We start from the raw sequence: 65754 nt of genomic DNA on the forward strand, positions 1-65754 counted from the left end.
TTTTTTTTTTTTTTTTAAATCTCTATGAATAATTTATATGTAATTTTAGAATTCATGGAACTATGTGGTCAAAATGCAGCAGGACTAGACAAACAGCGGTCGTGACTTTCGACGGAGTGCGTTTAAGGCTGCGCTTGTGCAAAATACATGAGAAAATCATAACGAGGAGTTCCTGAATTTAACCAAAATATGTCCGGTTCAGCTGACAGCTAGGTGTGCATGGACAAAATAAAAATGTCTGGAAATTACAGTTTACATCCCTTGAAATAATTTGAATCCCCTTGATATAAAGAATTCAACTGGATGTTTCCTTCCAAAATTGTGCTCACTGCAGCCATCCGCACCGTCACAGCGGTATTTCTGTAATGACTTGGACTACAGCAGGGCACCTGCACACCTCAACTGAAAAGCCTTTCAGTGTCAGTCAACTGGAAAATACGCCAATTTCATTAAAAAGAAAAAGGAAGCTTACTGAAGGACCGTGTGCATGGATTGGCCTTATTCACAGCCCACTTGTCATAGTAGGAAAAGCACCGGCGGTTCTAAGAACACTGATTTCTATGTAACTCTACCCGTTAGCCACAACAGCGCTGACAAGTGTCAAAGTGCCTTCCACGGAAAAGGCCAACAGTTTACCTTCAACACAACAAACCACCAAGAAACCTTAACGGGTTTGAAATCTTTAAAAAACAAAGACTAACATTGTGAACTTTGACGGCCCTCAGACTCCTGTGCGACTTTCAATTTCGGTGAAAAGAATTTACCAACGATAAGCTAAAAAGCTCACTAATAACCACATTATGCAAACTATTTGCACCAGAACTTGAACCTGTCTTTTGAAACAAATTAAAAACGTAAAACATCTGTAGTATGTCAAGCCTCCATTTTTCCAGTATTTCTAACACCTGGCGACACTTTTTACATGTTGATTCCAAGTTATTGTTTCAACTTTTGTAAAATGACCAAAGAAATTCAACCATATCCATCTCTTTTAAGGTTTTTGGCATTATGATGGTGGTACACTGAACAGAAGACATTTTTGTGGTTGTGCTGTTTCCACAGAAGTACACAACTTTGCATTACAGTGGAAAGTGAGTCCACGGTGAGTAAAAACGCAGGTTTCGGAGGGTTGAACTGTTAACACCATGTTCCTGTGGTATCTATGCTAATCACAATTGTTTTTAGTCACATTTCAGAAACTTGACCGAACGCGGTCTTTTCTGTCGAGGTGTTACTTTAAGTCTGCATCAGGGTTCTAGCCAGCGTCACAACTGAAAAAACTATGCTGCAAATTGGTCCATTACGCTGTTTTCGAGGGTATGTAGCAAGAAAATATTTAACAACAAGCACAGATGGAATTTCCCTACTGTCGTCGTCGGTGCTAACGCTGCCATTTGCTAGCGTATTCGCCGCCAACCATTAGCAGCATTCACTAAGACGACAACCCCACTAGGGCTGGTCCGAATAGCAATTTCTGTTCTCCGGATATTTGGCCCCAATTAATGGCGAATATCCCGAATATTTGGGGGTGGCACGCGGTGGTGGCAAGAATAAGAATAGAACTTTATCAATCCCTTCGGTACAAGACCTCAGGGAAATTGCTAAGTGGGTATTCGTTCAGCCGGTGATCAAAATTTGTATCCCAATTCCAGCACAGTGAACCAATAGTCAGCTGTTCAGTTATTGGGGTCCAGCCCTAAACCCCACTCCACCCCAGTACACTGTAAAAAAAAAAAAAAAAAATCCTGGCGAGGATGCTGTACGTCACTGCTCACCTCACTCACACCACACGGCCACACACAGCATTTCATTGCATCCAGGCAGTGAGGTTACCTGTGTGGGATGGACAGGCCTCCATCCACAGCTCCCTTCAGAGCACCAAACACCTTGTTGCCTGTGGTGGTTCTGGCGAGCCCAGCATCCAGGTAGCAGGTGAAAGCGCCTGGCTGACCATCGATGCTCTCCACGTTGAACTCGTCGCCTGTAACCTCCACCTGGCCGTCGTACACCTTATCCAGGCCAAACTTGTTCAGAAGCTGAAGAGAGAAAACTGCATTATGGTTTCCACAAGTGAACACAGGAAAACCACTTTCTGTGGCTAGTTTTGATTTCCAAGTGGTTAAAACAAGAAAATGTAATTGCGTAAATATCAGAAATGTATGTGTGAGCAGGTTTGTACGTACTCTGCGGGCCAGCAGCAGACCAGTGCAGTAGGCCGCTGCGTAGTTCGTCAAGCCCACGGAGATTCCGTACTTTGGCAGCTCGTGTGAGTAGGCGGCACACACGATCATATCACCCTCAATCTTGGCATAGGCGATCTGCAACACAATTACAAAATAAAATGCACAGCATGTTCATATCACTTCTTCTATTAGCTACATGTTTGGCAAAATCCCCCAAATTACCGTAAATTAAAGACTATAAGCCGCTACTTTCTTCACAAGCTTTGAACACTGTGGTTTAAACAATGATGTGGCTGATTTATGGATTTTTCTGATTTGTACGAATTTGCGTCAAGATGTAAGTGACATTGAGAGGGACAACGAAAGAGGCTGAGGAAGTGTGTGACGAAGTCATTCTGAGGCTGTTCAATTCCGATGCTGAAGAAGACGACTTTAGTGGTTTTAGTGCTCAGGAGAAAGATGAAGATAGTGATCAATGACTTCTCCTGGTAGGCTACTGTATTTTTATTTTCTTAACCAGCCGTGTTACAGGCACTGTTCGGAAAAAAGTATTTACATATTTGTGTATGTTACCTGTACGTATTTAATTAAAAGTTAAAAAAATCTTTGTGTAAATATCTAATGTTACAACGTGGACACCTGCAGCTTATAGACAAGTGCGGCCTGTATATGTACAAAACTTGTTTTCATTTTAAAGTTATTGGGTGCGGCTTATATTCAGGTGCGCTCTATAGTCCGGAAGTTACATTGCAGCCAGGCATGACGATCCAGGTACGATTTTAACTACTACCCAAGTTCAAAAATGAATTTTCCTTCCCATTAAACTGTTTTAATATTGGAGTACTGAAGTTTGTAAAACCATAACCCCTGTCCTGTAGGCAGAACAATATGCAAAAGTAATAACATTGTGATTATTTTGACAGATGAGCGAGTTTGCATTTCTTCTGCACAAAAAGTCAAAGTAATGTGATTTTTGCAGTATCCTGAACCAAACAAGCACATTCCCTAAAAAGATGGAGAATATGATTTGCAGACCGAGGCTTTTCTCTAGCGCTGTATTGCTTCATTCATAACGGTACAGTCTTGTAGACCTATCCTCACAGCTGTCAGATCTGGAGGATGGTCAAGATGAACCTCATTATAAACCTGCTACGAGGGGAAACACAGACACTCTAGCTTATCTGCATTTCTTTAAACTACTCTCAATTGTCTGAGGTGGTGTGAAGCCCAGGTTGCAAAATGGTGACGCATGAATCGCTTTGGTGGAACATTTGCACGCAGAGTAGCAAGCACCGTCTTTATAGAGGCCGATTCACTGAAAAAAAAACAACCAAAGCTGCCGTTTTACATGATTCAAATCCTCAGCAAATCTTTTTCCAGTGTTTAGTCTGCTGCTCAGATTATTGCTGTTGATTCCCGCAGCAAAGAGGAATTTGATAACGGTGACACACAGTTAGCAGAAGTGGAGAAGAATTCCACATTTAATACACAATGGAAATGACAGGTTTTTACAAAAAGTCTACATCGAGTGAGTCTGACTAAGAGCATGTTGTGACTGGGGATAGCTATTGTTAAGCTAAATGTTTTCATCAATGCTGCGTTTTGATCCAGTTCTTTAACAGTACTCGTATAGGTACCATTATGTAAGATTCAGAACAGATATAACATTGCTTAGTTTTTAATTTCCTCTCTGTTGCTCGTCACTTTTAGGTAGAATACTGAATGCAGGGCTTTGATAGTGTTACTTATAAAAACAGTTCAATCACTGCCAATATGAACAATAACTTAGAGAAAGGGTGAAAACAATGCAAAACAGTTTCGTATAATACACTTAACTCTATGTGAGGGCTTTAACATGCGAGCACAGATAACGTACTTGGAGCAACGAGGGCTGAGCTACGAGCTACACAGTGGAAATCTGCATCTCTCCACCTGTATGCGATGAACTCCTGCTGGATGTTTTCACAGACTGATCACAGTTCAGCTCTTACATGCAAAAGACTTGTTGCATATGTGGCAACCAGTCTTGCTGGCATCGAATCAAGTTAGCAACAGTTTACGGGATGTTTAGTACTTTCCGACATTGAGCAGAGTGTGTGCGGTTCACGGTGATGCAGACTGTGAGGGACGCAGACTCCCAACACTGAACTCTTTTGAACATAACACAGTGAAACTGGATCTTAGATAATAACACGATAATAATCATGCAGCACAAATTAATAGAGTATGTTCTTAATTTCTCCAGCACCTGTCGGACTGATTAATACTCCAATATTTAAAATTTTTGCCCCAGGGTCTCTTAAACATCAGATTTTTTCGTAGCGACCCCTGGCGGCATTATACTTTGCTTTTGTCAAAATCTTTCAGCTGCGTGATTCGGATGCGACACTTTGCCGTATTGTGATTTAGATTCATTGACCAGTTAAAGGTGCAACTGATGGGTACAGGTGAGTGTGAGCTTACCTGGCAGATGATGTCCCTGTTGGAGAAGCGGACGATCATGCGGTACTTGGGTGTGTTGTACTTGTTCTTATCTTGAACAACCAGGCGCTTACGAGCAAAGAAGTCAGTCTTTCCCTCTGTAAAGGACACAAACATCATTAATTCAAGAGTAATACTCCGAACAGTCCAAACATGACTTGAGTGTCGGGTGGCTTTACCTCTCCTCCTCCTGAATTTGACCTGGTACCTCTTGAAGTAGGCCTTGTTCTTCACCACTTTAACAAAACCCTGCAAAGACACATGCACGACTTTAGCATCCAACACAATAACACAAAGTTTTGCTGAGGGTGCAGTAAATGGGCTGTCACTGTCGGAAAGAAACGCAGCACTCGGCTAACATTAGCAATCTGAGCCAATGGACGAGTGGCGTTAGCACAACTGCTAACAAGGTTTGGCGACATGCTAACAGGACCAATGCGAAGTTGTTTAAAATGGAAATTGCGGGGATGTGAGTTTCAGACACTGACGGGCTACAAACTAAAGAATCCATCACAGTAAATCAGTTCACACACAACAGGAAGCAGCAGCTTAGTGAAGATAGCAGTTAGGCCACGTTTAAGCAGACCGGGTAGGCATTAGCAGGACTGAATCTATCTTCATCTGAACTCCATCGGCGTGTTTTCACACATCTGACACCACACAGCACTTAATGTATGTCTTAGGTACGCATGTAGGCGCATATGTGGACGGATTACCAACCATTTTGCAGTCTTTTTGTCTCCTTATGAAGGAGCTCGGAGCCAAAGACTGGGGCTTGACTCCGCTGCACTTGGAAAAGGAAGATTGCCGTGCGCATGCGCAGTAAGTAGCGTGTGACAGGATGAGCCCAGAGACGCCATGCTGCCGCGGTTTCACCAGTCTGCCCCCTGTCGAGCTGGGGCCGACATTTACCTGCTTTACTCCACTTGCATCCACTTCTGCTGAGCCCGGGAAACGATTCAAACCCTCCTCAACACCTTCATTCCAGTATTTTTTTTCAAGTCAAGTTTTTCCCCTTTTTTGTAGCATTGTTAGCATATTATTGATCATATATTTATTATTTATATTATACTATACTATATTATATTGTAATTATTAATTATCATACATTATATTCTGTTTTATTATAATCTATTTTATATGTATTATACATTATGTATATTTATTTATTTATATTTCTCATATATCCACAGTGTTCTTACCTCAACAGTACAATATATTTACTCTACCGTTTACTATATTTATTTACCGTTTGGCTGTTACCATGCTCATTCCTAACTGTATATACTTCCTATTGGCTCCTTTTGTAATTTTATTTATATATTCTTATTTATCTTTTTTTATACTTGTATTTTGCACCACTTGAGTCGTCTTTTAATTTCGTTGTACTTTGTGTATGATGACAATAAAAGCATTCTATTCTATTCCATTCGCATTATTAGCACTCATCAGTGGTGGTTCTAGACACATTTTACTGGGGGGGGCAGTATTTAATCACGGGGCACATTAAAAAAATGATGTTTTAGCACTAAAAACTTTTATTTACCTTATTTTAAAATTAAACAAATGTTTTTTGTTGTTGTTGTTTTTTGTTTGTTTTGTTTGTTTGTTTGTTTTACAAAAAATACATCAAGTGAAACAATGAGGATATCATGGCCAAGGTTGAAATGTGTAACATAAGGAACATTTGAAATCAGTCACACGTAGTATAAGTGGTTTGGGTTCCTGCCATTCAAAATCCACTTCCACTACAGCAACAGGATAGAAAGTGGATTTACAAGTAGAATTACTTTACATTAAAACACACAAATTGCAACAGCGCAGTCTCGCTTACCTCTCTCTCAGAACACATAAACAAAAGGGGAGCGGTAAGGTGGGTAAAAAATTATTTATAGGATGGAGGGGGGTTAAAAATGTATGTAGGGGTACAGAGACCCCCCCAGCAAAGGCTCCACTCAACAACTGAGAGGTGTAACTTTGTGTAATTATAACAATAAACATAATAACAATAACATGAACTATATAGTGTATGTTATATATTGCTAATACAATGCTACATATATATTTAACCCACAGCCACTGCTGCACCACTGACCCTGTTACACATACATCCCATTTAACAAGTAACTTACAGGTGGATTCTGTGAATTACTTGACTCACCATTGGTCCTATAAAACAGTCCTGGATTATTCGGTGTCCTCGCGGAGGTGGTGACTTCATCAAGTACGCTGATGTTCTAATTGAGTCCGTGTATGTCCAGGAGATAACACCGAGAGCAAAGCCGAGCTACAGTTTGGGTGCGTCGTTCTAATTCATCATATAGAGCATGGAGCCACATTAGTTTCGGTTTCGGCACTAGCACATGTTATCGTTCTAAAGTGATCAGTTTTTTACTCAGTCAGCACAGGGGCCAACGACATTTGGACAGGGGCACTGGCTCCTGTAGGCCCCTGTGTAGAACCGCCACTGACACTCCTGATTTCCTCAGGAGATGAATGTTGTTCATGTTGTTTTCAAACATTTTCTGGGCTTTTCCACATATATAATAATGGTTTTCATAAATTCCAGAAGTATAACACACTGCAGACTCTATTTCTTGAAGAAGCTTAAGTCCTTTAACGTGTGCAGCAAGATGTTGCAGATCTTTTATCAGTCTGTAGCTACAGCTGCAGTTTTCTTTTCAGTCATCTGTTGGGGCAGCAGCAGCAGCATCAGATGCAGTAGCACTAAGAAACTACAACTGATAATAAAGGCTGATTGTGTGCTGCTCTGGAGCCCCCCTGGAGTTGGTTGTTGAGAGAAGTACAAACTGCATCAAGATAATGGACAACACTTCACATCTGTGTACTAATCACACAACAGTGTTTTCAATTGGAGGCTTCTTCGACTCGACTGCTACACAAAGTCATTCCTGCCCACTGCAGTAATATTGTATAAAAACTCTCCTCTGTGCAAGGAGACGAGACTTCTGATGACTTTGCACATTCAGCTTAATTTTTCACAGTTAACTTTAAATTGCATTGTAAGAGCTTTTACAGACCTTTACTGGATTATAGAGTAGGTAGTTTTTCATAACCAAAGTTCCTTTGGCAATATTAAAAATGATGTTTTTCATCCTCCTGTGTAACTGTGTGTGCATACATATTATACAAGAACATCTTCAGAAAGTCATTTTTCATGTAAACATGTTAAAGCAGAAAAAGAGCAGGTGTTAATATTATAATAATTGAAGGTTGCATTGCATTTAGCTGCTTTCAGTTTCAGGGTAATGTCAGGTTACTGTGCACACTGGCTCACTGTCACTCTGCCATGCATGGGCGTAGGTTTCACTGGAATTTTGAGCGTCAAACACTTCATTTCCTGCATTCCGGTCATTTTTATGTCATAATGTTGCATGTTGGTTTTAGGTGCTCAGAACTGAAGCATTATGTTGTTCTGTAAGGGGAAAACCTTGGTCCTTTTGCCCCTTAACAATCATTTTACGTAAGAAACACATTTTTCCACCTACCAGCAATGTTAAATGGCATATAGCTTTATTGACCATGTTTAAAGATAGTGTCAATCTCTAATTCTTCTGATCTTAGTGTAATGCAAAGGAGGGAATTCATGTGTGGTGTTGTCAACATTGAAAACTTTACATTTTGTAAAAGATACACAACTCTCCTTTTAAGAGACACTGTCCTGGTTAGTCAGAATAATCCAAACATCTAATTGTAACCAGTGTTCAGTACAGTGATTTGTCAATATGAAGCTCAGTGGTTTGAGTAATGTTTCTGAGAGGAGAAAAGAATGTTGAAATGTCATATTTCAATGCTGTGAGTAATAATATTAATAATGGCATCTTTATTTATAAAGCACGTACCAGAGCAAAGCTCCAAAGTGCTTTAGATATCAAGCAAAGATCACACAAGTCATTTAAAAAACAAAGCAAAACAATGAAAACACCCATGAACAGAATAACAACTAGAATCAGATAAAACCAGGAAAAGTGCTGCAAAAGAAGTATGTTTTTATCTTTGAGTTAAAAGAATCCCTGTTAGACTCACTGTGCTTTATTTAGTCAGCAGGGTATTCCAGAGCCACAGGGCTGTTATTTCAAAAGCTCTGTCAGCCTTAGTGTTCAGCTGAGAGTCTGGAACAGATACAAGGACCTTGTCCAAGGATCTCAAAATGCAAGCAGGGTTGTATGGAAATAAAAGAGATACTGGGGAGTCAGAATGTGTAGTGCCTCGTGAGTAATCAAAAGAACCTAGAAATGATTTTAAAACATACTGGGAGCCATTGTAAAGAGGAAAAACCTGGAGGGGGATGTGTTTAAATTTGTTCAAATCTACTGCCTTATTATTTAGACAAACACTGATCCAATAATGCAGGCGTGAGATGAAGGATTGTGAAACTGTTTCTGCATTTTTAAAACATAGTAGTATTGATTTGGGCTGTACTCGTGTCAGGTCTCAGTGTGCAAATTTGCTAATAAAACTAACACTAGCAGCGTGGAGTGATATTTGTAACGGTAAGTGTTAACATATGTTGCTTTTCTGTAATTAGATGAACCCACCCTTTGAAGTAGGAAATCTAGCACGTCCAGGTATTTGACAATAAACTTAGAAACGTGGTCAAAATGACACAGCAGTGGAAGTAAATTCGTTCTGCTTCAGAGGATTCAGTCTTAAAGTTTGAATTAAAGTTGCAGGTATATAACTGTGGAAATGGCTGCAAAACAACACCAGCACAGTAGTACAAGGTCAAGTTTAAATGACACATTTAAGAAAAATCTCAAACTGTATATATATGTACACATGCATTATCTTAATGACTTTTGGTTGCTCTTGGCGGTCTTAGTATTTGAGTATTTTATATTTAATTTCTTTTAAGAAATTGATCCTACAAACTGATATCCTGTTCTCTATTCCTTTGTTTTATATTATTTTATTTAAAATTAGATTTTTCCTGTTTTTTTGGTCATGCTTTATTGCACATATTGTTGTTGTTGCCTCTCTTATATAGCACTTGCTACAGGACATGCTATATAATTTATTTGATTTGCTATCTGGTGCTCCTGCCACACACAGATTTGGGCCTGTGGCGGCTCACCCGATGAACAGCTACTGCAACACAACACAAGATGGAGTCATTCCTAAAACGACAACTCACATTCTCATCGTAATATTTTACTGTATCTATTTTGGTCTTCTTTTAGGTCCTCGGTGACTCACATGTTTCTGTATAAACTTCCTAAATATTATTACGTGGCTGTGCGTTCAATGCCGTGTAATTATTTATGCCGGAGATGTGATTGTTGTGACAGTGTATCAGACTCAGAGGCCTGCGGTCACCACGGTGTCGCCGACAACGTCACCAGCTTTTCTTCTTTGAGCAGAGGAGTGTCGAACCAGCCAACAAAAGACATGCGTCATAGCTCTCATGTAAAACCAGAAAAGTTGGTTTTATGAGTGTTTGGTATGTGAATCGAGGGAGTCAGCTTAGTCACATTTTCATTAGAGCACTTCCACTCTGTTGTGGTCACCTCATTGTGAGTTTCTATTGACATTTTTCGCTCAGTGAAAGCTAGGTGTGTGAAGCTGTAGTGAGGACACTTTTAGACAGCTACCTGAATGGATATTTTTACCGATTTATGTTGGCGACAGGAGGAATTTTGTTTCATATGTCTATTTAGCTAAGGCAACAAAATTTTTCTGAACCAGTATTTTAGGGTTAGGGTTAGGGTTAAGACAACATGAAATAACCGCAAGAGTTCAAACCTCCAGTCTACTCTAAAAGAAGCTTCTTTTTTTCTCAGCAATGAACTTCAGGTAAAGTGTTTTGGGGATCAGATACTGATTAGATAAGTGCCATTTATATATGTGTGCTAGTAGGACTCTTTTGTTTGACTTGAGCACCAGTAATGTGCTGGACTGAAACAGATTGTACATTGTGTGGACTAAACTGTTTCTATTTGCAGGGATATCTAGTCATTTCCTATGTAAAAGAATAATTAGCTGAATTTGGTTGTGGGAAAGATGCTTTCTTTCCTTGCATACTGTTTCCTGAACACCTTGTCATACATATTCTTCCTCATATTCTGAGACTTCTGCCAAACTTGGGAGTAGAATAAGTGCAACATAATGAAGTAATTATGAATTCAAAATTGACTTAAAATAACTTTCAGTAGTTATTAACAGCATTAACATAATATACTGATTCTGATTTCTCTCAAACCTAAGTATTATGGTGCTGAAAATGTCACTTTTGTCACTTTATTGTCCTGTTTTCTGTTGTAATACTTTTAAATATCATGACGTGTTGCATTCTAAATTATCCGTAGGTGTGAATGTGAGTGTGCTTGGTTGTCTGTCTCTAAGTGTGGCCCTGCGATAGACTGATGACCTGTCCAGGGTGTCCCCTGCCTTCGCCCTAAGTCAGCTGGGATAGGCTCCAGCCCCCCCGCGACCCTAGTGAGGATTAAGCGGTGTATAGATAATGGATGGATGGATGGATGGATGGATGACATGTGTTGCTAATGAGAGCAGTAGCAAAGAAAGAAGTTATAAGTGGTTGTTGCTATCAGAGGTCATGGACACTATGGTTGCAGAGGTTGTTAGTTACGCTGAAGAATATACCAAAAAACATTATTTAGATTATTTTGATATGCATTGCAATTGCAATATGAGTCATAGTTTAGTAGGAATGGTAATTTTGGCTTTCCTTCTCCATTGAAAAAAATCAGAAAAATGACAATACAATATTTACTGCCAAATGAGCATGTTGATTTGCATCTGGAAAATATGATTTGATGGCCAGGGCATCACTGTAGTACTGATAGAAAGTAGAAATGAAATAAATAAGAGACTTAAAAGAAAAACAGAATGATAAAAAAGAGAAGACAATCAGTAAATATGTGTTTTGCCATACGTATGATAGGCTGTGTCGAGATAATTGTCGTTGAAGTTATAATTATGTGTCCCTGTGCGGTCAGATATGCTGTGTGTCCCTCTCCGAACTGGACCTGTTGCTTTTCATTGTTGTCAAGCTCTGTGAAGTTTGGGGAATAATAAGGCAAATTTCTGAAAATATTTGTGCTTTATATTATATTGTATTTTTCACATTTTAAGAAGTGCATCTCTGTTTCTGTCTCACTCATCGTGCACTCTTTCTTCTGTTGGTAGCTACAATTCTTGTGTTGTATTTTTCCTACAGTTCAACTGTGCTCACTGAGTCTGCATTTAGTCTGAATCTGTCTCTGCTTTGCATCTCTGACAGTAAAGACCCAATCTGCCAGTTTACATTCATGGTTTAGGGCCATAGCAACAGTAGTGAAGATTGTTGTGAGCCTTTGTTGGATTCTTTAAATATACCAGATCAACATCTTTTGTTAATGTAATAATTTTACTCTGATCAGTGGTTGGAGATCAGCGCTGGTCTAAGGCTGAGCTATAAGCCATAAATTGAGAACAAAAAACGTTTTGAGATACTTCACTTCACATTTAAAGACTCGAGAATATATTAAGTGTTTAAATAACTGCTAGAAAATAATCAACTATTTTACGATGTGATAATTTTTTGGAAATGTACTTGGATATATACATTTTATTTACCCAAATCTTCTTTTTTTTCTGAATAAACACAGAAACGGTACAAACGCTTTTAAGAGGGTGCAGTTGCAGACAGTGAACACGAGGTGGTGGTGTTGTCGCGGGTTGGCGCATGCTCTGTGCGATGTAAACATTAGCTAGGCCGCCGCCGTCTGAGCTGCAGACATCAGTGTACACGTATTACAGGCTGCATGGGCTGGACCGGAGAGTCAATGGGAACAAGCTAACTTTACGCTGGCTAGCCTTCAAGTGGAAACCTAGCTAGGCTATCGGGGGCTGGTATATATGTGTGTGTGCGGGTTAAGTGTTTGAAAACCAGCCTTTTTCTCTTAGTAGTAGCGGGACTATACTTTCGTGCATGGGAAGCAGGCAACGCTCGCAGCGGCTGGCTAACAACGCTTCAAGGTAAAAGATGTTCCTGCTTTTTTCCCCCCCGGGCCCTGTCTACTTACTGGAACTCACAAAACGACTCCTAGTTATCACTCTGTGTCTGTTCATCAATGGAACGACGTGACATTACGTCTGAGTCAAACAAAATGGCACTACTTCTCTCATACTCTCGGTTTGTCGCAATATTAGCTTATATCACAGATTTGTCAGTGCGCTACTTGTATTTAGTTCTAACTGAAGAACTCCTAATTGGCGTCTGTACGGCTCTGGCTAAAGCCTGGAACGAAAACCATATAGTCGAAGGTATTATGTCTTCGCGCTGGAGAAATGTGGAAATAACATATTAGCTTAACGTTGACGGTTAAAACTTATAGTAGTCTCGACAACTCGTCGACGTTAGAGCTTTGTGGGAGACATACAGTACACCGCTTACTGTTGCATTTGATGCTAGATCTCCATTTCAGCCCACAACAGCAGCGAGCCATAAAAGGAGCAGGCACTCTCCTGCATCGGTCCTGTGTTTACTGAGCGTGGACTAAAATGTTTGTGATAGGTGAGAGCGTGTTGTGTTGCCTCAGCACAGGATTTAAACCGCTCAGCGTCGGCTGTGTGGGAGCCAAGGTTATCTTTAACTCAGACTTGCTTACAAGTTGGAGCAGCTCTGAGATGTAGTGGACGATAAACACAGCGAAGACCAACACCTGGAAAACTTTAGAAAGCGCCGCTGAAACTCTGCTGACTGAAAGTGTTAAAGCAGGAGGACACACCGATGCGATAAATGCGTCTGAGGATAAGGTTTTAGAAGCGCCAGGTTTATTGTTGGACCATGCTGCGGTGGAAGTAAGTAGGTTTTTGATCAATATGACTCAGTACTGTACTTCACAGTGGAGCTGCACCACACTGGAAAAACTGGGACATTTTGTTTTTCAGTGATTTACATTCCAACATGTGTAAAATACAGGAGTTTTCATCTTGAGTAACTCTAATGGAAAGAATTACTCATTACTGAATGATTAGATTGATTTTGTAGAGTAAGTACTTCTGCATAGAAGATGTTTAAAAAGTAGAATTTTTACTGTAAACGCTTCCTTTTGAACTGTTTCTCAGACGCTGATAATGGCATCTGAAAAGGTTGTTGTTTTTGCTTTGGATGACATCCAGATCTGGGTTTGCACACATCATATGAAGCTTTGTGGTGCTGATTTAAGTGGTCAAATAAATGAACCGCGTTGACTCATGTAGTGGCAACAAATACAAGACGTTGCTGAAAGAATACCTTTATATGTGTGGAGAACATCATTGTTTCCAGAAACATTTGCATACATAATTTGCCATCATTATGGCCCAAATTCTAAACAAAATTATTTTGATGAGACTTGAGATTATGATTAGCCTATTTATCACAATTATTCATTCTTATTAGAGACAAGATAGTTATGTTGCACTTTCACATTAAAACAAACAAGGCACTGTTTCTACTTTGTCGTGCTGCATTCCTGCTAATAGTCAAATCTGTATTATAATAAGACTTAAAATAGTCTTCATCTGAATTCAGTGCAGCTTCTACAATAAAGACAAACAAAACATGTCCCTGTCTGAACATCTGTCTATTGATGGACACAACAATCTGCCTATGCTCTCTAAATGCCTAACATGCAGGCTACAGGAGAAGCTAACCGGGTGGCTGTGCCGTTAAAAAGCTTGCATGATGCATTATGTATATCCTGAATTGCTGCATTGATGGTTCGCTAATTGCATTGTTTTAAATAATGATTTTGATTTAAAGATGTATTAATTGTTCAGCTTACTGTTCAGTTCACTGTCTGAATAGAGGGGAAAATAAGCCAGGAAATATTGATGGACAATCTTGATTTTCTTTTTTTCCTTTCAGTAATTACTCAAACTGATTAATCCATCATCAAAATAATTTCCAATCATCAATAGGTTGCGGCTAATCGATTAATTGTTACAGTTTTAAACGTGGTATTTTCTGTTATCTGACTTCAGTCACACTGCCTAAATTAGAGCCTTTACTGACACTTGACTGAGTGTTGCCTTTACTTCTCTAATGATTTCCTGGATGCCGGGGCCAGATGCTACAGTATTTAAACAACTTTTCACTTCTTTATTTTGTAAGTTGTGCCTGTCAGAGAAGAAAAGAGATGGGCATGTTGGAGAACACACTTGTTACTGTTTGGACACAAGCTTTACTCAGGTCCCCTGGCTTTAGTATAGGTCTGGAGATGCTGTGAACACAGAGTACATGAAGGAGTTAGAAGAAATCTCATGTCACTAAGAGGAGCAGAAGATTTGCTGAGGTATATATAACATGCTTTCCACCCACTTTTACTGGACTCCAGACATTACAGTATTGCGATACAACAATATTTACCTGTTAGCTGACCAAGATAAATGCTACCTCTGTTTTTGGACATTATATTTAAGTTACTGTGGTTTTCCTCCTTAGAAGACCTTGTTACTGACATCTAGTATTGAAAGCAAAAAGTCAAACACAAAGTGTCTTTGCAGTTTTTTCTATATAGACGCATTTTTTTTGTGTCATAGCAGGAAAATCACCAGCGTCAAAATAGAATTAACCACGAGTCAGCTGTTTTCTTGTTAAGCCTGGATACAACTGCAAATTAATTGCAGCCGTCGATTATGTTACTAACCTCACCTGTGATTTTCCTGACTATCATTTGTGAAAGAGGCTTGTGGTGGAGCAGTTTTCTGTCAGTATCGCCCCGTTACACATTAGAATCACAACATCTGACACGTTCTGGTTGTATCTGCTGCACATGAATAAATAAATCAATGGGACTACTGTATTTAGGAGCCTGCTGAAGACCATGTGCCAGTCGCTAATGTAGACATCGATTATACATACTTAGATCGACTCTAGCTGTCTCTCCTTCAGAATAAAGTAGCCAAGGCTGAGGTTTAAGTGCTGCCATTACTGCATGAAAATAGTCCAGCACATTTCCTATACTACTATAAGGCAAGGCATTTTTATCTGTAAAGCACATTTTATACACAAAAGCAATTAGAAGTACATTACATATTACATTAAAATGTTTAAAAAGAAAGAAAAAACATTCAAATTTGAATTAAGCAAACAGGAAAAGCTAAGATTTAAGAACTAAAATAAATCAAAGTAAATACAATATCAAGCCACTTTTTGCAAACCAAATTTTAGTAGCCGTCATTATGTGGCTGTATGCAGACCAATATCCTTCTGGAAGACCACTGAAATCCTGATAGTACACTGGAAAAAATCTGAGGTTCTCCCTGTGTGTGGAGTAGAAGACCTTTCCACCTTAGTGTGTTATTATAAGCCAGGCCTGTGATTTAATGCCCTCATGCTGCACATCGTTGTCATGGTTCCCTGAAGATGACCATGGTCTCTCCTGCTGGGCCGGACTAGTTTGTTCTTATTCACTGCCCAGAGATTGAACATGGAAGACGACTGAAATGGAGAAAGACTAAATAATTAGTTTTTGCTCAGAAGGTGACTATAAAAATCTTCTGAACTGAAACTTTGCCTTGGCTGAGAAGCTTGTGACGTGCCTTTTTCCTGGTTTCAGAGGTGTCTGTTAGGTGCTGTGCATTTGGGCTGAGCAAAAAGGAAATATGTCTCGGTTCTGTCTTTGGTCTTTCTTAGTTACCCAATCGCCTTGAAGTTATTTCGCTGAGGCTTTCGCCTTGCCTTGCTGTGGGCTTCATTAGCCATGCACACTGCATCTCAGGGCCCCTTTGAGTTCTTTGGCAAACAAAAGCAGCAACAATCTCTGTGTCCAGGATTTACAGGGAAGCCTTGCTTCAGTTGGCTCAGCTTGCTAGAAGGAATGTCTGCTAAGGCCACCTGGACGTTGGCATCTGTCAAAAGCATGACTGTCTCTGGTCCCGAGTTGATTAAATTTTAGATTCTCTCATATGTTGCTTCCTAAATGTGGTACTCAGGGCATTTTTAGTCAACCAAAAACAATCCTACAATAAGACACACGAGGATTTGTTTTTTTTTTTCAAGGTTTATTAAGTTAAAAAATCTGGGCTGTTCATCAGATCTTTTCTAAGCACATGTAGATATAGCAAGCACTACTTCACATGGGTTCACATGTTTTCTGTACATGTTCGTCTTTTCTCTCCTCACTTAGTTCTGCATGGCAGCTCACATTGGAAGTCCGTCTTAAAAGAACCTACATGCTCTTACATTCTCTTCTTTTGCTTTCAAAGGGATAGAATATGGACACAATGCTGGCCTGGCTCAGTGCTGCACAAAGCTTGTGGTAGGGTGAAAAGAAACATCCAAGGAAGGTACAAATTAGGGAGTGCAATTTATCAGAATCAGCAGTTTCTTTCAATTTCTCTATTCAGACAGCAAACTGAATATCTTTGGGTTGTGGACTAAACAAGACATTTCAGGATGCTTTCTTAGACTTTGGAAAACACTAATTGACATTTTTTATGATTTTTTTTTTGGACATTTTTCACAATATTTTTTACGTTTTTCAGACCAACAGCTAATCTATTATTCAAGAAAATAATCAACAGAATAATTAACTACAAAAAATGATTGTTAGTTGCAGCTCTACAGCAGAATGAGAAAGCATTTCGGTGGACACACCACTGGATAGTGTTGTTGTTTGCAGAAGAAGGATATACGTGTTACTGGTGAGAATTCTGTCATTTGTCTTATGGCAGTCTGAAGTGAAATGTTCAGAGCAGGTCTGAAATGCAACCTGCAAGCCATTGTGTGAGCACTGTACAGAGTTAGAGCCATATCAGAGCCATATCATGAACTATTAGACAATTTAAAAGACTTAGTCCTAAATAGAGACTCTATTTAGGACTAAGTCTTTTAAATTATCTAATAGTTCATACCTAAGTGGGTGGCCTGCATGGAAAATGGGAAATCAGTTTTAGCTGTATTGTAAGAAATCATGCAAGGAGAAATTTGGCTTAGTTATAATTCAGTGATAGTACTGTGATCTTTGTATAATGTTTAAACTGTAACTCTGCCAAGCCAAACTTTTAATCTCCCTTTTAAAAATCTTTTTGAATTGAAAAAGAATCTAAATGTTAAAAGAGAATTGTTGAGGTGTAATACATTTGCCAAAGTAGTACTAATTATAACTAAATCAAGTAAGATTATTAAAATAACAGTAAGAATTATAAAATATCGGTGGTGATAATGATAATACTTTGCTCTCGTGCACTTACTCTCCAGACCTTCTGTTGCTTTCAGCATGCCTTTGGTGCAGGCTAAATGTTATCTATCTCTCAGCTTGATGTCCTTCATCCATGGTGATTTATTGCAGCCATGCTCGAGGTCTACAGGATGAGCATCTGTTAGTTTAGCTCTCTTGTCGTAGTGTTGATAATGGCCATTAAATATGCCCCCCACAGTGACCGGTCATGGGCCTGGGTGTTGTATTGAAAATAAAAGTTGGTCTGCCAACTCCCTATTTCTCTCCATCCCAGAATAGACTTGGCAGACGTCCCTGAAACCTCTAATAGCCCCTTGTAGCATCATGTATATTGTATTGATATTCTATATGATATTACTTATGACTCATGATGATAATACATACCACATTTTTTATGATGAATAAGTTACCAGATCTTTAATTGTATGAATGCATGATGTTGGATTTTGGTTGGATATGCAGATATTTTCCAACTCATTTTGGCTGATTTCCATTGCTGACAGTGATTTATGTTAATATTTTTTCCACATAATTGCAGAGAACATCAGGTCTCTCGTGTAGTGGAACATATTGTTATGCCTGCTTTTAAGCTTGATATATACCTCTGTACAAAGCTGTAACTTAACTGTAACAGCTGTTACTGGACTGCTTGGTCCGCTTCAAAGTAATGTGTCGTGTTTACATGACGTATTGATGTGCACAAAAGTAATGCTTCTGCAAAAGAAAATGTCAACGGGCTGTAATTGTTTCTTGCTTGCTCATAGTGCAGCAGCAGTTGCCAGTATTCTACCAGTGTAGCAGTGTTCAGTTTTTTTGGTCCATGCACTTATCTCTTTCCAGCACTGCTGTCATTCTGATTAAAGCAACTGTTGCTCAATATTTATTAGCTCCAACTCTGGATCAGCTGCTGCTGTTTGAATTACAAAGAGAAACTTAATACAGTGGTATAGAGGCACCACTGTTTTGGTGGTGTAATTGCAATGCGACAAATGCCCACCAGCACACAAGCATAAAGGTTTACAGTTGTGTCAGCCACTTTGCAGAGGCTGCAACGTAGGCTTTGTGTACCTTCATCACAGGAGTATAAATCAAGCTTCATCGTGATAACCCACTGACAGGCGCAGACAGAAAATGCTTTACAAGTTTATATTTATGTCACATTTTCAAACTAAATTGGAAACTTTTAGCCTGAGGGGCATGTATACGTACATCGATCATGCACAGCAGTATTGTTTTAAATATTTTGGACTTAAAAATATTGGTTTTGACAAGATGTTATGATTTCTGTCAAAAGGAGAAAAAGTCTACACTTAGATGTCAACCTGAGATTCATTACATTGAGCTTCATAGTTAAATAGGTTGTAGGGAACTCCTTTGTTGTGTTTTTTTTAGATTTACCTTTTGAGGATGTAGCAAACCTTTGCTTTCAGTCATTAGTTTTTGAGGCACCATGACCTCACATTATTTCATGCTGATGCTATGCATATATACTGTCTGAACTGTAATGTCTCTGTCTCTGTGTACAGGAAGGAAAATGCTTAGCTTAACATGTTTCCATTCTTTACTGTAGCTCATTCCTATCACCGCATTTACCACAATCTTTTACTTCTCCTCTTGTCTTCTCTCCTTGTGCTTTATTTTTTGGTCCTTTGTAGATCTAGTACTCAGAGAGAAGTGACTCATCATATTCTTTAGTGTACTGCATGAAATGATTGGTTTCCTGCCTTGTGGCAGTATCCAGGCTTCCTGTTGGGGTGAAACTGAAGGCAAGTCTTTTTCTCAGGTGTGCGGTGAATTTGTTTCTGCTGAGTACAGAGTTACACTTCCTGCTGTACACTTATTTCAGCAGGAGACTTGAAGAAAGCCTATCTTTTGTGGAGCACTTTGACCCTTCCTGAGAATATGATCATCGTATGACTCGAGGGCAGTGTGTTGTAAAGTCAGTCGAAGGTTCAGCAGAGAGGAATATATCAGATAAAGTGTTTGATCTTATACAAGTACATTTTTAAAATGGTCTTTTAATGAGCACACGCTGGATTTCCTCGTTGGAAGCAGCTGAAAGCTGGCGAGTTTGGATTATTTGTAATAGCAGGTAGGAATGTGAAGAAGATGCCCTGCAGTGAGCTGGTTTCTCACATGGTCCTTCATTATTTCTGCTGCTATAATTTCTCTAAATGATAGTTGATTTTCCTTTTCTACGCACTAATCCTAGTACTTGTTAGTCATTCTTTGTGCCGTTGTTAGTAGTATCCCATGAAATGTGATTGTAGCGTTTTTTTTCCGTAGTGTTGTGACGTGTCATGCACAGCAATCTCTTCGTCTTTAAAGCTAAAGTGTCAGATAAGACAGAAAGCAGAGGACTATACCTGTGCACTGTGTCGGTAAAAGTCAAAGTAAATGTTCTTTTAAAAGAAATGAACCATCAGAAAAACATTATCGATTGTCGTGATTCAGTCCTTACTCAACACACTTTTACTGGAATAAGAGCAACTCATTTGAAGCATTGATCGTTGTATCAGAAAGAGACAAATTCATTTGCCAGTGCTGACTTTGGAAACTAAGCAGCAGTATCGATCCAACTGACTGCAGCTGCTGTTCTAACAAAATCGGTAATGTAGCACTTACAAGGGTGTTGGGATGTATTGACGTTCTAGCAGGAACTAGATGCTTTGATAAATATTTTATTCACTGAATAAGCAATAGCTGATATTGTTAATGAATTAAGAGCTCCTCCGTGCTGAATTTTACATGTGCTCCGTCTCCATCTTCTGCAGGTGGCGACAGACAAGGTTGCTGGAAAGCTGAGTTCTACTCTCTCATGGGTGAAGAACTCGGTGTCCCACACGGTCAGTCAGATGGCTAGCCAGGTGGCCACGCCCACATCCCTGCAGACCACTGCTACCTCCTCCTCGACCTCTCTGTCCTCGCCTGCCCTCTCGCCGTCCTCGCCGGCGCAGCTCAGTCCCGATGATGTGGAGCTGCTTGCCAAGCTCGAGGAGCAGAACAGGTAAGCAGTCTGTCTTTGCACCGTCTGTCTTTAGCCCATCAACTTAACTGTGTTTGATTTACGATTATGTGGTACAGGGAAGACTTTCTTCAAAGGGCGGTTTAATACCACAAGCGGTGTTGTTACACAGGAGTAGAGACAAGTCTGACTGGTTGGCAGGCAATCACAAGATCAGGTTCTTGGATTTTCACATCTTCCAAAAGCACAAAAAGTTAATTTTCACTCTGCGCTGCTGTCGTCTCCAGGTTGGCTTGTCGATATGTTTTAATGCAGTCAAATTCTCATTAGTGCAGCAATCTCCATGTGTTACTCTCATAAACAGAAAAGTGCTCCATCAACTGTCTTCCAGGATTAATCTATAGTTTTTAGCAGCAGAGGAAACAGGCTACCTGTCTACACCTTCGTGTTTTCACAACTTTGAACTGTCTCAACAGAATGGCGGCTGCCGGATCTAACGTATTTAAAATTTACTGAACATTTTCTTAGTACCCTTTATGTTGCTTTATCATTCATTTTGGCTAATACGGCTAGCAGGAATGCTCAGTGCGCGGTGGCCCATTTAGTTCATTTAGGGACATCATGCATTTTTTTTTCCCCCCCTGCCACCAATTGATTGATTAAAGAGTAGGTACGATTTCAGTCCGCCAAGATCTACTTTGATTGACTGCAGCTCTAGTATCTTCACAATGTAGAATATTTCCTCTGATTTTGTAGTTTAACACATTGAACTACACCAGCGTGTGATTTCTGTTCATTACATTTCTTTCACGTAGTTGCTCCTAAAAGAAAATTCTTTGTGCAGATGGTAGTTAAATAGTACGTTTACACAAAAATGAAATTACAATGTACCTATAGGCTTCTGGTTAAATGTAAAAATCAGAAACATAAAAGTACTACTGGAGCCCATAGCCAGCAGTTAACATGGTACCACTCAGCACGACCACCTACCTCATCATTAGTACCATAGATAAACCTTGTTTTATGTAGAGCAGTAATTAAGTACATAGGATTTAGCATGCTAATGGCACAGGAAATTAGAGTTTGACCCAGTTTGGTATTGTTTGGTCTGGCTCATGATGGCCTTAATTCAAGTCCTGATGGAAGAAGCTCTGATTGTACTGAGTTTATCGAATATTAACCCTCCTGGTTAAAAATGGGAAGCAGGGTCTGTGCTATAGAGACTTGAATCTCTATATTCGGCACAACGTATACTTGTCAGCTTTTGACAGATCAAAATGTTCAGAAATGTAAAAAAAGCTGTACAATATGTTGAAGAAATTTTACTCATAGTCCTCATGTGAAGTTTGCTGTAGTGGGTGTTAATTAGTATTCCGGTATACGGTGGGCTCACCAACACAGACCATGAGTCTGTGAAGGTGGACCAACCCTGAACATCTGCAGGGTCACACATTTATAGGGTAAGTCAGAGGGTAAGGGGGGTCTGTATGTAAATACAGAGGTGAATAGAGGTAAATTAACATACAGTTGCTAATCAAATGACCGGAGGTAGGGGGGGGGCAATGCACCACAGGTGATGAAAACGGGGTCTGGTGACCAGACGGGTGGTGGAGTTGGGGTTCTGATAGCATACAGTTGCTAATCAAATGGCAGGAGGTAAGGGGACAATGAACAACAGGGGGTGGAATCGGGTGTCTGCGACAGGAGGTGGGAAAACGCATGACAAAAGGTGATGGGAAAACACATGGCAACAGGGAATGAATTCAGGGGTCTGTGACCATCAAAATAAAAGAAAATGGCTTTCTTCATCAAGTATCATCAGCTTTCTGCACACGGCAAACAAGTTCAGGACGTACAGTGGCTGCTGGCCTGTTTGTGCAGGTCACACGCGATTATTAATTCTTATTAACTCTAATGTGACAAAAAAAAAAATGGCTAAAAAATGCTTTGATTAAAATTGTGACATCAGAATTCAAACCGTGATCGTTATCTATTTTTTATTAGTTTTGCTTGAGGGTTTATGCTCTCCCTCACACACATACTATGCTACTTCAACTGGCACAGACTCATTTTGCAAATCCTCCCCATCCCCCTCCTGATCTGCACTGACACGTGAGTGACGTCCAACAGGTCGTAGCTTGCACGCCGTAAACTATAGATGGAAGAAAGTTTACCAGTCAGCAGTTTGTATGGTACTTGCGGACTGTTGTCTTTAAACATTTAGCTAAGAAAGGGGACTTTTTGTTCTTGTAGGAATTGGCCACCTTTGTCACTGTGTTCTCACATAAATTCAAGTTTGTACGTTTGTCAATCATTTCTTTGGCGGTTCGTCTTTGGCAGGCTAAACACAGTTTGAATGAGAACAAGCTCAGGCTGAAAATTTTAACTCTTTGTGTGCGATGGTCTGCACACAAGCCATAGACCTGTTTAGGACTGACTCATCCACCGGTTTAAACTGTGCAGCTGCACACACAGCTGAACTGTCCATTAGTAATAATATCTCTATTTGTATCGCACTTAAGCTATAAAGTGCTTTACAGAGCAAGCTATTGTGTCATCTCATGTGACATAAAACGTACTAAAAGAGAGTAAAGTACCTAAAAAAAAAAAGAAATTTACAATAAAAGATAAATACGAAGTACTAAACAAGCCACTTTAAACTTAGAAATATTTTTAAAAATACCTTTTAAGTTAAAAGAAGACTCGGCCTGCCTTATTTCCTTTGGCGGGATATTTCAGAATCTCCAGGCTGTCATTTAAAAAAAAAAAAAATCAAACGTTAAACTGAGGTGTGCATTTGCAGTGGGAGGTTTTTTTGGGCTGGTTCATCATCAAAGTTGAACATACAACTCAATAAAGCTGCTTCTTGCAACCAGACCCGGAGTTTGTTGACGGCTCCAGAAGTCGACTCCAAAAAACCGCATGCCTCGTTGTAGAAGGGTTTATCTGAATATTGGATCAGCAAGGGAGAGTGCTGTAAATTGAGAGGAATTCACTGCGTGCTGTCCCTGAGGTGCTCAGTGTTCACATCAGATTAAAGTACTGTTAGAGGATGACGCAACACAAGTCCACTGCCAACTTTGTGAATTCTTTCTCTGTTGCGGCTCTCTCCCATGGCTAGTGCGCTCTGTGTCAGCATAGAAACCAAACGGGCAGCTCAGAGTTGGCGATTGTGTCACAGTTGACTCCAGTGAAGAAGACAGCAAAGCGCTGTTGGATGCAGAGATCGTTGACTCATCGGTACGCCCGCAGCAGCGACTTCTCCAGAATGCCAAATTAAAATGTTGTAATTAGGGGTCAACTGATTATCGACCTGGATGAGTTTTGGATCCCTTTATGTGATTCCCCGTAAAATAATTGAATTTAAAAATGCACTGCAGTTGCCTCTCTCCAGCTGTAGTCACATTGAGCAGTGTCCCACCCACAGCACTGCCTGATTGGTTGAACATCAAGAGCCTATCAACCCTGAAGGATAAATGGTGAAAAGTTCTCTTTAACCCTCTGAACCCAGAGCAGTTTCTGCAGTTTCTTTTTGTCACAGTTTTCCTCACTGTTGGCTCATTTTTCACCACAAATAAAGTCCTCCTCAGCTGCAACGAGGAGCACAGATTTTCTTTTTCTTTTGCAGAATCTTTTGCCAACAGTTTATTTTTTGGCCAATTATAAAATGAGATGGGGAAACAAATCGTTATTCTTATTCATTTTTTTAAACAATTATTATTGTTTCGGTGTGGAACAGGTGCACAACGCATTTCACTGCGTGTTATACCATGTATAACTGTGTTTGTGACCAATAAAGGCCTTCAATCCTTGAAAAATTGTGACTGTACATACTGTAGGTATTTAAATACTTACATTTCTTTAATTTGTTTCCATACTTTTCAACTGCGCTTTGTAAACACTGCTGTTAAGCACAGCTGAGTCAGTCACGGCTTCTTGGTTGAACTGATGCTTTTGCAGATTCTGGTTCGTTTACAAACACAATTCCATCCCATCTGCAGGTTTTGGCATTCAGAGGGTTAATTAAACATATTGAATGCATAAATGAGTAAATACTTTTCAACACAGGCTTGTATTTGAGTTTGTATTTTTCTAAATTTTGAAACCCAAACCTTGAATTTTTTACTACAAATGCTTATTGGTTCCAAATATCAGTCTCCTTGATTGCTAGTAATTAGTATTGATGATGAATAATAATTCTGTGTGTCTGAGTAAGCCTGTAGTGCAACAACAGTTAGTGTTGTGTGTAGCATCTATTACGTAGCACTTAGCACACCTACATCTGGTCAACAGACGTTTATGTGTCGCCAACTTTATAGTTCATCCACCCTTTGACCCTGCTTTCGCTCTTACACACAACTTTGCCCTTTAAGTTTTTCTGTACTTTGTTGTAGCAACATAATGACACTTACCTAATGCGCAAATCTTATCATTTGTCGTTGATGTCTTTACCAGACAGAAGCACCAACAGGAGGGAGGACTTTGATATTCGTGTATGACAGATACGGTGACAGATCCTGCAATTGCTTACCAAGTGTGTGTTTGGTGAGGCCTTTGTACCCTACAGAGCTGATAAAAGGCATCAGCATTCGTTAGTGTCACACAGACGAGCCAGTCCTGCACTACAATGTGTAAATCAGACATGCCAGCGCTCCAGAGTTCCTAGAAACCAGAGACATGTGGAATACATCATGAGTTTGTCTTGGTAAGGTGGTAGTAATTTGCCATGTAAGTTAGTTTGCTGTATGACTTACAAATTGAGGATGTTTAATTTTTTTTTTAAAGAAAATGTACCTTTTAATGGTTTTGCTTTTTGTCCCAGTCCCAAAATATGTATCAAAATGTAACTTTAATCACTTCAAATGTTCCTTAAACAACAGTATTTTTCTTTAGTTCTTCTGTATTTTCTGTTCTTAAAGCTTCATACCTTTGTTTGAATACTGGTGAATTATTAGCAGAGCTGTTTGTATGTTCAGGTCCATGTGTAACCTGGTACTGTAGTGTGTATGATCATTTGTCACAGGCTAACTGAAGTGCTTGAGAAACTGGTAAATCCTGCCAGACTCTAGTTTTAAGATGTACCTTTAATAGCTTTTTAGTTCCACGTCAAAGCTGAATAAGAGTGAAGAAGCTCTCTTGCAGGCAGTTTTTTCGGGCCGTCCATACTCCCACCCACGTAACCCAAATTTGGCTGTAACCCTAGCCTTTCTTGGAGCGTGCTCAGTGACGTCACAGCTCCAGTGGAGAGGCTCCAGCCTTTTTCCGAGATCAGGTGTCTGAGCCTTTGTTTGTGTCTCATAAGCTTCTCTGTGTCACACAGGTTGGGAGTCACGGCTTCTTTTCTCTGCGTGCTGATCCTTGATCAGGTCTCTCTGTCAGCAACCCCAGTGACAGACTGATAAGAGTGATGCAGTGCTAGATTGAGCGGCTGAAAAACACGTAGCTTGAGCTTTTTGTTCTCAGAAAGCCTCTTCTGATGTGAAACATGGATGGAAATATTTTACTGACCTTTGCTGGATGGGCTTTTTTCAGCCTCTTACACCTGCTGCCAACAGAATTGAAATAAATGGCAACTCTCTTCTTAATGGAAGTGTTTTGCATCCTTTTTGTGTGATCTTTCAAGCTGATCAGCATTAACTTGCTTACTGTTGTAAAAAAAAATTGAACAAGAGGATTTTTAGGGCTTATGTTAATTGAGAATGTTGCTAAATCCCCCTCCAAGCCTCTGTTTATTTTCACATAGTGACTGAGTACTGATGAGAAAACCCAAGATGAGTAGTCCAACTGTTTTACAGGTTTACTAGTCTGAACAACTATTGAACTTGTTGACTTCATTTGAGAGATTAATTGCTAATTCTCAGGCTTATGCAGTTAGTTAGTCACTGTGATACAATGGCTTGATTTCTAGTCCTAAAACGCTAATAGATCATCCATCCATCATCTATACACCGCTTAATCCTCACTAGGATCAAGGGGGGCTGGAGTCTATCCCAGTTGACTCAGGGTGAAGGCAGGGGACACCTGGACAGGTCACCAGGTGTCTCCACGGGGAGAACATAGAGACTCCACGCAGAAAGATCCCAGGTATCCTAACCGGGACACGAACCAGCGACCTTCTAGCTGCGAGGCGACGGTGCTAACCACCGAGACACCTTGCAACCCTGTAATAGATCAGCAAAGGAGATTTTCAAATTAGTACTTTCCTTTTTAGCACTGACCTGGAAATATAGACGGGTTTAATTTAAACACAGGAAATGTGTGTCTGTTTGCCTGAGTTACAGCTTGAAAGTCATCTGGCTCTGATTCTAGATTTGGCAGAATTTGAAGGCTCATATTAGCACACCTGCCGTGTCTAGGATGCTGTGGTATGTTTCTACTCAGTAGGGTTGAGATCTGATGGTTGTTTAGGGAAAAGCTATGCATGCCAGCACTTCTTTCTCATCTTTGGATGCCATATAACTTCAACAACCTTGATAAGATTCTCAGTTTGCATCCTGGCCTGGGATCTACCTGTGTGGAGTCTCCTTGTTCTCCCCGTGCAGCGTGGGTTCTCTCCGGGTTCTCCAGTTTCCGCCTACAGTCCAAAAACATGTTGAGGTTAATTGGTGATTCTAAATTGTCCGTAGGTGTGAATGTGAGTGTGCTTGATTGTCTGTCTCCAAGTGTAGCCCTGTGATAGACTGGTGACCTGTCCAGGTGAATAGTTGGTTATTTTCTACTGAAACTGACTGAAGCAGACCAGCATGCATTTGTCCATATTCATTCAATTCTAAAAAAAAAAAAACAAAAAACGTATAGACTGGTGGTTGAAGCACAAGACCTGTTTAGAAATATAACACAGACAAGTTATCCCGCTGTTTTTATAAGATCTGCCTTGTTCGTTGTTGAGCTGTGTTATGCAAACTGCTTTTTGCAAAGTTAATGCTTGACTTAATGGCCATTTGTTTGAACTAAATGCAGCTACAAAGTCAACTGTTTTGACATGATATCGGTTATTTTGGAGCCCACCCCAAGTGAACATTCAGTAGACGAAAAATAAGTCAGACCTGGCAGTCCTTCATTAGGTGAAGTGAGCTGAAATTTGTGAAAAACCGGAGGTGTTATTTCTACCGCCAAAAGCAATGGATTAATTCTGGAAAGCTGTTGATGTAGCACCTTTCTTCTTATAAAAGTATCACCAAAGATTGTCGGACTAATGAGAATTTGGTCAGATGAGAGCATAGCAACTAACCAGGAAACTACAAGTGTTGCCATTGCAAAGTGGTTTGAGAAATCCTGCCATTGTGGTCATGGGTAAACAGGATCTGTTTTGATGAAAGACTTGGCATCATGGATGCATATGCTTTTTTTGTTGTTAACTAAATATGTTTATTAACAAACTGATGTTAAGAATGTGAGATCTACCTGACCTTGTAGTGGATTAATTTGACTGATGTTTCACAGCATTGACAGTGACAATAATGGACGTTAGAAAATAATTTTTTATTTAGTATCCTGCAGTTGGTAAAATACCAAAACAATGTATGTATTAAGAGCTTATTGTGTATGTATCCCTCAAAACAAACAGCGTCCAACAAGATATTTAGCACAGTTTCATTAAGAGGATCTAAATGTGTTATTGCTCATTTCTGTGTGTTCGGGTGTCACTTCAAAAAAGGTTTAACTCATTTTTAGGTTTTCTCCAATATCTGCTACCCACATTCACAAATTCACAACAATAATGGTGTTTATGAAGTGTGACCATAATATCTCACCTCCTACCTTCACTACAGGCTGCTGGAAACGGACAGCAAGTCGCTGCGCTCCATGAACGGCTCCAGGAGAAACAGCGGCTCGTCCCTGGTGTCCAGCTCCTCCGCCTCCTCCAACCTCTCCCACCTGGAGGAGGACTCCTGGATCCTGTGGGGACGGATTGTCAACGAGTGGGAGGAGGTGCGCAAGAAGAAGGAGAAGCAGCTTAAGGTGAGACTAGTGCACATGACTACCTGACTGTCGGGTCTCGTGCAGACCTGCTTAAGAGCTTACTCGAACGCGACTGCATCACAGGCTTACTGAGACACATTTGACTTGTCTGCTGGAGACAAGGATAAGGTGTCTGTGCAGCTGTCATTTGATTTCAGCTTCAGACATGAATTTTTGTATCCATTTTCCCTTTTTAACAAGAGTGATATTCAGTATGCCTTATTCCACGAGACAGGAGCTCCTGTGACACTGTTTATGTGGTGGAATGATATTAAACCTTGTAAGATGGTTCAAATCGAGGCTACATGATCTCTCTTGTGACACACATGCATTTCACTGGCATTTGTATAAAGCTCTGGCCAGAATGCTACAATGGCTCTATCTGTTTGAATGTTTACTTGGTCTAGTAATCATTTCTAAGGCTATCTTTGTCCTAGGTGACCCTATGTGTTGTCCTTGTGCTTGTTATTTTCGTTCTTGACATTTGAAGCTAATTTTAGGTTGCTTGTTTCTACGGTTACTCTCTGAAGTCTTGTGATGACCCTATGCCGAGTCACTGTCAGCGACAGCGACTACACGTGTACATTGGAGATATGTGTCAACACAGTGTCTGTTTAATACTGTGTTGGACTACCTGACAACATCAACAAGTCACAGTAGTCACTATGGACTCATTTTTCACTGCAATATAAAGTCCAGCCCCTCCATTTAAAACAGCACAACCATGACTAGAAGTAGAGAGAAATGCAAACTTGTTGGTAGCCAGTCACACATTGGTCACACTGTCAAAGCCTGTCTCTTTGTTTTGTAATAACGTACAAAACCATGTGTGGATGTAGAGTTGCCGTTGAAGATGACGCTCATAATTAAATGGCACTGACAGACTGATGTCCTCTGCAGGGGTGGGGATGCTGTTGTTCTTGTCACTGCGTGTGTAAATGGGGAAGTGTTGCGAGGGACCTGTGAACATGCATGGTGTTATTATGTAATTTAACAGAAGTAGTAATGACCAGATGGGTGCAGCCGGTCTGGGATGTGAATCATAACTGCTGAGGCCTCCACAAAATTGATGTTTTCTTCCCCTTGGCTTGCAGTGAAACCCAGTTTCTGTTGCACGAAGGGAGGAACCTTGAGTTGTTTTTTTTGTGCTTTGTCAGCAAAACCCCTGATGTGTTCGTCCTTTCAGTACTTCATGGGAAATATTAAATACTGAAAGTTGTCATGCGTTCAAAGACAAATCTGTTTAGGTTAGTGAAGTGTTTGATTAAATCTTAGATGTGTGATATACATTTCCCCTAGGAATAGAAAACAAGAGTGAATAAAGGAATGGTGTGGCTCAGAGAGCAGCTTTCATTCAGCAGTCAAGATATGACATAGTGCATTGTTCTAGTACAGAACAAAGCACAGTTTGTCTTGTCTGACCTCTGAGAGGGAAGAGGGATCCCCTGCTGAACGCCTGTGTGGGTGGACCTCTGCTCCAGATGCACCCTGGACTCACCAGATGCACACACACGCACACACACACAGACACACAGTCATCACAGCAGGAAAGACCAGTGTTCCCTGTCAGCACAGGATGTGGCTTAATCAAATTGTATCAGCAGTAATACATGGAAACAAATCAGTCTGCAAAGTACCTCACTGACAAGATTATATTTGGCTGTGGAAACTGTATTCTTATGTGATGCACACTGTGCTGAAATGGCAGAATGTTTATTTATTTATCACTTTATCTTGTAGCGTTCATATTTTCTCACACTCTCTGTTGTCTGCATGCAGATGTGAGAAAAAGTCGTTGCTAAAATGTACATTTAAATTCCTCGTCTAAAATAAAGATCAGTCTTTATCTTCCAAAGTCAGAGTTTTATCCACATCTATGCTTAGGTGCAGCGCCAAAGTGTTGTTGAAGCAAACACCCAATGAATAGAGTCCTTAACCACTCTGCAGAGAAAGGTTTCAATAATAAACAGTGCAGTGGGAAAACATTCGGGGTTCAAAGCGCCCACTGCAGGGGTAGCAACAGTGAGATAGATTCCTCTCAGTGGGATTCAGATGCATGACTTGTGTGAGAGAGGAATCAGCTTAGTCTGTCTGTAACACAGTGTTCTGTTTAAATCACTGTGTAGTTTCAATAGCAACACTATAAAATAGTTTTCAATTTCAGAGCAGAAAAAAGAGAGAGCTTATGGCAAGGCTGTTCCCTCTGTTGTGTTTTCTATATATTGATCATTGCGGTGGGAGCCTAAATGGTTACCACCGTGTGAGAGAGCGCAGGTCAGAGCGAGCTTGATGTCGTTGAATGCAAGGCGAATAAACGCACACTCCTACGCAGAGCTGCCTCAGTCTAGCTCCTCCCCACAAATGCCTCATAACCGCACAAAATCCTGACATATATCAACAACTTAGTTTTCAAATTAGTTTTGTTGTAGTTTGCTTTTCTGGGTAAAAAGCACCTGTAGGGCTGCATTTGTCATAGTTTCCATGGACTCAGTGACTAAACAGCACTGCACAAATGCCATGAAAATTAAATTATTTGACTTTTTCTCTTCATTTTTAGTGTTTATTTACAAGAGGCTTGGATGGAGCAATAGTTTATTCAATATGACAATGAAAAATAAAATGAGTGTAGATAGCATCTGTCCTATTTGGGCAGCGATGTTGTGACAGCTTTAATAAAATGCTTTCACTTTCCTTGGTTTGATGGTAATTTACTGGTACCAGCTATACAATCTTCTTTTTTGGCAGTATAACATACATAACCAGAATGTGACATCTGTGTTAACAGTAGGATTTTAAAGCAGTTATGTAAACATAATAAACATCTAGCCATTTGTACTTAGATGTCAAATATGGTCCAAAAAATCTACCAAGAAGTCCAGAGTCTGGAAAAGTTTGAAATCAAAATGTGTTGGAAGATAGAACTTCTTATCCCAACAGAAATACCTGTGCCAGAAATCCATTTGGTCAAACATTATTATATTGACCTGCCTATCTGTTTTGTCTTGTTATTAACCCTGACATAGAGGAGAGGCGGTTCAAATCTATTCATCATAAGCCAGGGTTTACCAGTGTGGTGCTCAGTGCAACCACTCTGCTGCCAATATGATTTTTTTTTTAAAAGAAATGTTGTTATGTTGATAGTCCAAAATGATGTGTAAATACAGATTCTTTTGTGAAATTTTGTGAAAGCATTAACCACACCCCCTACCCACATACCTCAACAAATGTTTTCTTTTCTGTTTCCACAGGACCTCGTCAGAAAAGGTATTCCTCACCACTTTCGGGCAATAGTGTGGCAGCTGTTGTGCAATGCCCAGAACATGCCCATCAAGGATCAGTACTCAGAGCTCCTCAAGATGACATCACCCTGCGAGAAGCTGATTCGCAGAGACATTGCTCGCACTTACCCCGAGCACGAGTTTTTCAAGGAAAAGGACAGCTTGGGGCAGGAAGTGCTCTTCAATGTCATGAAGGTACATTTCCTTTTGTCTTGGAGGAACCTGTTTGTGTGCAGATGAACTGATAGTCTTGTGTATAGATAACAAAAGCTGGTCTTAAGCAATAGTTTCAAGATGAAAAAATGTCAGTTGAATTGAGTAAATCCACAGTTTAGCCTGAGAGAAACTTGTCCTCTTGACCATCAGTGACACTCATGTGAAGCTAATCTGTGTTATATCAGGCATACTCTCTGGTGGACCGTGAGGTCGGCTATTGTCAGGGAAGTGCGTTCATCGTAGGACTGCTACTCATGCAGGTAATCATGCCATTCACCACACATGCCCACAAACACACTGATTCACCAGCTTTCAGCAAATAGTTTGATAAGTATGATTAAATAACATGCAGATTTTGAGCACTGATGTATTCTGTTGTTTTCTAGATGCCAGAAGAGGAAGCATTCTGTGTGTTTGTGAAGCTGATGCAAGACTACAGATTACGGGAGCTCTTCAAACCCAGCATGGCTGAACTGGGACTTTGCATGTACCAGTTTGAATGCATGATCCAGGTAGACACCTCATACACACAGAACACATTGTCAAAATGTTGTTGTGTTCAGTAGTAATGGTGTGACTCTGTGTGATTTTTCTTGCCTTACAGGAGCAGCTCCCTGAGCTGCACATACATTTCCAGGCTCAGAGCTTTCACACCTCCATGTATGCCTCCTCTTGGTTCCTCACCATCTTTCTCACCTCCTTCCCTTTGCCTGTTGCTACAAGGATCTTTGATATCTTCATGTGTGAGGTCAGTTTAAAAGAATCGTGGCTGTTCTCGGGAACTATATCCTGCTTTAGATGAGAAACCGTTTTGACTTGCATACACAAAACTATCAAGACGTATCTTTTCCTATCAGTCTTTCTATTTACAGAGCTTGCATTGTACTCCTGTGTTCACACTCTAGAGCAAATACTCTCACAGCTACGACTTCAACTTGCACTTACTGAATGTCACTAATATGTGGCTTATAGTCATAGTGTCTAAAATGCAGATGTGAAACCTAAAAACAGGAAGAGTGAGTCTTTGCATAAATGCTGCGTGTTATCTTGTAGAAAACATCTAATGTTAACGCTTGTTGCTGTGAAGATAAAATGCAGGTTAAATTAACTGTTGAAGAAAGGTTATCCATGTGCACCACCTGTTGGAGAAAACAAATATTACAGTAAACTTTTAAAGGGATCATATTATGCTGATTTACAGGTTCGTAATTATAGAAATTCAGAATTAGAATGTTCAGAAAACACATAATTTTTCCAGAACTGTAGCTTAGCTGCAGCACCTCTTCTCGCTGTCTGTCTGAAATGCTCTATTTTAGCTCTCAGCTCTTTAAGCTCCACCCTGAAAAGCCATGTCTGCTCTGATTGGTCAGTTGGCCTCACAAAAGCAAAGTCATATTAGTTATGTACTGTATAGGCAGAGATGTAGTTCTATCAGAGGCAGCTCTAATCATAAAATAAAGGCGGACTGTGAGGCAGCTGCTCAGTCTTTGTTTTGGGGTCATACTAGCCAAATGTATTACATAGTGATGTAGATAAATAACAAAAGAAAAGCAGAAGCAAAGGTGGTCAAGGCACATAAGGAGCAGTATTTTCTGTGAGTGAGAGTAACTTACTTTGACATGACCCTTCTAATTTTGCAGAACATTAAAATGCATAAAAAAAGCTACAACACACTAAAGGAAAGTGGAGAAAACCACCAAAACATACAGTCTCTTTAATAGTTTCATCACTCTGTTGAGACACAATTGTAGCTGCTTTTTTTTGCTTTTTTTTTTTTTTTTTTTAATCCTCCGCCTCATTTAAAACACACCTCACAGCACTGTGATTTCTGGTGGTGTCGTTCTTCAGGGTCTGGAGATTGTTTTCCGTGTGGGGCTGGCCATCCTTCAGATGAACCAGGCTGAACTCATCCAGCTCGACATGGAGGGAATGTTACAGGTATATCACCATAGACTTAACATAGCTTCACTCATGCGGCTCAACTTTCTGGTACATTTTGCACTTTGCACCAGAAATCTGCCTCAAGGGAGGAACCTCCACCACACCCAGTTAATTGTTCCATGTGTCCTCCCGGTTCGTAACTGCAGACATGCTGACATGCTTTGAGGTCAGAGAAACACCTGACTAAAACAGCAGTGTGCATAGTTGTATGACATGTATCCTGTGTGTGTTTCAGCACTTTCAGAGGGTCATCCCACACCAGCTGGACAGTGGCCCAGATAAGGTCATCCAGGCTGCCTATCAAGTTAAATACAATGCCAAGAAGATGAAAAAGTAAGTAGAGCTGCCATTTCATAACCTACCAACTTCCTCCTACTTTTCTTTTGTTAGTTTTTTACATGACCCAGAAAATGCACACCTCATTCTGATTCTTTATTATTCATTGGCCAAGTTCCTTTGTTTTCTTTACAAGCAAACCTTTAAACTTTTCTCTAATTACTACATTGGTTTAGACCAGAGGTCGGCAACCCATGGAGCCGCATGTGGCTCCTTTATACCTCTGCTGCAGCGCCTTGTGGCTTTGGAAAATAAATGATGAGTAGTTCATTTAAATGTATTTTATTTTAGTTCATTAGTTTTTAAAATGTAATTCTAAATTTGAAGACTAGGAGGTCAGGAGTCTGGTCAGCAGTCCCAGCTGCAATCAGCAGGACAACCACTTACTTTGCTGCAGGTGGATGGTTTAAGTTCGGCTTTTTATTTCATAAATACGAAGATGACTCAAATAGACATTGAGTATTTTATTTGAACGTAACCTTCAACCCACCGTTTTTTGGGGTTTTTTTCTCCGAGTTCAAAATGTTTTTGTTGCATGCAGAAATAAAATTTAGTTTTCTCTGTAGCAGTTCATTGATTTCATGAATGCAATACACAGTAGTTTTTTATACATAGCATAAAGGTAAAACACGATATCTTCATTTTAGCTTTCAAAAAGGTTTTGTGGCTCCCAGTGTTTTCTTTTCCGTGGGAAACTGGTCCAAATGGCTCTTTGAGTGTTTAAGGTTGCTGACCCCTGGTCTAGACTAAACCTTCAGTCATGACTGCAATGAACTGAGATTTTAATTTTCTTGGTTTTGTTGAGCTTTTCAGATACATGAATTCTCTCATTAAGGCTGCTTTGTGTTGTCATTATCATGTTATTTTTAATTTCTATTGTTAGGAACATTTTCATAGCATAATTTAGATCTCAGTTGTCTTCCAGGAAAAAAAAAAAAAAGTTTGGTTTGGTACTATTTATGGAAAAAAAAATTATCTTCACTTAGTGAGGGACACTAATATTTTCATCTTTACTGATTCTCTGTGATATTTGTTCCAGGTTAGAGAAAGAATACACTACAATCAAAACAAAGGAGATGGAGGAACAGGTGGAGATAAAGGTGCGTGGACACAGTTTAAGGAAAAGTCCCAAAGACTCCAAAATGTGTGTATTTGTGTAATATGGTCTTGTAATTGCTTGTTTTGCAGAGGTTGAGGACAGAGAACAGGCTTCTGAAGCAGAGGATAGACACACTAGAGAAAGTAAGTGTTCCAGGTGCTCTGTCACCAGACAGACCAATCAGACACTGCTCCCTGCTCATCAACTTTACATTAACCCATGCGGCTGTGTTCACCCATTCATCATGCATCTCTCCTAATGATGGAGTCTTGTCTTTCACTAACTGGGCTGTGTTAGTTGAAAGTTGCTGGTTTCCATGATAAACCGTCGATGACTGGTGTGGTGAATGTTCTGATTGTGCATAAAGTCAGAAACATTGCTGGATTTTACGTCCGGTTGTCATGGTGACCGTCTCTGTGGCTCGAATACTTTCACGTATAGAACTTAAAAACTCACCCGACGCCTCTAACTGAAGCAGAAACGAGCCTGTTTGGAATGTGAACGAGGCCGCCTAATGCTTGAAGTCGATACAAAGCACTGCATGCCAGGTTGCACTGTTTGTATCATCCTGCATCGTGTTGTGCCTCTCTGAACGGGCACTACTGCTGCCAGGTAAAGGCACCATGCATGAGGTCTGCCATGGATAGTAAGGGTGTCCGCTTTGCTGTGTTTGCCTGCAGGGAGGAACACTGTGGTCTAAACGAGTCCGTTATTTAAAACCAGCTCGAGGCTGCTGCTCTCTGTCACATAACTCCCAGGGCCTTTTTTAACTCTTCACTAACTGAAACCATTGAAAAGCTGGAATGAACCACTTCAAAACCAAATGCTGCTGTTCAGTAAAACACGCACAGTTAAGCAACAAATTGTGATTACCCACTGCAAATTTTTATTTACACTGATTTTGTATTTGACCAATAGGTTTCCTCTGGCTTGATATTACATAAACAAGTGAAAAACAATAATAAGACTCTGTTTTAATGATGAATTATAACTATTCTCATGTTGATCCCATGTCAGTGCAACTTCTGTTCTAATCTCTACCGTGTTCAACTGCATTTTATTACAATAGAAATGTAAAGCATGTGATGTAGCAGTCACTCAGTTACTAGTCAGTTGCAAGTCATGTCTGGAACCAAAGGGTTTAGCGAGCCTGCTGTCCTTCACTGAGAGGAAACTGAAGGCCATAAAGCCATCTCCAAGTGTTTTCAGGTGTCAGTGGCTCAGTGCAAAGAATAATCAAAACGTACAAGAAGTTCCACAATGTGAAAAATGAAAGATGCGGCCAAAGCAGTCAAGAAATGGTCCGAAAGAAAATGATCAGTGTAACTCTAATGTTTTGAAGCCGCCCAGCCAGAGTTCAGACCTGAATCCCAATTAGAATCTGTGGAAAGAAGGATTAAAGACCGTTAGATGGTCACAAAGGAGGAGGGTTCCAAAATCAGACAGAGACACGCAAAAAGCTTGATAGTAATTATAAGAAATGTTTGATTGATGTGGCGACAAAAAAAGGTTTGCCATTTTGGACATTTATATTAAAAATGGAGGAAAAAACAACTTAGAAATAGTTCAAATGTATCATTAATTTCTATGAAAATTCAAGCCAGTAAAATCCTATCGGTCAAATACAAATTCACTATAAGTGAAAATATGGCGTGAGTATGAATAATGTGGCGCTCAACTGTTGCTCCTTAACACTGTTGCGAATCAGTCGTTGTAGCGTACTTCACTCTCTGCTTTAACTGGAGCCGTCTTGTGCTTTTTCCTGTCTGAAACCTGTCTGTGTTACCAGCACCGCCTCATTCTTCACTTTGTCACCAGCTTATTTGCACCTTTGTCACCACACCTGCATGCAATGTTCCTTTTCTTCCTCTAAATGTCACCGTCCAATCTGTAAATAGCCGTTTTGGAGGGAAAATGAACATTGCATTTCTTCTTTAAAACAATCAGTTGTTCTTTTGTGTGCTTTTAACTGTCCTCTGGATTGTCTCTCTCTCTGCTTTCTCTTGTTGATATTTCTGTTTTGTAGGAAAGTGCTTCCTTGGCAGATAGATTGATCCAGGTATATTCCTTATTTTCTCTTTACCCTTGTGACTTACGTTGCATCTTTCTTCTTCCTTCTCTCTATTTCTCTTTAGCATTGCATGCTCCTATTTAGCACAGTGAAGGACAGTAATAATGCAGAATCTCATTAATCAAGAACTAAACCAGATTACGGTAGCTGATTACATTATTTAATAAGTGCATGGAATACCACGCTGGAATGTTAAAGTAAGAAAATCACAGATCGTGCTGGAAAAGCTAAGGAATTATAATATCAATCACATGTTGCTAGTGTTAAAACAAGCATGTCCTTTTGAAAACCCAATCCCTCATCTTCTCTGATTTGCCCACCCATTCCGCTCTTTGGTTTAACTTCTTGTCGTGCTCACTCCACCCATCCTCGGTTGGTTATGTCCAAAGGGACAAGTGACTCGAGCTCAAGAGGCGGAGGAAAACTACCTGGTCAAGCGGGAGCTGGCCACGGTCAAACAGCAGAGCGAGGAGGCCAGTGCTCAGCTGGAGCAGGCCAAGAGCACCATCAGGCAGCTCCAGCAGCAGCCACAAGCGGTAAGGAGGGCCACAGAGTCCCTGGCTGACAGGTTGCACCGGCTCAGATCGTTTGAAGAGAGACTTTGAGACCGGGCTGTGTCCCAGATCTGTTTGTGATGTGCAGTGTTTACAACCTCAGGAGGACCATTTTAGGATTACGTGGTGGGCTACAATTGACACCTTGGCCGGTAAAAATGTGTTTGGACCAGAGTTTCGGATGTGTCATGGGTATTTGTCTTCTTACGCCCGGTAGGCATATTATTACCTAGCAACAAAACCCAAGCAGTGGCAGTGCAGGGCTTCTCTCACTTTGCACAACGGCTTTGGGTAATCATCTGTTTTTGCATGCATGAATTCAAATTGGGACACGGAGTACTGCACAGTTCTGTCGTCATTTACAGTCTCCTGCATTCTCTGAAATGCATTCATGAATTTATAAGCAGTTGTCTCACAGGCTGGCAGATTTCACACTTCGCCCCTTCTCCTTGCATATCTGTTGACCCAACATTCTTAATAATTGATGGTTGGATTCCAGATGATAATGTGCACGTGATACCTTGTTTTACATAATTTGCTATCTTGCTTTACAGTGAGTGCTCATTAATTACTTACGTGAAATTGAAAGGCATAGTGCTCGACGTCAGCTGAAATTAAGGTTCATTTCTTTGTAGTGGAGCGTGGACAGGCGTTGATATTATATGTGGAATTTGCCGAGACTGTGGGGCATCAATATTGGTTTGCAGTGAGCACACACAGGTATCTGCTGCCATGCTTCGCCGTGTCCACTCACTCACTGTGATGTTGGTTGTAGAAGGGACCCCCTCGGTTCTCTGAGGAGTCCGTCCTGCAGCTGGAGAGGGAGCTGGTGCAGGCCCGGCTGAAGGAGGCAGAGTCCCAGTGTGCTCTCAAGGAAATGCAAGACAAGATCCTTGATATGGAGAAGGTGAGTTGCCTAAGTCTTTGCCAGCACAGTCAGCCAGCATAGTATTCTTATGTGTAGTGATCGATTGGTTGAGTAAGCAAGGCAAGGCTGGTGTATTGGTATAGCACAGTTCACACAAAACTATATGAAGACAGATAAAATCAATCCACAAAACATAAAACACAATCAATAATTAATTACGATTAAAAACGAGTAGTTGGCCAGTTTAACAATTCTGTGTCTCATTTCTTGTCGGTAATTTCTTAGAGTGCAAATAGCAGACAAACAACAAAACAATGTCTGCATTATGTATCGGTCATCAGCTGCTTACATCTCTAAATATTGCCAGTGGGCACTGAAAACCCGTATCAGTGGACAGCTAGTCGTGATCTAGCTGCACCCCGTCACTCCTGTGAACTGGCTTTAAAAACCTACCTTTCTTACGCACCTTTTACAGAGAAACACATCGCTACCAGATGACACCAATGTGGCTCGACTGCAAGAGGAGCTGATCGGGGTGAAGCTGAGGGAAGCCGAGGCTCTGACTGGGCTGAAGGAACTGAGACAGCAGGTCAGAGATCTGGAGGAGCACTGGCAGGTGAGCTTCAATATTTCAGCAGGCAGGACTGTTGGACTGCATTTCAGGAACCTAATTGATAAATCATTCCTTTTGTTGACTGCTAGTGGCATTGAGTTCTGTATAGCGTACCTGACGAGATTTAAACTTGCGCAAAATGCTGACAAAACAGATGTTAAATAACGGAAAGTCAAAGTTGCAAAATTGCCTGAATCTTAAAGCGCTGGTTTACCAAAATAACTTTACATGACACATTCTGTGTGAACATTGATATTGATTACTTATGACATATTTTTGTAATTTCACAATACCTGAATGTCCTTTAAATCTTCATGTAAACCCTATTTAAATTATTTAATGTCTGTATGTCAAATCTATTCATTTGTAGTGCTGACTGTCTTGGCCAGGACGTTCCTATAAAGGAAATTCTAGATCTCAATGAGAGTGTTGCTGGTTAAACCCTCAGTTTTTGGATGTTTTCTACTCCAGTCACATTCCTACTTACTGTGGGATCATTTTCCTGTACCTCAATGGAAACAACGCAACCATGGCTAGACAGAGAGAAGTGAAAAACCTCAATGTAGTATGACATTTTCTCACGAACTGTAAAAGTAAAAAAAAAAAAAAAAAAACATTTATTTTACAAAAAATGGGAAAAACCTGGAATCAACATTTACAAGATACTTAGCCTGAATTTGTCATGCGACTGTGGCTTCACAGTCGAAATCCCAAACCAATTTTTTGGATTTCTCTTGTTTATTTTTGACAAATTTTTAAATGAGATGTAGAATAAAGTGGTCCTAATTAAACATCACAATTTTTAACTTATTGTTGGTTAATTTTCCTGACAAAACAGAAAATCATGACATGTTTAAGGACCATCACAAAGTTAAAAATCCAACGATTCTTCCTATTTTTACAGTTTCTGGCTCAGATAAATGGTGTAATTTTGGAAAACATTCAGATCTGCCAGCGGGCTTTTGGGTTCAGCGGGTTAAACCACAGTGGTTACAGTTCAAAGATGTATTTTTTTTATTGAGTGATGCTGAAGGAGACTGACTGTCACACCTCTCCTCAGCGTCACTTGGCACGCACTGCCGGCCGCTGGAAAGACAGTCCCAAGAAGAACGCGCTGAGCGAGCTGCAGGACGAGCTGATGAGCGTGAGACTGCGTGAGGCCGAGGCCCAGGCGGAGCTCCGAGAGACGAGGCAGAGGATGCTGGAGCTGGAAACACAGGTCAGTTATCATTCTAACAGCATGAACCTGCTCTTTCATTCTTTTGTCTGTCCCATAGTTTCAGGTTAGTGCCTGGTATGTTCAATTGTTCAGTTAATCTTAGTAAATTAAAGGGATTCTATAGTGTGGACACATTAGTCAGTAGGGTGGATCTACGTATGAGTAATAAACAGTAGTTGAGCTGTCTGCCTGTATTGTCACATAGCTGCCTTTAGAGGGCAGCAGTCATCTGTTTTATGCAACTCAGAAACTTCAGTAGAAAGCAGTGTGGGCAGTCTCACCACCCTGATTTTGTCAGTGTCTTTTGGATTAAATCAATCATTCACTGAAGTAAAAATAATACATATTTTTAACATGATGTCAAACTTGTGCTCATTCAGAATCAGATCCACAGTAACCAACTGCGACGGGCGGAGCAGGAGGGCCGCTGCCTCCAGGAGCGCGTGCAAACACTGACGACGCAAAATAAAGATGTGCATGTGCAGCTGCAGGAGATCAAGAGGAGACAAGCTGAGATGGAATGCAAGGTACAACCTCTGCAACGCTGAGCACTGCGACTGCAGGGAAAAACCATATAGCTCTGTTGTGGCATATTCTGTGAAGTAAAACCCAGAATTTTTTTTTTTTTTTTTAAATAAAAAAAATGACAACTCCGAGTTTAGGTTAACATGTCAGGTTGGAGATTTGGACTCCTGAGTTGTTCTCTGACTTGTTTCCTGCAGAGTAAAGAGGAGGTGATGGCAGTGCGGCTGAGGGAAGCTGACAACATTGCTGCTATGGCTGAACTCCAGCAACAGATCTCAGAGCTTGAGATTCAGGTGAAGTCCAGATTCACACTCCCTCAACTCCCACACAGACCTTATAACAGCCGTAGAGGAAAAAGTCCCATACAAGGATGTATCGTATAGTGACAAAACTGAGCTACGTTCTTTTCATTTCATTTTCTGAGGAAGAGGATTCAGTCGGCCAGCATGTTTCTCAGGTAACATCTTACAATTAGCTTCTACGCAGACTTGGTTCTCTGCCAAAGTTTCAGTCAGATTTCTGTATATGCGGCTGCTTTTACTGATTTGAAATAGGCCGTGCCCTGATGGGAAAAAGATGTCATGCATTTCCTCTTACCAATCAGTACTTTGCAGATATAATAATCACAATCTAATCACAGTTGATGTATTGTTTGCGTACGTTGCCAAGGAGACACCAGTGTTGATCAAGTCTGGTTAAACCGCACCCTCCTCCAGTCCCGGGGAAGCACACTGGCTGACAGTTTTACTGTTTTTGCTGACTTTAGTCATGAATATGCAACACTTGTTTCAGTACATAACTGAAATGTAAATGCAAATCGGTGATTTCCTACAGGTAGGATGTCTGCTGCTCTATGAAGAATCAAATCATTGTGTTTGATAGCTGGAAATAACTTGTCTGTTTTTGTGCAAACACTTCATATAAAAGCAGTTGAACAAAACTGACTCCCGGTGTGAACGAGTCTTAACAGGCAGCACAGAAAGCAGCAGTGTTTATCCCCAAACAAATGTAACATGCTACACAACAACAGGGGTGACTAAAACAAATACTGGCTGGTTCTTGCAGCGCCAACACTCGCAGTGCTGAACACAGGCAGCGATCTAGAAACCAATCTGGATTGGGTTTAGGCTTGTTTGTGGGCTCAACACTTTTCACACAACACTTTTCATATGAGTAGAGCCGGTTGATGAAACGGGTGTGTGGCAGCCGGCAGATACTGTTGTTGCGTGTAAACAAGCTGTAGAGGATGGATGTGAAACCATCATGTGATGTTAAATGGAGCGGCATGTAAATTTGTGGGAAGATGCCATTGTTGTGATGAAATGATTTTAAACACTGGCAGCCTTCTTTGTGTTTTAAGGATCAGATTCAACTCAGCTGAGATTTCTTGAAGATCCTGCAAACCTGTTTGCTTGGCTGTAAATTGTGGTAACTGGTGCATTTACATTATTCCAAGTCTATTAATATCGTATGTCGACAGCTCTGGTCTTCTTTTACTTTACATCGCCTTTTTTGGAATAAATGGACATGTGAACTTTTTTAGACTTTTTTTGGTCTCGTTACAAATGAGTAAGCGTCTGACACTGTCCTCCTGGCACTGAAACCACATACATGCTCGTGACGTGTTAACATTTTAGAATTATTCATGGTTTGTTGTAACTTGCAAGTCAGCTACTTCCAGTGAGTTTATTGACTCATCAGCACCAATGAGGAGAAAAAAAAACTCTGCAAACTGATCATCAGTTTGCTTTATGCTATCAATTTTAATATCCCTACCTAATGTTGGATACAGGCACTAGAATGATCAACAGCGTCTGCAGCACCGGATGCTAGCGTGATTTTTGTAATCATCTAGATTTTAAGTGATGAATATTAAACATGAGTCACATTTCCAAATAATCTGGCCTGGACATCAATTAGGACCAAGATCTCAGACTAGATCTCTCCTGTGTGGTAAAAACAAGGTGACTCAGTCTGAAACTCTTCTGGACAGACGTAAGTTACTTCGAATGAAAACAGAATGCAATTTTCTGAAGGAGGTGTATCAAATCTCTAAGAATGAAGTATGCCTGTCATTTTTTTCCCCTGTAGTTAAAGATCAAATAATTTCTCTTTCGTGTCTACAGTTGTGTCTTTGTGCCACATGATGTTAGCTGCAGCAGCGACCGACTCCTGTGGTGCATGTTTGGCTTCGTCAGTAGCTGAATAACGTCTGGTTTTGTTGCTCCATGGCTATTCCTGACTGAACCTTTCTGTGTGCTGGCATTGAAGGGGTTTCCTCAGTTTACGTTAATCTAATAATTGTTGACCACAGGTGCACAAGTTTCAAACAGGCTTCTAAGAACTTGCTTGAACAAGGTTTTCGATGCTCAGCATCTTCTACGAGTTGAATGTGAAGGATCTTACAAATAGGTGTACGTTTTTTTTCCCTTCCGCTTAACTTCAGCGCTTTTGGCCAAAGATTCACTCGAACTTATGTCTGTCTACAGGAATTGTTTTAGAACCACTCAGGCTTTGCTCTGCTTTGACCTCAGACGTTTTATTTTGTGATGAGGCGCAGAGGAGGTAACTCTTCCACATAGACCTGTTTGTGCCTCAGTGCTGTGCAGCGGAATGATGCACACGCTCTCGTTTGTGAGACAAACCCTCCTTTTAGTCGTGTGGGGGTTGTGCTTTGCATTCCTGCCTAGTTTAATGTAAAAGTTTCCTTTAACTGCCATTTCTTAAATGACGTTGCAGACGGTGGAAAATGCAAGCTGGAAGCACTATGACATTTTTTTTTTTAACCCTCCTGTGCCGTTCACGTCAGTTAGCGTCATTTTCAGATCTACAGTAAGTGGAGGTGTGTCTGTCACCTGATTAACAAACCTTAAGGAGTTAATGAAGTTCTGTTTTTCTTCTAATTTTAATGGAAAAAAAAAAAACGTTTGCGTCAACATTTTTGAAAAAGGCTCATTTTAATGTGTGTTTTCTACAGGGGGTTGTATTTACTTTTTAATTCGCAATCAGCAAAATTGTTAATCACTTTAAATGTCCTTACATCAGCCTAAAACCAAATTATACTGGGTTCTAAACCATTTTTACTGCTCATATACTTGCCGTAAATGTTACTAAACTTCTAAACTTAGAATAATTTGCTGTAAATATCAGCTTTTTGAATGCTGTAGTAGATGTAAAACGCAGAACTTTGCTCATCTGGTAACAGATATGGAAACAGTATAGTGCTGTTGTAAATTTATTCCTGAGTTTAAGGTGTTTCAGATAGTTTAAGCTGCAGTCTCAAGCTATTTATAAGTATGAGTCCTACGAAAACCTCCCCCTCTTCCCCTTGACAGGCACACAATCACACAGTGTGGTCTGAGGTTTGGTTACTAAGTGATAGAGCAAAAACATGCGAAAGAAAAAAAAGTTACCGCTACTGCCTTCGCGCTTTGTAGAATCTGCATATTGAACTCAGAGTATGTCAGTAACATGTAGATTTACACTGTGCTTTCCCCCTTTTTTTTTCAGTGTCGGCGTTAATGTCGCACTCTGAAAAGGTTTTTGCTTTTTCTTTTTCTTTTTAGGAGCAAGAAATTAAATCACTGTCAGTTTTGGGTTTTTGGTCTGTGGTTTGGTTGCCTGCTGTACAACTTGTGGGTAAAAAATTTGTTTCAAATGTAAAACAAATGTTAAAAAAAAAAAAAAAATCAGTTTCTTGACTTCCTCATCAGAGATGGTGACGCATGTCGGTGACAGCGTGCAGTTCTGGTTTCATGTGTAACATCAGAGTGGTATCAGATTAACTCTGACTCTCGACTCTTAATGTCGACGTAGGATCCGTCACTTTGAACACGATGCTCTTCAGCAGGGGTTGCTATCTGTAATTTCAACCTGTAGTAGATGCGAAAAAGTAAAGTGAATGAGGCAAAAGTTGACACACGTGAAAGGTGTTTTTGTGATTCTGTGTGTGAGTCTGCATCAACTAAAGTCAGGGGAGGTGTTATCTTGGGGCTCTGTGTGATGTTTATGTCAAATCACCAGCGTTGGTGCTTAAATGTGAACGTTCCAGCATTGTCCCATGTACAGAGACAGCTGTTTACCATGCATATGTTTGAGTGAGAGATGGTAATGTTTGGTAATTAATTAATTGCTGGGATTACATTTATATTAACTTATAAGGCAAAACATAAGGGGCACACAGTTTTGCGGTTTCCTACTCTGATATATTTGTCGATGTTGTAAACCTAACAAATACTTAAGTTAATCGATTGTGTTTTTGTTTTGTTTTTTTAACAAGGCCGACTATCAGTTTATGAGACTGTACACATTTGCATCCAGAGTAAACAGAGCCTGAAAGCAACATAGCAATGCTGTGTTAACTATCACCCAGAAAATCCTGCAGTCCTGATAAACATGCAAAATATTGCTAACAGGCACTAAGAAACGATGGAAAACACTGCCAATGAAAGTAAGATGTCTAGAAAGGTTTATGTGTAGGACTTTTTCACTATCGCATTCGTACTTTGCTTCATGCCACAGCTCCACAGGCTGATAGGAAGTGGTTTCTCATCTTGAAGCAGAAACTCTACCAAAGGTGACATGCATGGTTTATTTTGAGGTTTCTATGCGATGCTCAGAGATTTATACTAAATACTTTATCCTGTAAAAACACATTGATGTTTACTCTGTATATGACGCACTATTGTGGGAAATGAATCAGTATCGTCGCTCTGATGAGTGACTCTGTTCAACAGTGTACGATGTTGTCATGGCATCGGTTCTTTACTGAGAGGCAGATAAATGGTAAACGTGGGCCATAGTAAAAGTGCAACTTTTAACTTTAACATTTTCACACAACAGCTGTGAAGTTTCACACATCTTCATAAAGGTCTTTGCAGACTCAGTAACCTGTACGTCACTGCCACAGGTGTGAAAATGATCTACTTCATTTCATAGGAACACCTTTTATGAGCTGGGGTTTTTTTTTCCACTTACTCAGGTTATCAGATTTTAATAATTAAAGAATAGTCTAGTGTTGAAAGAGAAAGTCCTCCGCCCTCTCCCTTCTATTAGCTCCACGTCAGAACTAAACGAGTCAACAGTTTGGGGACATTAAAGGACGATTCTGAGAGACGTTTGGCGTCCTCAGCCACAGCCTGACACCTGGTGATGCACCCAGCTGAACACGAGGAAGTCTTATTAACTGCCTGCTCTTATCGTTGCAGTGTTTTGGAGCAGCAAAACCTCAAAAACAACAGATTTCTGGATTCTCACTTGTTTAGACCTCTCCTTGTGAAAAAAAAAAAAAAGAAGCCCACAGGGACCCGCCAAATTCAACCACAGGAATCAAAACTCGATCTGTATTTCAGTGTGTCGGTGAAAACTTGGTGTCACCTCTTTACCACCACACTCCACCCCGTGCTGTGCTGCAGCCTGTGTTTTGAACTCCTCTGTGCGCCTTCACTGGTCTCTCTGTGAACGTGGCCGGTTCAAGGTTGAAGTTTATAAAAGAATACGTGTTTGTCTGCGATGCCTGCAGATGTCCTCACTGAGGAAGGTAAACATCACATTTAACTGTTAGAGCTGAAAACCAGCCTCATCCCCAGGGCCCCTGGAGGAAATCAAGCACAAATGACACTGTTTTGTGTTTCCCCAGACATCTGTCACTTCGGTCATCCGCCGCACATGCAGGCCTTCGTGAGGCTGCTTTTTTAACGTTGAGGCGTTAAAACCTGCTGCTGTTTGTTCTGCCTGTAGAGGTTTTCATAAACACAACAAAACTTGTGGTTGCAATTTCCAAACACTTTGTGAACACCAAACATCTGCTGGCAGGTTTGGAAGGCATGTTATCATTAAAAATAAAAAATAAAAAAATCCTCAAAATTACAGTATTTGTCAGAGCTAGAAACTGTACTGACAGAATCGTTGGATTTTAAATGATCTGACAACCCTAGAACGCATCATGTGTGATGTGAAATTTCACAAATTTAAGCTTAAAATCATAATATTTCACCAAAATCGCTTTATTCTACTTATCTTATTAAAGAAATTTAAGATTATAAAAATAAATACTTTGCACCAGAGCAATTATAAAGAAAAAAAAATAATTCAAACATTCTGCTTCAGTTACTGCAACAGTCACAAGACAAAAGTCTGAAACTTGTCGCTGAACTACAGGCTGTGTTTACACAAAGCAGAGAGAAGACAACAAATTAAAAATATACTTAGTAAAATATCTATAATAATATCAGCAACACTTGTTCGCACTTGGGGAAGTTATGTAAATGTGGTACATGTTGAATCCATTTTTTGGGGGGTGTTTGTTTTGTAAATTATAATTAAAAAAGTGACTTTTCTCTTTTCTGAGTTATAGCATCATACTTGTGTCATACTGAGATATTTTTGAGTTCTCTCTGCTTCTAACTCTGCTTGTGTTGTTTCCATAGAGATGCAGGACTTCATATTTACAAAAAAAACTGAGCACGCAGTCAGTAAATATGTGACCGCAACCCCCCCCAAAAAAACTGTTGAAACTGCTGGGAGTTCAGAGGGTCTACAGATAGTTTACGTGATGCTAAAATAGCTTATTTGTACCGCTTGGTGTTGCAGCTGTTTCAAAGTCACGTCTCTTTCCTCAACAGAAAGAAGAAGGAAAGGTCCAAGGCCAGCTGAACCACACAGATTCGAGTCAGTACATCCGCGACCTCAAAGATCAGATAGCAGAGTTGAAACATGAGGTGAGACTCATAGAAACACTGACAGGTCCTTCTTTAATCACACTACCTTGTTTTGCACGCTTACAGCTTCCAAATTTGTTGTTGCCGACTCTTTGATCGAGCATTTTACAAGATTTCACAACATTCCCTCAGATATGGTTTTACTTTGAGGCCAACAGATTAGTAGAAGTGTTAGCTACACCCAGAGACTTCCTGTGTGGAGCTGCACACCTCTTGCAGATACCTTGACAAACACACCGTACAGATGTTCAAAGAGGAGCGCTCACCACAGCACATAGCCAAGATGCAAAGATGGACGTACGCTCAAAGTTCAAAATTAGAATAAAATGTCACCAGAGATGAATCTAAGCCATGTCAGAGAAGTGAAAGCGTTTCCTCTTGGTGTCACGACCTGAAACGTTCACCTTTACCCTCAGTTCAGCCTCATCCTGCTTGTTGACCAGCGTCACGTGTTGGAAACAAACGGCAGTGCAGAGAATCACCTTGCCTTGTGGTCATCTTTGAGCTTTAGCAGCGGCCTCCTATGAATCATGTTTACTAAAGCGTCTGTGGTGAGCAAACCTGAAATTAGATTGGCTCAGTAAACAAAGCCCACCATCCTCCTCCTCAAAATTTCAACCAAAACCTGCATCATGTTGCTGGAAATTTTGACTGCAGCCAGTCACATGTTGATTAGATCACAATTTCCTTTTTGCATGTCAACAACAGGAAGGCAGGCTGGTTTAGACAGGTGCAGGTAAATGTTGGCTTGTTTCTGTTGATGTGTTTTCTGTGCTCTGAACCTGCCTCTGAACGCATCTTTTTCTACATGTCTGTCTGCTGCATGGCAGGCCGACCCAGGTGAGTCGTTCCTGATGTGCCATGATACCTCCAGTGTTTCAAACCTGACCTTTTGTTGACCCTCACTTACTGGCTGTGTACCCCCACCCAGGCCCACTTTGGGCTCGTTTAAGTCACAGTGTCTGAGACGGTTCGACTACTTCCATAGAAAAGCTCAGGGAAGCAGCGCTAGGTGGAGAAGTTAAGCTGACGCAAACTGGTCAAAGCAACTAGTTAAGCTGAAACTGGCTGCCAGAAAATACTTGAAACAAAGTGGGAGTCTTGTCGTCTGGTTTGCTAAATTTTGTTTTTGATTGTGGTCGGATTGACCTCGCTGCTCCCTCCTGTGGCTGGTGGAGCAAAAAAGCATAATTGAAATGGCACAAACAAACAAAAAAAAAAAACTAAGCAGCTACAGTTGTGTTTTACCCCATCAGACATGTCAGGGTGGTGCAACAGCAAAGTAGACGTAGAAAAAACATAAAGGTGTGATTCACGTTTTATCCAAAGTGTTCTGCTTCTTTTCAGAGAACAGACCTGGGCTACATTCACACATACGTTTTCATTTTAAAACAGCATTTTAACAGTACGGGTATCATCCAGCAAACTGTAGAGCATTTGTAATTCAGAAACAAAAAACAAAAATGAAAATGGAATTTGCAAATAACTAAATTTAAGATTTTTTCAAGATAAGTTTTCACGATTTTCTTTTGGAAGCCAAATGGTTTGTTTTATGTTGTAACTCTTAAACTACTCTTTAACTCTTACCCAGACCCTGAAGTCCATCTCTCGTCATTGATTTAACCCTTGAAAACATTTCCTTTGTCTCAAAATTACACATTTAAAAGTGTCTGCCATGAAAATAATCTCTTAATGACTTAAAGGGGCTGAGATGTAACGACCCCGTTGCTTCCTTCTTGCCTCTTTCCAACCATACAGACAAGCACTTTAGCTCAGTTTTAGAAATGTTATCTTTGCATACCGACATCCCTGAAAATGTATATCATGCGAGCATTTGAGCATTAAGTGCTGTTGTTCACACGAAGCAGGGGGCTGTTGTTTGTGTTTGGCTGCTTATGGAGGAAGAACAGCAGCGATTAAAAGGAAGAGCAGAGACAACAAGGTGAGCAACACCTGGAAGTTACATAGACTGCATAAAAGATGGACGTAGCAACCGGCCCTGAAAAATGAAGCCAACTCGGAAGTGTGAAAAACCTGCAGGATCACTACGTCCGCTAGCTGCTGGCTCCAAAAGGCTCCCATAGAAATGAATTGGAAAAGAAGTGGTCACAGATCACAAAATACTGCATTCCTCCAGCTCAGGATGTTTTTTTTTTATTAGTTTTCATGGTCAAGTCCAGAGATCAGGTGGCCAATCTGAAAATAAATCAATACTGAATCAGAAGGCGGTAAATGTGGGCGGGCAGAGAGGGCCCGCCTCTCAATCCGTCTGACCAATCGCTGCTCCTATGGCTCCGCCCCCCTCTGACGATTTTTGCATCACTGGCTCCAAAAATCCAAGATGTCAACCAGGAAGTAGCAAAACCCTGGCTTCATTTTCTCAGTGCGGAAACCAACGGGTGACGTCACGGTCGCGACTTCCATCTTTTATACAGTGTATGGGAAGTCATGATCCTTGTTCAGCTAAACACAACCATGCAGTTTTTTAAATAAACGAGGTAAGCAGCGTTTCCAAAAGCCTACGTTTTAGGGCCCTGAAACGTCTGAGTAGTGTAAATGCTACTCATTTGCGACATTTTAAAGTGAAAACATGTTTGTGTGGATGCAGCCTCAGGTCTAAGGTGCTCATCTAGCAAATATTAATGAGGCTTTCACCTGTTTTTACAGTTGCTACATGTAGTGATAGCACATTTAGATTTCACTGTACCACTGTGCAGTGACAATAAAGAAATGAATTTCGTTCACCTTCGTAAACCTGATAGACAACCACTTTCCCACCAGAGGAACCGTCTCCCACACAGTCTGACATGGAGCCACCTGTCTGGTTTCAGCATCAGCTCTGAACCACAACCATACTGCACACCCACTGTTGAGCATTCACACTGGAAAGGTAACCACAGATGGCAGTATACACACCAAATTATGAGTTTGCATGCACAATCCACATTGGAGAGAGAGAGAGCACAAACTAACTAGGAAGCTCAGAAAACTAAATAGTACTGAAACTTTGCAGAACCGTTTTGTTTTCTCTTTCAGTTTCATCCCAGATTCACAGTGTGTTTGTATTTCCTGTGAACAACGGTGCATTTTATTGATCTTACATGTAGGAAGCATTAAACTAGGTACTGTGGGTGTGCAGTATGGAACAGACTGGCATCTTATTCCAGTGTTCCTTCATGTGTTCTGGTTGAATTGCTGCCTGCATGTTACATCTGTGGAAGACGTCTCCTGATGTTTGTGCCAGTGATGCTGATAAAACATTGTTGCCTGCTGCAGACAGTTGGTTCACATCATGTTTGTTTGTCTTTGTTTTCACTCCTCGATGTTACTCGTGTTGGGCGGTTGTCTGTATTTCTAGTATTTTAATGTATCTTTAGCAGAGATCGCAGATCCAGGAGGCGGCACAGCGAGCTTCAGACTTTCTGTCTCCGCTCATTTTACATGTGAACATAGCCGACGTCAGAGCACGGCTGCTGCCATTAGCCTGCGTTCTCACTCAATCTATCGGGCAGCATTAAAAGCATAAAATAATTTTAATGTCAAAGTCAGTTTACAGTTATATGGAATTCAGGCCTGAGTTGGAGCCGTTCAGGTGTTTTCAGGTTTTTGGCGTCTTACTGTTGATATTTTTCGGACCTTTAATCAGGACTATTCTTATAAGGATGCTTAGAGTTTGGTGCTGACGTCATCAGTTGTCCTCCCTCTAAATCATCCTCTAGGTGTTCGCTACAGAAGCAGCACTGTATTAATGTTCTCCATGTCCACGCAGACAGGACATGTGATCTTAATGAACAAACATAATTTGCATTTTCTCTTTTTAAATTTGCCACATTTAGAAAGTTTGCTTCCAGTTTACCCAGCACTTTGTTCTGTAGTACTTTGAAAAAAAACAGCAACAACAATCAACCAACCATAATGTTTTAACCTTCATCTGACTGTCACTCACCACAAACCTACAAGTTCCATACGTGTGCTAGTTTCATCTTCTGCTGCAGGATTAAACAGTTTGTGCTGCTCCTAACTCTCACTGCTCACTTTCACAGATTTGCTGCTTAAAAGGGCAGAGGGCCTTGGCCGGCCAGCCCACCTTTGATGGGATACACATCGTCAATCACTACGGTGGGGATGATGAGTCTTACCAGTCTTCAGACGAAGACGGAGTCAAGGACTCGACCCTCCAGGTCCCCCAGCAGAGGAGTGGCGGCCGAATCCGACTGCGTCCCAACCTGGCGGACACCGACAGCGATGAGGAGGAGGAGGAGGAGGAAGAGGAGGACGGGGAGGCCCTGCGGCTCTCTGTGCCTCAGAGCAGCAGCCACAAGTCCACCACCGTGTGACCAGCAGCAGCCGGCCGCCACCGTCCAGACAGAGGCGCCCACCGAGGACGAGCCGGGCGTCTGCAGCAGCCATTTCAGAGGAGAGGTCTGGATCTGGAGCTCTGTGCTTCAGAGAGGAAATGCATCATCATTTCATATCACGAGAATCACACTTAAGGATTTAGTTTTCTTTGTTTACCTCTATTTTGTAGATTTTTTTGTTGTTTTTTTTTTGTTTTTGTTTTTGCCTTGGGGGCAGCAAACGGTTGTCTGTCTGAGCAGCGCTGACAGAAGCCAGCCTGCACCTGAGCAGAGAATGAAACGTGGAGCGTATCAAACTATCCTGGACCCCAGACAGAAGGTGGCGTCTGTCTGTCCTCCTGTAGGTACAACACAGAGACAGAGACTGTGCAATAAAACATTTTATGCTACATTACACACTTCATCCAACGCGTTTTTATATTTTTAAAGCATTTTATAAATGAACATCAGAAACGTATTGATGCCGTTACTACTAAGTGTCTGACCTGCAGAGGCAGAACCGTGTGAGTGTGTTTCACTGTGTGTGTATCTATTGTGTTGATGAGCTTGGTCAGAGCCTGGTATCAAAGCCGCTTCTATCAGCCAGCGACCGCCTTAAGCACGTGTCGCACAAGGTCAGTGTGACATCTGCACACATGTACATATGTAAATGTGTATGATGTTGGTTTTTCTGCAGTTCATTTTGAACTTGAACATATGTATCTATTGCATATCTGATGTTTAGAATATATTGTACAATTGAGAAAAAGGGACATATAACTTAGTTTATTAATGACAAATCCTGCTTTTGAGACGAATAAGGCGAATTCCTGTTAGGAGAGTCTCCGTTCATTAGAAGCCTTCAGCTCGCCGTCTTTAGAGCAGTTAACATGAATAATAAGCGCAGAGAGGGGACAGATTTATCACTTAGCTACTGTTGCAGCCAGTTCTCTGAAAGCATCCTGACTGTCTTTCACGATGACAAGAAGGCAGAGAGTCAACTGAGCACACACTCTTGCTGATGAGTCAAACATGAGTAATGTCTATCATATGTTCTGTGTGTAACAAACTTGAACCGAGGACAGTCCGAGGGAACGTCAACTGGGAGACGAAGCTGAGATAACATATAACACAATCTGGAGATGAATCAGGAGTCGCCGAGTGTTACCAAAGCAAGCACTATGTTCTGTGTTGTGCTCGTCCACAAGCCAGTTCCACTCCATTTCATGCGCAACGACCTGGAACTGAATTTCTCTGAATGTCCGTATTGAACACTAACACTGAAGTGAACGCAGGAGACGCGAGATCCCGCCTTGGAGCTGAGGAGGAGGATGAGAGTCTCTCTGATGAAGACACCCTGTGTTGTTTAAGGGGAGAGGAACACGTTATGGCACTTTTTTTTTTTGGAGTCTGCAGTGCAGTAAGGACACACATGGCAACACTATGGAGCACACTCTGGAAACTAAATGAGATTGTTGTGCGTGTGTGTGAGTGTGTGATGAGTTCACAATAAAATGTTTGATAAACTCTTCTCCTGGTGTCTGTGTTGGTGTCGCCCGCAGAGCTTCAATCAGGCTGAAATGTGCTCAGATGACTGTGAGCACATGTAGGATGATTAGACTGAGCACTGCCTTCCTCTGAAGATTGTTGCTAAGATTGAGTGCTTTCAGGAAGTGATTTCTCGCGGTTTTCAGAGCTGAGCCTCAACTACTAACCATTTCAAGCAGAAAACCACATTTTAAAAGAGCATCTCTCCTCGGCCACTCCGAAACATTAAGCAGGTTGGTATTGAAACGCCGATGAAGACGAGCTTTTCTTACGCATTGAGGGCAGCGTGCAGTAGAGACGACCTGCTCTGTGTCCTGTTGGCTTTTATTTTGCAGTGACTGATGATGTTTGTGGATGTTTTCAACACGTCGTAGCGCACTGACTGACAGTTGGTTCACATTTTATCTGCCTGTGAACAACTTGGGTTATTTTTGTAGTTGTGTCGGGAATCCGATTTTAATATTTGGAATTGACAGCTTCTTGATTTAAACAGATAAGACGCAGTTTAGATGAAGTCTACATCATGCAGTTGCATTAATTAATATATTTGTATGGAGCGCGGTGCGTCCTCAGATGTTTACTACAACCAGAGCGCATTGACTCGGAGACTGCGGTGCCGTGTGGGAGGCATGAATCATTTGGTGATTTCACATGTAGAGGCGGTTTTTAAAGCTGAATTTTACCGGAGAGAAAAAAAAATAGAAGAATAAATTCTGCAGAAATATTACGTGAATTAATAATTGCGGGGCTACACAAGTGCGCACTGGGGAGAGTTAAACTTCTGCAAAGCTGCGGGTAAATTAGAATACAATGAAATAAATGTGCATTATTCTAATAATTATTATTATTGTTACAGTGTGTGTGTGTATTTAACTGTATTGTGATGCTCAGGATACAACACTTGCTTGAAACTCTGAGCCTGACTGCAGCTGCTGTTTGTTTATCGGGCTTCATATCTTCACCAAAAACGGTGCCTGGGTGCCGTGATGCGTCTAATCGAGCCGGGACATGTGGCCCTTTGATTTCCTGCTCTTCATTTACTGATAAGAATTTGTCCCATTTGCAACTGGCAGCACAAATGCATCCGATGACATAAAACAGAAACTTGAAATTTCTCTTGGATATATTTACTGATAAATAAACGCGTGCGTGGAAATGTTGAACCCAACCCAGTACCGAAGTGTAAAAATTCAGCTCGGTGGAGATTTTCACGGTTCTTGGATTTTAGAATGATATTAATAATAATAAAATATTTTCGCACAAAATATCTGCAATCGAATGCGGTACATTTGATTCACTCTGAGTGCATCCGGTCACTTTGTTAAAGTTTGGGGATCGACTCGCTGCACCTGCAGGACGCAGCCTCTGGCGTCATTACGCACAGAACAATGGGACAAAACAGTGGCTCTAATCTGAGTCCTGAGTGAACAGAAAACAAATTGTCTCTGTTTTGTGTTTCTTCCTTTGGAGAATAAAGGCCAGAGTAACGTGAAACTGTCACCGCGGGGCGCGAGGACGGCGAGTGTCTGTCGCGTAATAACAGTGTGTGGCCTCGGCTGACCACCAGAGCGGACAAAGGCGCGCAAACTCCGCTTTAAATCACCAGGAAATTTGTACTGACGATTTTTATTTAATTTCATATTATTTTTCCTCTTACCTTAATTGTATAGAATAGAATAGGAGGACCCAGTAGAGTTTCCCCCGCCTCTTTTTTTTTTTTTTAAACAACGTGCTACTTGAACCTCTGAGCGAGAGACACCCCGGGGTGCGACTCCACGTTTCCTCTCCCCCCCTCCTCTCAAAGATTAAGAAAAGGCGCAGATATCACTTCTCCTGATTGCTACGGGCTCCTCTGGAGACACGAGCTGCATCCTGACCAGGAGGAGGACCAGCAGTTCCAGGCGGTGAAACAAAAAAAAAAAAAGGGGGAGCACCCCAAAGTTACTGAAAATACGCTCATCTGCTGCTGACTTCACGGGCGTTTCTCATAACAAAAAGCAGAGTAAAGGTAAAATACAACGTCATGATATCAAGTAAAGTCTTGAAATGAATTTAGTGTGACAAGAAGCCGCCCCCGCAGCAGACTGCTTTCCAATCACCTGTCCTGTCACTGCATTACGCGCAGACTAAAACGCTGCAGGCGGATTTTTTTTTATTTATTTTTTTTGCCATTGAGGAGGGAGGAGGAGGAGGAGGAGTGATGCTGTGACACCTGTCCGAGCGACACCTGGCAGGCGGGGACGGACGTTGCGCGCATGCTCCGTGGTCAGGTTTCAATCTGTAAAAGCACTTGGGAGCCACATCTCCAGCACCAGTGGAGATCACATCTCGGACAGAGCTGCACTTTTGCGCAGGAGGACTCCTTCTCCGCAGCTGGATTATTATTGTCATCCCTGATTTGTCCGCTCTCACTGCAGAGATGCCCCGATCCTTCTTGGTGAAGAGTAAGAAGGCGCACAGTTACCACCAGCCCCGGAGCTTTGAGGATGATTACAGCAGACTGGACACGATCCTGGCGCACATATGCTCAGGTAATGATGCATAATAATCCAGTGGTCAACATAGATTCCTCTGTGCGTAAAATGCGCATGTAACTGTTCCATTTGCGTTCCATTTGATGAAAACAAAAAAAACATTTTGAAAAGTCTAAAACAGATTTGTGATGCAATTTTTTTTGAAGAGCAACAATATGTTAAAGTATTATAAATTATAAAACACAAAGGTAAACTTAAATTGCTTGATTTTGCAGTTTTAAAGAATCTAAAGATATTTTTTAAAGGCCTGAAAACAGTTTTTTCTTAAAAATGCTGAAACAGAAAGAGATCTTTATGTATTTAAAATCTGAGATTTCACAAGAACGAAATACAACTCCCATAAACAGCTCCATTTAAATATGATGGTATTTATAGGGGCACGTTATTTAAAAAAAAACTCTGCTGTAGCACTTCTATTTATACATGAATACATTATTCTTTTATTGGTGAGGTAAAAACTGGCCTTAACCTGTATTTTTGCGCATTAAAAATGCTGAAATATTGTTGCGATTTCACCTAAATTCATTTGGATAAATTCAGAACCATTAACAATAGTAAATGTCATTCTTTAAAAACAACATCACACCGACCTTCCTTGAGTCCCAGACTCTGACTGTCCTCCGTATTTCCCCACAGAACCAGATAAGCTCCCAGAGGAAGACGCCGACCTCTCGGTGGACACGTTCGGCCTCTCTCCGGACTCCCACCTGGGCGACGCAGCTGATTTCTCCCCCAAGTCTCCGCTGAGCTGCGCCGACAGTCTGTGCGGCCGCTCCCCGGACTACGAGGACTTCTGGAGGCCTCCGTCCCCCTCTGCGTCTCCAGGTAAAACAACAAAAAACGATTCCACGATCCTGCAGAGCATTTCAGAAACGCGTGGATTAAAAAGGCCAACAGGGTGATACACAGGTCTAATAGCAGGGATATTATTATTTGTCTGAATTATGTCTATTATAAATTATTTTTTTTATATTTTAGCATATTTTGGGAACCACAACACAAGACTTTGCTGAATTAAAATGATCACAAAAGCAGGAGGCCTCTGCAGCAGACTCCCATAAATGTTTTGTTGCTGTTCCCTGATGGTGTCACTGTGTAACATCCATCCACAATCACTGATAGAACATTTGGTCAAAGAGGTTTTATTTATTTGTACACAAAAGTATTTGGAGGTTTGAAATAACCTGAAGCCAAATGATCAATTATTGATCCATCATAACACACATCACCTCTTTTTCCATACGATCCCCTGTTCTCCCCCCAACAATCATCATCTGGGAATTCTCTGAGAGAACATTGCATGACTCTGTGTATCAGCCCTCTGAGGCCCTGTGGGGTTCTGGAAATGCCCCCCTTCAGCCGTGTCACTGGTTCCATTAAAATTTCATCCTCTCCTCTCTCCAGTTGACTCTGAGAAGTCCCTCTCTCCTCTGGTGGACGAGACCCAGCCCTTCACCGTCCCCTTCCGGCCGTACGCATGGAGCAGCTACTCGGGGCCTGGGCTGAGGCCCCTGGTGCAGCAGAGCCTCCACCATGGAGGCATGGAGGTGGACAGGGGCCCGGCGGCAGCCATGGCCTTCTATGGGGACAGGGGAGCCAACCCGGCCCTGTACGCAGACCGGACTCTGGGAGAGGAGGCTTACAGCGACTACAGGAGACACGCTGCTGCGGCTGCTGCTGCTGCTCTGCTGTTTCCTGAAGCAGGTCTGCACGGAAAAAACCACAACGTGAAGGCCCAGTCTGACCTGATGTGCTCCAGTCTCGTCCTCAATGGGGCGTACAAGTGTGTCAAGTGCAGCAAGGTGAGGATGGAGAGGCCTGGATGAACTTAGTGGTGCTGTCATGATTTAGATTACAAGATGGTTAATGTGGCTCTGAGTGAACACACTGCTGCTGACCTCTGACCTCCCAGAAATAAATCAATTAAATAACAATTCAATTACATGCCAATTTATTTAAACCTTTGTCCCAAATGTTTCCTAACATTCATTTTCTTGTCTGTTCACCAGGTGTTCTCCACCCCGCACGGTTTAGAAGTCCACGTCCGCAGATCGCACAGCGGCACCAGGCCATTTGCGTGTGAAATCTGCGGCAAAACCTTCGGACACGCAGTGAGCTTGGAGCAACACAAAGCCGTGCATTCTCAGGTAAGTTCACGAACCGCACGCTGCTGTTCGCACCTCTTCTTGTTGTTGGTTTTTTTTCCTTCTTCACATTTTTGAAACTGCATCTTGTTGCCAGCTCACCTTCCTGTCAGGGTGACTGCGCTGACTCGAAATCATGACCAAAGCGGCTTCTGCTCACGTTTCAGGAAAGAAGCTTCGACTGCAAAATATGCGGTAAAAGTTTCAAGCGGTCATCCACACTTTCCACTCATCTGCTCATTCATTCCGACACGCGGCCCTACCCGTGCCAGTACTGCGGTAAAAGGTTTCACCAGAAGTCAGACATGAAGAAGCACACCTTTATTCACACAGGCAAGTGGAGAGAAAAAAAAAAAACTGAACCAAAAAATAACTTGATCGAAATAAATAGTTGCTGATCCTGGCTGAAAAAAAATGTGTGCGTCAAAGAGCGCACCTGTGCGTAAAAGTCTGGATTTTTACGCATGTGGTTAAAATGATTTGTCTAATGTTTAATAAAAAACAATCTGTTTTTTTCTTTTTTACAGGTGAAAAGCCACACAAATGCCAGGTGTGTGGAAAAGCGTTCAGCCAGAGCTCCAACCTCATCACACACAGCAGGAAACACACCGGATACAAACCGTTCGGCTGCGACCTCTGCGGCAAAGGTTTCCAACGAAAGGTGGATCTGAGGAGACACAAGGAGACGCAGCACGGACTGAAATGAAACAGAATCGAGCGCAAAAAAAAAAAAAAACTGCACAAAAAAAAATCTCCAGTGTCTGACTTTAAAGAATATTTTATTGAAACGAGTGAGAAAAATCTGACAAAAGACGTTTTTAATGCCTTCTGCTCTCAAGCTCCGTCCAGCGTGAGGACATTTCTTTGGATCAAATTCCACTTTTAGCTTTGTAAAAGCGCATTGAAAATATATTTAACAACGGCAGGTGTTTATTATTATTATTATTATTATTATTATTATTATTATTATTATTATTATTATTATTATTATTATTATTATTTATTTTTATTCAGGAGGAAGAGTAAACGAACGACTCTGCAGTGTGAAGACATCAGCAACACTAAACCTCCTGCAGGTTGATATAAAGGCCCAGAAAACCAGAGATAAGCTGTGAACTGTAAAAAAAAAAAAAGAAAAAGAAAAAAAATGCAGATGTGATTTGATGAAGCATGATAAGATGAATTTATCCTGTGTATGTCTTCAACCCAACATGTTTGTAGTCACACCTCTGGCTGGAAAGAGATGAAAATCTGCGCTTCTCCAAAGAACAGAAGGTGTTTTTGTTTTCATCTGGCAGCCATGCTGGCAAAACAGCCTCCTCACACTGTGTGACTGAACCACGAGGGCCTCACTCTTATCTTCCCTTTGTCCATTTTGCACATTTTTCTTGTCCAAATAAATGTTTTTGTCGTTTACAAAATAAATATAACGTTTTTGTTTCCTATTGTACTTGAGCTTCTATTTTATTGGAATTAAAAAGACAATATAATAATAATAAAAAAAGTGGACTTACTTTCCAAAAGAAAATAAATGAATGATAAACAGGCACATTTAAAATTGGATTCTGAAAATTTGAGTCAGGCTGCATTACCAAAATGACAGCAACAATCTTATTAGAATAAATAGATTTATGTCATTATCATCTCAGGTTTGTTCACATGTCTCTTATTTAAGTGCTTTGATCATCTAAATCTTCTGAATGCTTTGATTTCCAGAGTGTTAACAGGCAAACAAAGGCTTTTAACCATCTTGTTGCCGTGATTGTGATTGCCCAGAGGCGACTGTTTGTTTTGACCACTGCAGCCCTGTGTTTGGACCTTAAACAACCAGAGCAGATTTAACCGTTAACTTCATGCCTTTCACCCTCATGGCTGTTATTTTGGAGGAGGAGGAGTTTTGGAAGAGAAGGAGGCAGCTGTGATCCTGGGAGGGATTAGTGCAGGGATTCATCCTGACATACTGTAGTTTATAGCAAACATGCAAAACAAAAAAATTCAATAAACAGGTGAAATCCTTATCATGGAAAAATATGGCCACTCCAGAGGGAACCAGTCTGACATTGTGGATTAAACTGGTTAGGTGACACCACAGACCTAAACAACTGCCTCATTAATAACCTTAATCCTTTACTGTCTCATCTCCAACTAAGCAAAAGAGAGAGGGGGGGAAAAAAAGAGGAACAATCACTTAATCGTCTTCTCTCAACATTGATTGAAATCACTGACTCACAAGGATTTTCTATGCCTCACTTCCTCCAAAATCGTACAACATCCAGTCCTGCGAAAATACTGAATATTTTAAACCCCAAGATGAACAGACTAAAGGAGAACAGGAAAAGGCGTGCTCATTTAAAGCAGGATTTACTGGAGCCGTGCACCTCGGTGCAAAGCCAGTCACAGCGTTTATTCTCTTTAAATAAAAACAAAGGTGCTGCAAGCCCACATCCCAGATGAAAAATGAGTTTAAAGGACATTACTAAGCTTTAGATACATTACTGAGCCGGATGTGAAAAGGACACACGCTCTGTTCAGAGTGAGTGATGCGGAATGTGGTCACGGGGGAATTTCTTCCAGTTGAAATGAAGCTGAGTTTACCATTAAGTGCCTTTAACACTCTGAGGCAGCCTCAAGCCAGCAGCCTGAGCTCGACCCTCGCAGGCAAGTGGGTTACCTCAGGTGGGACGCAGGTAGACTGCAGCTCAATTTGTCCCATCAAACTCCTCTCACAACTTTTGTTTGAGCAGCTCGTTAAGTAGAAATCTCTCAATTAGTTGTATCTCCTGAGTTCTTCTGCAACTCCCTCTAAGACGAGCTCTTCAATCTCAGAGAGGAGCTTTTCGAGCAAAAATCTTAGCCATTAGGCTGACCAGATTTCCTCCAAGGGCACGGGTGGATTTTTTTTTTTAAAGCATTACCCCGCTGCCCTGAGGCAGAGTCTATCAAATATGAATAGAATATGGCTCGATCGATTCGAGTGGGCGAGTAATCAGAGCATTGCAGTCTGAGGCTCAAATCTAGGCCTGCATCCTGGTCCGTAAGTGCACACGGTCAAGAAACACGCACGGCACACTCATCTGAGTGCGCAACCACACATGCATAGTGAACATGCAGAGGTATGAGTGGATTAATTTCTCCTGACAGACACAGTTGTGCAATTAGAAAGTTCAGAGTTTGGGTTTTGTGGTTTTCGGATGATCTATTATTCATCTAAAATTAAACATGAATTATAAAAGAGAGACTTTAGAGACACACTTTGGAGTTTGGTTCTGATTTTTTTTTTGTACCAAAGTAACCTTTATGAACTCCTCTGTGAGGAGGTTTGCTGTCCGATCCCTGTGATGGGACAGATTGTGCCGAACGATTTGGATAAATGTAGAAATACCTCAATGCAACCAGTAGTCTAGAAACAATTTGTTGAACAGAAAACTCTCGGCTTGAAAGGAAGAGACACGATCAACAGATTTAAAACAGTGATATGTGGTCTCAAGCACCGAAGGAAAGCGTGATTAATGCTTCACATGCAACACCTCATAGCTTTAAAAAAACAACATAAAGATAAAGCTCACACGCACGCAGCTGACAGGCGTCAATATCTGCAAAACATCTGGTGCTTTTATGGGAGAAGAGACAGACAGAGAAAGCAAATGTGATTATTTCCCTGAGGGTGAGCAGCCCTGTTGTGTATATTGTAATAACAATGTGGTATTTGCTCTCATGGCCTGTTCAGCAGATTTCACACAGGTTTGGCGAGTTGAGATAACCCGATAGAGACGCAGGATTTCTGATGGCAAGCTCTGCAGAAAAAAAAAAGACTTGGATACAGGAAACGGCATGAAATACTCTGAGATGAAGAGAAACTGAAGTGTTATCGTACCTTCTGTCTACACCTTGAACTCAGGAAAGTTTCTGCCCCAGAGAGACTTTGCTGCTCACCTGTCCCCTCCCCGGCGGTTGACACGCCAACCGAGCTGGGACAGACCAGCAGAGCCAGGGCTCATATAGGACACAGCTCTTTTGTTGCACAGGCTTATTCATTATTCACCTGATCTGAAAAACAGACTGCAAACCAACTGCACAGCTGTCATCAAGCAACAAGGCGTAGACACAAATTATTCATGACTCGGCAAAGAAAAGGCAGCAAGAATGAGAGGAAAATAATAACAAGAGACATCAGCGAGGCGGCTGACAGGCTGAACACGTGCAGGAGAGCTGGACTCTTCGGGCTAACAAGCTTCCTCCTGGAGCGTCGGCCGCGGCTGCACCACACTTCCACACACGACCAAGACTTCCACAGCGTGACACTGAACCAGGAGACTGAGCTTATGGGTTTTATAGTCTTTAAGTGAATTTTACACCTATTGAAAGTTCAGAAAGGTCAGTTTTGTATCTCGTGATCGCATCTTGACTTAAGGTTCCAGCCTCCTGTGAATCTGGATGCTGAAGTCGTATCTCGACACGTCAACAGGAGGACTGCAGCTGATCTGTGGACTACGTTGTGGATTGATCGATCAGTTGCTTGGTCTATGAAATGGTGAAAAACGATGATGAGTGATTCCCAAAGCCCAACACGACATCCTCCAATGTCTTGTTTTATCAGCAATCCAAAGATACTCAGTTTACTGTCATGAAAGAGCGAAGAAACCAGAAAAAGCAGCATTTTATTTCTAGGGGGCTCTCTATAGAGATGCTATGCAATGTCCTGAGCTGTCAGAGAAATCCAACGTCTGTCTGCTTTTCAGAGCTACATTATGAAAGTAGTGCACAATCAGTGGTGTCATTTTAGCTCTGATCAGTGGTTCTGTACCTCCTGGTTTTCAGTCGGTCACTCATCTTCCTGTCAATTTCCATCTTAAAGTCTCACAATCCCTCCGTCAGTTTTTCATGTAGAACCACACAGTCCATGGGTCCAAAACAGAGACAGTTCAGATGTACACAGAACATTTTAAAACCATTTTCATGCAGTTCTGATCATTGAAAATCACAGATGTCCTCAGTTCAGTTTCAGTGATCACAGGTTTTTAAGTTTTTACTTTGAGGCTTGTATTTTCAGTACAGTCTTTCTAAAGTATGTGTTTTTCACTGTTAGGAAGAAGACATGATTTTGGTCAACTAAGAGACGACACAATTTTGAATCATTTGAAATTATAGTGACATTACAGGGATGGACTCACTTCTGTTGTTCCCTGTACATCTGTTTGACCACCTGCTATTTTAGAAATAAAAAAAAATGTAATAGCTAAAAATGATGCAAGAGAGGGCACGTACATACATAGAAAAACTCATCAAGTCCCTTTTAAATCACACTTTAATCTATTATTATAATAATGTCAATCCAGTTTCCTCTTATTTTCCCTTTTTTATCTGATTATAAATGTACAGTTTACAACTACGACAACTATAATAGTAATAATGACAATGACACTAATGTAATTAATTAACCTTTTTAGCAGGATCTTTACAAACTGATTTAATAATAATATCACACATTCACTGAGGCCCATGCAGGTGTGTGTCTGTCACTCTGTGTGTGTGTGTGTGTGTGTGTGTGAGAGGTGTGGACAGCGTTGTTGTTTTCAGTCTCCAGTCCTGCTTATAATGGCATGTCCCAAGGTGTATGTGTGATGCTGAAGCTGGGACCACACACACACACACACACACACACACACACGCACACGGACACACGAACACACGGACACACACACACACACACACCAGAAAACGTTGGAGGCCAAATGAGAGCCGACATCTTTCTCCGGCTGCCCTGAAAGCTTTCCATTAGCCGGCCTCTGTTCTGAGGGTCTGCGGCCCTGAACAGCGTGAGTCCGTGAGGGGGGGAGAGGGCTGGTCGGGGAGGAGGAGGTGGGTGAGGCTGGGAGGGGGACCCACAGGCCTGATGAAAGGGCAGGAGGGTCGGTAAAGCTGTCCGCTCATTTAAAACCATGTTTATCCGGTTCATTAAGCATCACATATCAGTGGACTATTTGGATGCGAGCTGTCACTCAGGAGCAGAAAGGCTGCTCAGTCACGAGCCCCCTCCTCCTCTCAGCGCCGTTTTACACATATTACATTCTGTACCTGTGTGAAAAGAACCTGTTTAATCCTTGTTCTGTATCTGCGGCTGCAACATGCTTCTGGCCCCGCTGGCCTGGTTTTGTCTTTCATCCGAAGCCACGTCTAATAACGTATGAATCCTGAAGGTGACAGTAAAAGGATCCGCTCCGGTTAAAAGGCCTGATAATGAAAGATTCTCTTCTCTTTGGGGGGACAGGAAACGGCACAGCCTTTTAGTGTGCAGATAATATTCTTGTTCGCTCATAAAAGGTTCTACAACGGCGAGAATTTGAGATGAGCTGAGTGCAGAATGTAAAGCTGAGCGATACATGCAGAAATCCTTTCATGCTACAGAGTTAATGTGAGAATAACACCATGCTTTAAATTGTGCAATAAGGTACTTCTAGGGCTGGAGGACGAACCTTAATCGTTTTTCCAGCACTGATGGAAACACGTCTATTTTACAGTGTATTTAAAAAACTGTCAAATATGAAAGTTTTTACAGATTTTTCCTGTTGTTTACGTAATCATTAGTCTGAGGGGCTTTCCAACTATAGAGTGTAGTTAAGAGAACACTTGTGTTCAGAAAGTAATGAAACTTTTGGTAAACGTTCAATAAAAAGGGACATGATCGAAGGAGTACGGCTGTAGTGTTCAGGTCACCTGGTGGATCCATCCATCCATTATCTATACACCAACTAATCCTCAATAGGGTCATAGGGGGCTGGAGTCTATCCCAGCTGACTCAGGGTGAAGGCAGGGGACACCCTGGACAGGTCTCCAGTCTATCACAGGGCTACACTTAGAGACAGACAACCAAGCACACTCACACGCACGCCGCGGCGGCTCGCCACTAAACAGGAAGTGGCTTGTAACTAGGCCACACTTGCTCCGATCTGGAACGTGACCTTTTTTGACAA

General features: G+C 41.1%; 3 protein-coding genes across 5 annotated transcripts in view; 2 read left to right on the forward strand and 1 right to left on the reverse strand.

The window, feature by feature from the left end:
• The window catches only part of LOC103368809 (60S ribosomal protein L5), a 9587-nt gene extending 3657 nt beyond the window's left edge, over positions 1-5930 (reverse strand). The window contains exons 1-6 of the mRNA XM_008297302.1: positions 5914-5930; positions 5385-5559; positions 4844-4913; positions 4647-4762; positions 2184-2318; positions 1834-2036 (exon numbers count right to left, since the gene is read on the reverse strand). Coding sequence (XP_008295524.1) covers positions 1834-2036; positions 2184-2318; positions 4647-4762; positions 4844-4913; positions 5385-5559; positions 5914-5930 — 716 coding nt within the window. The remainder of the gene's footprint in view (positions 1-1833; positions 2037-2183; positions 2319-4646; positions 4763-4843; positions 4914-5384; positions 5560-5913) is intronic.
• A 6530-nt stretch (positions 5931-12460) lies between these two features.
• On the forward strand, positions 12461-54088 carry evi5b (ecotropic viral integration site 5b). 3 transcript variants are annotated; one of them, XM_008297131.1, is made up of 20 exons: positions 12461-12662; positions 20629-20861; positions 28592-28781; positions 32030-32254; positions 32461-32535; positions 32662-32787; positions 32880-33023; positions 34124-34213; positions 34452-34549; positions 35592-35652; positions 35741-35794; positions 37678-37710; positions 38112-38258; positions 39052-39183; positions 39620-39760; positions 40818-40976; positions 41357-41503; positions 41699-41794; positions 48125-48220; positions 52264-54088. In XM_008297131.1, exons 2-20 carry the CDS (start codon positions 20710-20712, stop codon positions 52555-52557), a joined length of 2460 nt encoding a protein of 819 aa, XP_008295353.1. In that variant the 5' UTR covers positions 12461-12662; positions 20629-20709; the 3' UTR covers positions 52558-54088. The 3 variants fall into 3 exon arrangements, with proteins under 3 accessions (XP_008295353.1, XP_008295361.1, XP_008295369.1); XM_008297139.1 differs by lacking the exon at positions 37678-37710; XM_008297147.1 differs by lacking the exons at positions 37678-37710; positions 38112-38258 and having other exon boundaries at positions 12462-12662.
• A 2193-nt stretch (positions 54089-56281) lies between these two features.
• On the forward strand, positions 56282-59751 carry gfi1ab (growth factor independent 1A transcription repressor b). The gene is made up of 6 exons (XM_008297160.1): positions 56282-56636; positions 57276-57464; positions 58044-58441; positions 58649-58786; positions 58951-59116; positions 59311-59751. Exons 1-6 carry the CDS (start codon positions 56525-56527, stop codon positions 59487-59489), a joined length of 1182 nt encoding a protein of 393 aa, XP_008295382.1. The 5' UTR covers positions 56282-56524; the 3' UTR covers positions 59490-59751.
• The last annotated feature ends 6003 nt before the right edge of the window (positions 59752-65754 follow it).

This window comes from Stegastes partitus, unplaced genomic scaffold, assembly GCF_000690725.1.
Source record: "Stegastes partitus isolate 25-593 unplaced genomic scaffold, Stegastes_partitus-1.0.2 Scaffold25, whole genome shotgun sequence".
Taxonomy (NCBI): Eukaryota; Metazoa; Chordata; class Actinopteri; family Pomacentridae; genus Stegastes; species Stegastes partitus.

What these genes read in the sequence shown, in the direction of transcription:
- gfi1ab (XM_008297160.1), top strand. Translation starts at nt 56,525, where the DNA reads ATGCCCCGATCCTTCTTGGTGAAGAGTAAGAAGGCGCACAGTTACCAC. An exon ending in CCTGGCGCACATATGCTCAG is followed by an intron (nt 56,637 to 57,275) that starts GTAATGATGCAT and finishes ATTTCCCCACAG; the next exon opens with AACCAGATAAGCTCCCAGAG. An exon ending in ACAAAGCCGTGCATTCTCAG is followed by an intron (nt 58,787 to 58,950) that starts GTAAGTTCACGA and finishes CTCACGTTTCAG; the next exon opens with GAAAGAAGCTTCGACTGCAA.
- evi5b (XM_008297131.1), top strand. Translation starts at nt 20,710, where the DNA reads ATGGCTAGCCAGGTGGCCACGCCCACATCCCTGCAGACCACTGCTACC. An exon ending in AAGCTCGAGGAGCAGAACAG is followed by an intron (nt 20,862 to 28,591) that starts GTAAGCAGTCTG and finishes CCTTCACTACAG; the next exon opens with GCTGCTGGAAACGGACAGCA. An exon ending in AGAAGGAGAAGCAGCTTAAG is followed by an intron (nt 28,782 to 32,029) that starts GTGAGACTAGTG and finishes CTGTTTCCACAG; the next exon opens with GACCTCGTCAGAAAAGGTAT.